The following is a 72,089-nucleotide window of genomic DNA, read 5'->3' on the forward strand; positions in this document are numbered from 1 at the left end:
TGGCACGTAGTTCGAGCACTTTGCAACATACACATAAAACAATACTTAAATGGTTAACAGACTAAATAATTATGATTCCCTTAATTGCAGGTTGATGACTGTGGTTTTGGGATCTCTTAACTTGGCTAGCTTTGGTCACGTGATAGAAACTAGAGAAAACATGCTTCAGCCCAGTACAGAATCTTAATTGCAGAGCCAAAGTGCTAATGAGGTCAAGAAATTACTCTGCTTAGAAAAGTGACATGTAAAGAACAATCCTCTTATCTTTATTTCTAATATGCTACCTTTTATAGATTCATAGATGCTAGCGTTGGAAGAGACCACAACAGATCATCGAGTCTGACCCCCTGTCCTGGGCAGGAAAGAGTGCTGGGGTCAGATGCCTATCCAGCCTTCTCTTGAAGACCCCCAAGGTAGGGGAGAGCACCACCTCCCTTGGAAGCCTATTCCAAATTTTGGCCACTCATACCGTGAAGAAGTTCTTCCTGATGTCTGGCTTAAATCTGCTCTCTGTCACTTTGTGACCATTGTTCCTTGTTACCTCAAGAGGTGCCCTGGTGAACAGAGCATCTCTGATCCCTTGCTGCGTCCCGCTAATGAATTTGTAGGCGGCCACAAGATCACCTCTCAGCCTTCTCTTTAGGTCCCATCTACCCTGAGGAAGAAACCCTGTTAGCTGAAATGACTTCCCATAGAGTTTAAATGCCATTTTAGAATGGTTATCCTTAGTCCTCTACAATAGTCAGGAAACTAAACAGAAGCTCTGGGGTTCTAACTCAATCTGCCAAAGGCCCAGTAGGAGATGCAGCATGATTAGATAAATGAAGGGACCCAAAAAGTTTTTCAGACAGGAAGCAAAAAGTGACCTGGGATCAGGTAACTAACTTCAGCTTCACTTATCTGTCGTATAAATAATTCACAACAAAAAGGGAGGGCGGACAATTTTTTTACAAGCATAACGAGCTCTTTCAGTGATTAGGGTGTTTTGGGGGGAGGGGGGGGTATGCCAGCCATTGTAGAGCAGGGGTGAGGGGGGAGAGGATTGGAAAGTCTTACCTGCCTCAGCGCTCTGCACAGGGAACACAGCTGCCACTGCTGCTATAGCTGGCGCTTCCTTCTCTGCGCAGAAAGCCTGGGCAGAAGTGGCAGAAAGAAAGAGAGTCCAGCACAGCCGGCCCATCTGGCATGCGTGGAGTCACCCCTGGGGCCCTGTTTGCTCTGTCCCCTCCCCAGATATGCTACTGGGTGCAGGGCTGCTTCTGCTGTGAGACAAACTCCATGGGGAGAGGGAAATACTTTTTTTTTTTTTTTATTATACTTTTCCACTCATCCTCTCCCCTCATCCCCCATGCTCCAGATGTGGGGTTGCTCCTATGGTTAGACAGGGGCAATGCAGGTGTTGCCTTTGCAGTGGTAAGGACTCCTGGGAAAGGGAAGAGGGATTTGGATGCCCCCTCATAGTCAGCACTCTTGACTGGTGCCCCTCTTGCCCTGTCCTAGTTATAGTGCTGTTTTTAAGGGACTGAAATAACTTTGGGATTAAAAAGAGTGACATTGATTGTTTTCTCTGAAGGGCATTTAACCTAGCCTCACAATGTAAGTAAGGCAATAATGAGATCTGCTAGTAACACAAGTTCAGCCCTGATTTTCATTGCTAGAATCTGGCTATCTTTATCAGGACTGTTTCCTTTATTAGCTAGATCTGTGCTGGCTCAGCTCAATCACCATAGCTATGGTAAGAGGCACTGCTCACAGCATGCCTACACAGCACCAGTGGTCATCTATGCTTTGTCTATACCAGTTTTATATACCAGTTTCTCTATACTGCAGTGGAGGTGAACTGGAGGTGCAAAGTGGTGAGTAAAATTTCAGGAAAAATATATTGATGTCAGGAAGTGCATCCCTCCATCTCTTCTTGTCATCAGACGTGACGATGGTTGCTGACCAAGTCAATGGTTTGCTTGCCAGTGGAGGGAAACCTGTGGAACAAAAGCCAGATCTGTACTTATGACAATATTTTTTTAAGAAACAGCTTTTTAGATTGAGCACTTAGAAATATATCTAAATATCTAATTAAATATTATCCATTGAGAGAATTCAAATAGAATCACCAGTAAAGCAGAGTTATGGGGCTAGCTATCATTCAAGATGGGGTCAAAATGCTTAGCATGTATGGATCTGTCCCATACAGGGCATGCATACTTGGCAGAGGAGAAGCTAAGAGCCAGAACAGTGGTTCAGATGGTTGAGGTGCTAGCTCCCCATTTCAAATTGGTGAGCTTATATAGAACGTTATTATGAGTGCTCATCTTTGCTTTTGCCTCCATGATGTGCTCTTTGTATGTGAGAGTTTGGTCAAAAGTGACTCCAAGGTGAACTGGATTTGGACAGTGGGTTAGTGGGGTCCTGAACCATGTAATGTTGAGCAGGCAGTTGGCCTCATGGTTTTTCAGAGGGAAGGCACATACTTGTGTTTTCTCTGGCTTGGCTTGTAATTGGTTTTCAATGTAGTATGAGGTTAGTCCAATTAGTAACTCATTTAGCAATTTTTCAACATGGTCAAAGCCAGTGTTTTGGGCTGTTATGCACAGGTTGTCTGCATAGATGAAAGGTTTTGTTTCCAAATTGATTTGTTGGTCATTCATATAGATACTATATTACAACTGTGCAAGTACGCTTCCCTGGGGGGAACATTCATCTGTTGCCTCCATCTGCTTCACTTCCCATCCAGTTTAAGAAAAAAAAGTCTGTTTTTGAGTAGGGTTCACATAATCTCTGTAAGGTGGAGATCTTCTGTCATCTTCAGGGTCTTGTGGCAGAGTTGTTGGTGGGTAACTATAATGTAAATGGCTGTTAGGTCAATCAACACAACTCCAGTGAATTGGCATCTTTCAAAATCATCCTCAATATGTTGAGTTAGATACAGCAGCCAGCTTATTGTTTGATTTTCCAGGACAAAAGCCACTCTATTCAGCAATTAAGTGTTAATCCACGTATGGGGCAAGCCGGCCAGCTTGATGAACTGAAGATGTGTGACACTGGTTGTGCAACCATCCCTCAGCATGCAAACATCTGAAGTCACACAGGAGCTTCCTTGCCTCTCAATGCCACACCCAAGGACACGTGACTACAGATGTGGCATGAGAGGCTGAAGAAAATTCCTGATAACGAAAAAATGTACATTCCAGTGGCTGAGTCCTTACCACCAGAGGCTGGTGAACCATAGCAAAGGTGGCGATGTCTCAATTGCTTACATACCAGTCAGTCATTCCCAGGAACTAATGAAGAAGTGGGCTATGCCACTGGTTCAACCCCCTGTGACTATGGCACATAGGGTCAGACTGTGCAATAACTGCTGCAATACCTGCTGCTCAAAGGTACATGTACCGTGAAAGATCTTGCAAAGTACAATAAACAAGCACAAGACCGTGTAACAAAATAGTCAAATATGGTGTAGAGACACAAGAAGCAGCAGCAGCAGAGTTTAGCACGAGTAACTTTATTTGGCTTTTAACATTGTGAAAGCTCCATATAAATATTAATCCACACAAGCCCCTTTAAATTAGGCAAGCTTTGTTTTCATGTTATGGATGGGAATATGACGCACTGTGGATAAGTATATTGCAACAGGACACAGAAGGAGTTAGTGGCAGATCAGGTATTAGATCTATGCATAATTCAAGAATGCAGCTTCTCTTCAATCCATTCCCTCTTCCTGAATTCTTACACTTTTTCACAGCCCATTCCCCCATCACTCTATGAAGCCTTTTCATTTTAATAGTGGCAAATATCATTTTTCCCTTACTAGCATCCAGGGTTTTAAATGACTGCATGCTGTGGAAGTTGTTCTGCAAAGACCAAATGAATACGGTCAGACATACATACTTTGATCCAGCAAAACACTTAAACATAAATTTAAACATGGGAGTAGTCACTTTGAAGTTAATGGAACAATTCATGTGGTTAAAATGAAGCAAATACCTAAGCATTTTGCTGGACCGCATAGATAGAAAAGAGGCATAGATTAGATATTACTCAGGCTGTGTAAATTATTTGATTTGATTTTTGTTTTGTTGGCTGCTGAACTAAAAAAATAATAAAAAATGGTTCAGATTGCACAGAAGTCAATTTTTTTTCTTTCTAAAAATGAAAATCAACAAAATAATGTGTCACATCAAACAAAACATCCACTCAACCTAATGTTTCACTTCAGATTTTCTTGAGGGGGAAGCAAAGGAAAATAAGGGACTATGTGCCCCTGAAGCCCTATCCAGTACCATCATGGCTACAGCACATGTCAATATATGCTCAAAAGATCCTAGGTAGAGGGCTACATCCCCTGCTACAGAGCAAAACAAAAACCCTTGCAGCCCATACCAATCTGACCATGTGGTAAAATTCATTCCTGACCCCAGATATGAAGATCAGTCTGACTTTGAGCAGAGGGGCAAGACCCTTTAGCCAGGAACCTCCAGCTTTGGTCCCAGAAGAAGTATTTGCATACTCCAGTTAATGTCTCCATCCTGGGCTGTAGCCAACATCCAGTGCCTCTGAAGAAGGCTTAAACACACCCTAATACATGTAGCAGAAAGGGAGATGGGGTTTGGGTGGAGGCAATTAGCAAAGTCTAGAAGTGTGGGAAATACTCATAGTAAAACCTAGGCATAGCTACGCCTAGATCATTCCCGATCAGTGGCTGTCCAACCTCCTCTTGTATACCTCCAGCGATGGAGAGTCTGCAACTTCCCTAGGCAGTCTATTCTACTGCCTTACTATTCTAGCAGTGAAGAAGTTTTTCTGGTTATCCAATCTAAACTTACTTTGCTGTAACTTCAAGCCATTGTTCCACATTCTCCTCTTTGCAGGAAGAGGGATCATAGGAAAGTAAGACTGGAAGGGACTTTGTGAGGTCATCTAATCCAGTCCTCTCTCTGCTCAAGGTAAGACAATTCCTGACTAAACCATCCCAGCCAAGTATCTTCTAACTGGTTTTTAAACATTTCTGTGAGGGAGAGAAGGAGCCGGTGGGCTCCAAGACTCCCCGCCCCGGCGCAATTGCACTAATCCCATGCACACAGGCCCGGAATGCTGGGTGGGAACTCACCTCTTCCAGGTGCACGGAGGAGGGAGGAGCCGGGACAGCCAGGGCCGGCATAAAAGGGATGCCGGCATTGGACAGGGGGGCGGCGGAACCGGAAGAAGGCAGCGGAGGAGCTGACACCAGTGGGAGCACCCTCATGCGGATGCGAGCCGTCCAGAGACGTGACCGGACCTTCTGGGGTAAGGGTAAGCCCCAGCGGGGCTTGCAATCCTGGGCAGCCAGCTCAGGGAGGCCATGGACTGTTTTGATGCCACTGGGAGTGGTTGGAGCCTGGCCGAGCCGGATACCGTATAGACTATAATAGAGGAGCGTTTACCGACTGGGAGACTGCCACTCCATTAGTGAGGGACTGAGCAGTCTCAGGACAGCCCTAGAGAGGGCTGAAGCACTCTTTGAGAGTGGGGGAAGGGGTCCCAACCCCACGGCATACAGGGGACGGGAGGAGAACGTCTGCTGAGGACTGAAGTAGTCTCCAAGCCCTGGGGAATCCCTAGATGTACCTTTTGGTATTGATCCTTGCCTTTCTTTTATGAACACATGGGGTGATATCTTGACACGCAGCCTGCCCAGACAGGCGGCCACGTCCCGGTGGAATGGGCGAGGGTGTAGGGGTGATGGAGCCCTCATCAACGCGGGACCCGCGAGAAACTAAGGAGTCTCATTTTTGGAACGACACGTGCCGGACAGTGAACCCAACAGTGTTATCATCAAAGTCATGGCAGGAGAGGCAAGCGCGGGCCCACTCATAGGTGAGCCACTCCTTGGCATCCGGTAAGCGGTCCCGATGCAGGGAGGTGGTAGCGACTTGGACAGAACAGTTCCCCCCCGCCGACAATTTCCAAGGATGGAAATTCTACAATTTCTCTGGGCAGCGTATTCCAATACTTGATCACTCTCATAGCAGAAAGTTCCTCATCTCCAATCTAAATTTCCCTTGCTGCAACTTGAGGCAATTTCTTCTAATCATGTCCCCTACAGCCGCAGAAAAAAGCTCATCTCCATCCTCTCTATAATCACCCTTTAGGTATCTGAAGATGAATATAAAATCTCCCCTCAGATACAGCTCCCAACTCCAGAATACTCTATGGCATTGTAATTAGCGCTCTCTCCTGGGAGGTGGGAAATTTATATTCAATTCCCCTCAGGCAGAAGAGGAATTGGACCTGTATGTCCCCCAGCCTGAGAATATGCTAAGAACTGAGCCTAAGACATCAATGATTGCTCCACCATTTCCTCTGGAAGTTTTATGAATTTAGCCCCATGTCCTTCATCTGATAATTTGGATGCAAAGGGCATCAGGAGGATGAGACTGTTTTCTTCTTTTTCTTTCTTTTTTTTAAATACCAATTTATTGAAAAAAGCCTGTTATAGTTATGACTAGGACCTAGCATTTCTACTATATTGTTCTATTTCTACTGGAAACTTAGGTATTATTTAAAATTACAGGGTGTATTTTGTGATAGAAAACTGAGGCAAAGCTTTTCTAAGGTTTCTTTTGGGAGAGCTCTGCTGAAGTACTAGCTTTGTTGCTGTCACACCCAGACTAGCTGGTGGCAGACGCAGGATAAAGAAGGTGACTTTGTTTCCAGTGCAACTCTCTGGTTCCCTCCATTCTAGATCAAGGAGTGTTGATGGTAAGAAAAGTTCCTATACCCCACATACAATTTAGATGTAGCAATAGCTGACATTATTGGTATATAAGAGGAAGAATTCAGTGGTAACACAGTGAGGAAAATAATGGCAATTGTGCAATGTCCCCATCTAACGTGACAAATACTTCATGAATTCCATGCTAGTCTCTCCAGCCTAAGTCTACTGTACATTCACTCTATTTATAAAGACTGGTCTTGGTCTTACTTTAAAGTTGTGGTATTTATGCACGACTTGCATATGAATAAGCTGAAAGAATTCATTACTGGGAAGCCAGATTAAGTTCTGCAGCTGTTCAGCCTGGGGACCTGGTTCAGAGCATGGCCAGAGTGACTTGAAAATCCTTTACCAATCAAGGCAGGTTTTAGGCTGCAATCTAATACAGCTAGCAGCATTAAAAATGCTAGATGGGAGAGGAATTAAAATGCCTTGCCTACATACATTATATGCAGAATATAAATTTTTGCAAGGGAACTGTGCAGGTAAGTGGTGAGAGAAAAATGTGACTCTTCTTCACAGCTGCCTGACCTTGAGGGTGTTAATTTTTTTAAGTGCAGCTGTGATAGTCACAGCAAGTATTCACATACAAGAGGACAAAGGAGCTTTACAAATTGCAGATCAAATACAGGATGTTTGTTGTGACAAAAACAAAGGGTGGGGGACTGAGATGCCCCTCTTACCCTCTTTTTATTTTGTACCCAATGTTCTCTCACAGATGCATCTTTCAGGTATGCCCAGACCAGAGACTCTGGGATGCATTTTTCTCCTCGCAGTATTGATGTGCATATCAGAATGCAATGAATACTGACTACTTTTCCAGCGTTGCTTAAGCATATTAATGAGTGCTCATTAATGGCGATATTTCATTAGACTGGGAAGCCTGAGGATATGACATTGCATCCATGTCATGTTTATCCCTTCCTGTTTTTAGCTGTCATTGCACTATATTATTCAACCTATTCTGGGAGAGGTTATCACTATATAAAATAGCCAGATGGGGTGAACTACACACTAGCTTAGTAGGAGTGTGTATTGATTTATGCCATAAATACAAATTATATGTTAGACAGTATAGACATGTCTATAGTTAAAATAACATAAAAAGGGAGAATGTGACAGTATGACAGAACAAGAAATACAAGTGCATGGATAAAAGCCCAAAGGACCAAATCCCATGTCACAACTCTAAAAGCAATTATCTATAGAGCACAGCTACTTCTACATGAGTAGGAGCACAAGTGAAATTCCAGCTAAAGAATAGCTGTGAATATAAGCTGCTGGAGGCAGAAACGGTGAGAAAACAACTGACAAAAGTAACCCAAACAGAAGAAGGAGGAAAAGAAATGAGAGACACCTCCTGCGGCAGTGACAGATGTTATACCCATGGGACTGCAGTCTTCTCACAGTTACCATTGTGAGCTGGGGAATCTATCTGCACAGTTTAGAAGTCTAGTAGTATAATGTAGTTGTGAAAATTGCTGTACCATTGAATGCCTCGCTCTGAGTTTCCATCTTGGGCTGGCAGGGTTGGGTCACAAGATGGTGGTCCATTGTTAAAACTTAGTTGGTAGGATAATGGGTCACTTGAGGTCTAGCCAAGCAGTTTGGTCAGATTTGTCTGAAAGGGACTAGAGCAGCGGTTGCCAATCTGTAGTATGCAGACAATCTGTCAGTATTACGCGTTAACAGATTTATTATAATTACTGTATATGACAAACATTTGCTGGTGGTACTTAAGGTTGTATTGTTTTAAATTGATCGTGCATAATCTGTCAGAGTTTAGGAACCGCTGGGCTAGAGTTTAGAGCAGAGTAAAGTTACCAGCTACAGCAAAAAAAACACCCCAGAGGTGACAAAGGATTTACCAGTACAAATTTTGCAAAAAGAAGCTTGAGAGAGATATTCAGGATGGGGAGTTAAGCTGTGCTTTTAGCAAAATGGTCCTTGGACCTGCTGAAGATGAAAAACTAATCAAGGCTAGAAAGATAAACGATGGCCTAAACAGAGTCTGATATGTTGGAGCTTCCACAAGAGGAAAGATGGAGGGGAATTGTACTTAGGAAATCTGTTGGGTTTTTTCCTCTGATGGTCTGTAATCTCCTGTGCTTTCTTTTGTACATGAAACCAATGGTGGTTTTAAAAATTTTGCGCAAAACCTCTGCTTCTAACTGGATCTTCTTGCTTACCTCTATCACATGTTTACCAAAGAATTAAACTATTAAACCAGAAATCTCTCACTTTCAGTGAGATTCTGCAAAAAGTTCTATTTAAACTATAGTGGTTGTCTTAGGAGTCGTGTCTGGATTCTGGGGACAGACTGTCGTACAGTGAGTTCTTGCTCAGGTGGAAAAGCTACAAAGGAGTGACAAAACAAGCAACCTAGAAAGTGGTTGCAGCCTTAGTTTGCACCCCAAAGGCCTTGAACACCCAAGGAGTTAACGGGTTCATCCCCTGATAGCAATCAGAAGTATAGCCTCCAGGAGGGGTTTGGATAGCATGAAGTTCTCTTCTGATGAGAATATTAAATGCTTTAATTGAGTTGTTGTTAACCAGTGAGCATGCTGTTAAGATGTTTTGGTCTGAGTATTTCCTAAAATGAAATAAGCAGTGATATATCACTATGGCCCCTGATAGATGTGCAAGTAAAGGCACCAGGGGATTTGATGTGTGATTCCCACAATCACACATGCATGGCAGGAGGCTTGATTGCAGGATCCCATTACACCAAAATCTTAATCCCAGGCTTCCTCTTCATGGGTAAGTAGCAACCTTTTGTGGCTGGGAGCTCTGCCAACTGATGGCTTCTAGCCATGGGGGCACATGTTGTGTTCCCATGGCTGGGAACCCAGATCAGCTAATAAAGCTCTCAGCTGCAGGGGTGCACTCCACAGCTGGCAGCCTCAGCCTACTGGTGGATTCAGTCAGAGGAGATGCGTAGGGGGTGCATGTGGGTGCACATGCACTCCCTGAGCATGGCGGTGCAGCCCCTACAAAAAGGTGCTGCCAAAACCCTGCCGACACCGCTTGCGGCATCTGCGGGTGGTCAGTGATTGCCGCTGGCTGATGCTGCTGGTGGTGTCTGTGGGTGGTTGCCGACCCCTGGTCAGCACTTGCCATTCCATCCCATCCCTCCTGCTGCCGACAGTGCCAGCAGCACCTGCAGGAGCTCCCGCTTACTGCCGCCACACTGCTGCCGCTGCTCTTCCGTCACCACTGAGCCCCCCTCCTCCCTCCCGAGCTGGTGGGGGCACGTGTCATTTATGGATTCAGTTAATGGCCTAGTAAGAAATGGCCACAAAGTTATTACAGATTTTTTGTGTAGTAACTTTGGCTCTATTCTTTGTTTTATCATACCATGAATTGATTAAACATGTGGCCAGGTAACAACTTAAGATGTGATTAACTGGTTAATCACATCTTAAGTGTAATGTGTGCTAGGGGCCTCTGAGTGCATAAGAGCTGTATTGTCACACTTCAATAGGTGTTAGCAAATTCCATATTTACTCTACATTGGGCCAGTTTACATTTCTGATCAGTTGCACTCTTGTAAGAGTCTATCTTTGCTATGATATTCCTACGTCCGAGAACTGTACTACATCCAGGCGTGACACAGTTATGTCCAGCTCAGGTGATCAGATATTAACGCATTACAGCTGTTATTGGAACCCAAAGAGTGGGAAACCGCACACATCACAAAATTAATGGATCAGTGGAACAGAATGCCCACTGCTTCCTGTGTATTACCTAGCACTTTACCCTAAAATGGGGCCAGCATATGGCATGACCACAGCACGTGCATCAGAGCTGTAGTGCACCTTTTCATTTACCCAAATATACCTATGTACAGTGTATGACTTTTTGCAGGATTCCATCAAGACCATGTTTAGAAGGGAAATGGTGTTATGAAACTCTGTTACATGCAGTATAACTATTTTTACCTACAATTCTGCATCCAAAAATACTTTTTTTATTTAGCAATAAGCTTAGATATAGCAACAGTTTGTAGCATGTTAAACATTAAACCAATAGATTTGAATGTTCTAAAAAGTAATAGGCATAGAAGGAAAGGGTCTTGCCTATGTTTTTATGCAGCTCCGTAATTTCAGTGCTGCTGAGTACTTGTAGAGTGATATTTATTCCTTCGTCATCAATGTATAATACATATATACAACTAGTGTGTGTATGTGTATTCCAGCCTGAATTATATAAATACTTACAGTAGTGGATGTGTGACTGTGAAGAGATTTAAAATGGTTAATGTTTTAGCGTATAGGTTTGCTGTCCCTGCTGGATTAACAGTAAACTCAGAATGAAGCTGAGAGGAAACCTGGCCTTTTAATGAAGCCTGGAAATGTAAACCTTATGCTTAGCTCTCTGGTTAAGAACAATACAATAAACTCTTGTACTATCACCCCTAAAAACTCTTATCTTTCAGTTCTAAGCAAGTAGAACCACACACATTATTGGCTGGGGAAGCAATAGTTCCAGGCATTTAAAGTATCTTGGAATGTTCTGTACAGCTTTATAACAGACTAATAATTTGCACTAGAACATCTTTTATCTGAGGATCTCAAGCCCTTTTGTCTATAATGGAAAATCATAGTGTCTCTTAAAATAGGTATTTTACCTGCTCTATAGATGGTAAATAGAATACAAAACTCTGAAGTGATTTTTCAGATGCTAGAGTTATATCAGTGGTAAAACCAAGAATAAACTACAGGGGCATATCCAGATGAACATGGCCAGGTGGTATGTGGCACCCCAAACATATCTGTGGTGCCACATACTGTACAGTCAGCTATTCTCCATGATGGAAAGGTGCACTGCTCTGGTTTCTTTTTTCTGCAGGATATCCAGGGGTCAAAAAAACCCCTTGAGCAGCACATGCACACACAGCTGAAAAGTGGAGCCAGGCTGCCTGGAGCCATGCTCCAGCTGCCTTCCAGGCTCTGTGCAGCAGGATTCCTGCAGCTGCAGCCCCTAGGAGGCCCCCAGAATCTGAAGTAAGGTTTCTGGGGCCAGTTTAGTGCTGGCCCCAGCCTCCCTTACCTCCGCTGGGGTAACTTGCCATGCGCCAAAGTGTGCAAGTCATGGGCATCCCTGGGGAACCAAACATCCGTGCTCATCTGGATGTGGCCCAGGAGTCTTGGCTTCCCTTCCTATGCCCAATGTGTACTATGCATATTAAAGAAAAGATGATTTTGATACAGTTTTAAGCATGCCTGAGTAAGAATGGACAAGCTGATATTTGCTTTGGGTTATACTACTGTGAAAATACTAACATAATCTGTTTTTGATACTTTGAAATATGATTTTTTTTCTCATCGCCTTTATCCCAAGAATGTGGTATTAGCTGATTGATATGAAATTCTCATTCCATTTATAATCCTTGAAAGGAGAAAACTTGTTACTGCTAAAATTGTATTTGTTAATCCTTCAGGGCTTTAGTTTGTAACTAACCATCTTGTAGCATCTATATGTCTCTGTTTTGAACTTCTGTTAATCAGTTTGATCTGTAGCTTCACCATTCCACACATACTATCTGGATATACACACCTTTTTGCTATGACCTATAGTTAATGACTTTTGTGATGGCATAGTGGTTTCTGGAAATGCAACATTGGACAGTATGATGGAGCAGCTGCAGTGCTCTGTCACTAAGGGCTGGAGCAGGTAGCAAGCAGGTGCCTGATTAGGGCAGCTATTTTAGTGCCCAGCTCTCAAGGCTGGGGCAGCAGTTTACTGTCAGCCAGCAAGGGAGAAACATCACCTGGCTGAGCTACTGCTCCAGAAACATCTTGGAGGTAACAGAAAGGGCTATGGGGATGGCAGGAGGCTGCTGGTCCTGGGCGTGACCTAAAACTACACCCTGCTGAGGTAGGGAGGCCTGTCAGGGATGCCTGTGGTGGGGAAGTATCATTTAAATACCAGGACCATGAAATCCCCCAGTGAAAAGCAGGTTGAGGCACCTTAACCCTAGCCCCCACTGTCTGGTAGGTATTGTGTGAGCAAAGCGGGGAGACAGGCATGTTTTTTGAAGCACCTGAGTCCTAAAGGGGTGGGGGACCCTGGTGAGGTGGGCCAGGCACACCGTATCAAGGCATCTGAGCCTGCAGAGGTAGAGGACTCTGAGCCCTAGTGAGAGGGCAGAGAGTTAGCCCCAAGGAGGGGGCAAAGCCCTATTTGAGAGGGTGGAGTTGTGGCCAGGCACGCTGACAGAGGAGCACCTGAGTCTGTAGGGGTGAAAGACCCGAGGCCCCAGTGTAGGGCTGGAGTCTTGGCCTGAGGAAGGGGCAAAGTGGTCTGATGAGGATCGGGGGGTGAAGTTGGCTTGGAGTTTGGATAATCGCCCAGCCACTGCTCAGATGAGGATTGCAGGAGAGACCCAAAAGGCTGCACCAGGGCTGGCTAAGGGGACAAGACTCAAGCCTGATGGCCCTCCAGGGTCTCTCAAGGCAGCAAGGGGTGGTGTGAATGAGGCCTGGGATAGGCAGTATGGAAAAGGCCTGGTGAGAGCAGATGGAGTAAAAAGACCCCAGTGAGAGAGGAATGGTGTGATTGTCGCCCAGAACAGAGCGGTATGATGGAGACCTAACTGCATCGAGTTTGGCCCGGCCTCAAGCCGGACTATTACCAAACTGAGTGTGTTATCTGCAAGGCCTGGGATACGTAAAGGGCAGGTCAGAGCGTGCATGTATTATCTTTTAACAGTGGGTGCTCAAAGGGCAGCCTCCCACCTAATTAATACCTTAAATAAATTACAACAAGGTATGGCAGAAGAGCAAGGCAGGCAGTTTGCCCAGAGACAGAGGGTGGGCCAATATTGAGGTTGGGCCTGGGAGCTTGCCCTTGTCACAGATAGTGACAAATTAGATGCAACTGGGTCACTACCAGAGTCTAAAGAAGCTTCTTTTCCTTACAGCAATGTTTTAATAAACTAATAAGGATATTTCAAAATTCAAGAAATAAATTTCTAAGACATTGTACTTGATATTGTGAAAAGTCCAAACTGAAATACCAAACAACATTCTTCTCTCTTTATTTATATTTATGTTGTTATTTATTTAGGTCTCAATGTGCAATAGATACTTTATTAAAGTATCATTGATATTAAATAATATTTCCTGTAATATTTTAATTCATGTGCTTGGTCAGAAAAGTAACAACATGCTAATAAAATGACACAAAATTGGAAGGCACTGTCAATGCAATGGAGGACTGGAATATCAAATAAAAATAAATGGGTGATTTTGAGAAAGTTGTAATATAAATTAGATGAAATGTAATTTCATCCCGAGGGATGACGAGGTCGAACGGTCACAAACTCCTGCAAGACCGTTTCAGGCTGGACATAAGGAAGAATTTCTTTACTGTCCGAGCCCCCAAGGTCTGGAACAGTCTGCCAGCGGAGGTGGTTCAAGCACCTACATTGAACACCTTCAAGAGTAAATTGGATGCTTATCTTGCTGGGATCCTATGACCCCAGCTGACTTCCTGCCCCTTGGGCAGGGGGCTGGACTCGATGATCTCCCGAGGTCCCTTCCAGCCCTAATGTCTATGAAATCTATGAAATCAATGACAGATATAATGTGCAAAGGGAGTAAAGTCTCACTTATAAATGATCCTATAGGGATATAGTAAAAATTCAGGTAAAGACATTTTCAGGTACCATACAAAAATAATGGTCCATATTTTCTCTTCCTTACTCTTGATATATGAAAGGTAAGTCTTGATATTTTAGGTTAATGGTTCTCAATCTTTTTAGACCTGTGACCCCCTCTGCCCTCGGAAAATACTAGTTCTTAGTTTCCATTCATTTTTTGACTACAGAAAAATAATAGAGCAATTTTTCTGTTGCAAAGAACTCAGCAAGACCACAGCAGGTCCTAGTGCTTTTAACACTATAGGGTGCCTGTATGTGAGTGTGGAGGCTGTTCTGATGTGCTACAATTCTAGCACATTGAAGCAGATTTGGTTAATTGAGTCTGATGGAGCGTGGTATTTACTGCACTCCAGCAGTCCCCTGCATCTTGTGTATCAGCATCCCTGCACTTGAAAATGGTGGTGGAGGTACTTGAACTAAAGATCATCAAATGAACTTTAGTTCAAGCACCCTCTCTGCCATTTTTAATCATGGGGATGCTGATACACAAGACACTGAAGTGCTTTAACTGAGCAACTCTTGAAGCTGCTCTAATTAACCACTGCACACCCCCTCCTTCCCCCCCCCCATCCCTGGAGCACATGTAAAAGTGCTCATAAATTCCTATTTGGGATCTAACTTTGTGTGGCACCCCAAGGTGCTCTGGAACTATGGTTGAGAATCATTGTTTTAGATTATGATGGGTGTTCAGAATCTTTGATTTTCTCAAATAGCTTCCTCGTGACCTGCCTCTACCCGGAATAACTACTTTCTATGAATATGCAACTCGAGGGGTTGCCTGGGTCATTGAGTCCAGTACCCTGTTATTGGAGGCCACTACTTCATATAATCAAGCTTCATCTTAAAACTGAGATTTGTTCTGCAGTCATTTCTTGCATGGGAAGAAAGTTCCATAACCTCATGCCTCTGATGGTAAGAAACCTTCTAGTGTCCAAAATTTATTCATGGCCAGTTGTATCCATTTGTTCTTGTGTTAACAATGTATTTTAACAGAAACAGTCTCCCTCTATTATTCTCTTCCCCCCCCACCCCCCCAGGTTATTTAGAGAGACAAATCTATCCCTTTTCAGCCTTTGTTTTGGTAGGCAAAACAAGCCAATCTTTTCTAGGCTTCTCTCATTAAGACAATCTTTCCATTCTGCTGATTACTCAAATAGCCCTTCTCTCCTCATGTTTAAATTATTCTTTCTTGAACATGCAAGACTCAAATTGTATAAACTATTTGGAATGAGGCCTCAGCCATGCCCTATAAAATGGCATTAATAATTCCTTATCTCTACTGGAAATGCCTCTCATGATATAGCCTAAGAGAGATCCTGAATCACATCAGCAGCTCAGAGTTGTTCTGTGATTGGGTGTAACGTATATCCTTCCCTGTCATTTCTAAATGACGGGTCTTCACTTATGGTAGAAATTCTTGTTATTAGCCCCTAAATGTGTGACCTTCCACTCTGTATTATTACATTTCATCTAATTTATATTACAACTTTCTCAAAATCACCCATTTATTTTTATTTGATATTCCAGTCCTCCATTGCATTGACAGTGCCTTCCAATTTTGTGTCATTTTATTAGCATGTTGTTACTTTTCTGACCAAGCACATGAATTAAAATATTACAGGAATAAATTAAAATTTTAATAGGGAAATCAAGTTTGATCCTTGAGAAACTCTGTTAGTAACATACCAATCCAGTTTAAGAGCTTCTCTTCCAACACAGTCTATCACAGTGTCCCCTGCCCTTAGCCAGTTTCTTATCTATCTTACGTCTTACAATCCACCTTGAAATTTCTTGTAGTAATTCCAATACTTTCCAGCTGAACTAATAGTTATCCTTACAATCATAGCAAAATAGGGCTGGTGAAACCTCAGGAGGTCATTTAGTCCAGTCTCTTGCTCAAAACAGAATCATTCCTGTGTAAACTATCTCAGCCAAATGTTTGTCTAATTTGATTTTAAAATTTTCTAAGGATGGAATTCTGTAACTTCCCTTGGTAATCTATTCCAATTATAGTGAAACTCTTCTATTATCCAACCTAAATTTTCCTTGTGGCAATTTCAGGTTGATGTTACTTGTCATGTCCCCTGTAGCCACAAAGAATAGTCTGTCACCATTCTCTTTAACTACCTGTCAATGCCTTGCATTTGAAAGCTTGTCTAACTGTATTACAACATGCAGTTGATTGATAAAAGATATAACCCCCAAAATTCCTTGCTTCTTTCAAAATTCTTGGAGCATCATAGTTAGTGTCACTCTAACAAATACCATAACTACTGTTCAGATGGAATCTCTGGGATCTATTATCTAATTCCTAGACTAAATAATCCCAATCCTTTCAGTCTCTTATTATAAAACATATTTCATAGACCTCTACTACTTTTTTGTCATTCTTTCCTAGACTTTCATCAAGTTGTATACATATTTTTTTAAGTGTAGTGCCCCAAATTGGATACTGTACTCCTGGTGAAGCCTCATCAGTGCTGAATACAGTGGAAGAAACACTTCCCTTGACTTGTAGGGAACAGCCCTCCTAATACAACCTGTATGTTTTTGGCTTTTTTTGCCAAGAATTTGATTGTTCCACCCTAAGCACAAGGATTATTGAATTTCTTTTGATTACTTTCAGAATCTTTTTCTGAGCCATCAAGGTCATTCTGAATCTTAATCTTATTCTCCAAAATATCTGCAACTCCACTCAGTAGTGTCATCTGCAAATTTGTTGTGTCCTCAGTCCCATCCTCCAAAATCTTAATGAAGATTAAACAGTATCAGACCCAAGACAGACTTTTGAGGAACCCTACTTTAAACCTCTTCTCAATTAAATATTGAACCATTGAGCCACTGCTCTTGAGCATAATGATTCAACTAGTTACCTGTCAAGTTTACATAACCTTTGTCTAGACTCCATTTCCTTAGCTTGTGTACAGTATCAAAAGCTTCAGTTTTTTCTTCTACCTAAACATAGGCATTACATTTGCTGTTCTCCAAGTGTATAGTCCATCCCCCTACTTGTTAGATTCATTAAAAAGCGTTGCCACTAGACCTATGCTTTCATGTGCCAGCTATTTCAGAATTCTTGCCTGGAGATCATCCAGTTCTCCTGACTTGAGATCATTGATCTCCTTCATTTTTGCTTCCATGTTGGATGTGGTAATTTCATTATTTGTATTCTTGTCCTTGTTAGCCATCTGGTTTATTACCCATATGCTCTATGTTGTGCTGTTAGACAGGCATGGAAGGGTTAAATCAGAAAAGCCTCCTGGAGAAATGGTTTGTGAGGTTGATTGTACAGTTGCAGCTCACCTTCAATCAACCAGGACAACTGCTAGACCTAACCAGGGAGTCCTGATATAAGGCTGGGATGAATGAGGGAGACTTAGAGTAGCCCATCAGCCCAGTGTCTTAATTCTGGACAAGATCATGGAACTATAATCAACATGTTAAAAATATGATGCATGAAGATTTAGTATGCAAAGATAATTTAGGTGAACCAGCTTGACATGTGATTAGTGTTCTGGTTGGTTAGTAAACGATATATCAATGTATGTATAAAAGACGCGTGATTTAGGAACACCTCAGATCTGTGTACTCTTGTATCAATCCTCTGCCAACCAGCCTGAACACCTAGCTGGTGAGAAATAAAGCTAATCTGGTTATACTTGCTTGCAGATGTGAAACAAAACAAAACAAAACAAAATGGGGTCTTACTTTAAACTCAGCATGCTCCTGCACTAAGCCCAGTGCAAGCCTAAAAGAGGCATAATGTTAGTTGGACTCAGCTTGCCAAACACCTGTGTAGATCTGACTCTTTAGTGGGGCTTTTTGGTGCTTTTATCAAATAGCTGCTGGAATCAGCTTTAGATAAAAGCATCAAAAAGCCCCGCTGAAGCGCCTGATCTATACAGACACTGCAGAGCTGGGTCAAACTAATGTGCTGCTGCTTCCAGTAAAGCAAGGTTTTGGTTTTTTTTCTTTTTTCCACATCTGCTAATGCCCATTAGTGTCTGCTTATTGGAACCATGTTGCAGTAGCAGCTGGCAGCCCTTTAAGAACAACACCACTGAACAGCATTGCACATCTTGAAAACTGAGGCAAACTATTCCTTCAGTTTTTGGGCCATGTCTACAATACCTTGACCTCATCCTCACTGCATGGTAGCCCCACTTATTTCTTCACTCTTTTTCTTTGTATGGCTGTGGAACTTTTTTTGTATTTTTAAAAAAATGTTGTTTGAAAGATATAACTCAGCTTGACTTCTGGCAGTTTTCACTTTATCCTTGAACTTCTTGATTGCTAAACTTTGTATTTGACCATGTCTCTGCTCTTCTTTACATGAAGTATTTTTTTTTCATGACTTAACTGTCTTGATTACAAACTTCATGGCAGGGATAGACACTTTCTCATGGTAGTGAATCCCTATGTAAATATATTTAACTATACTATTTTTATTTATTTATTATTAACAGATAACTATCTTTTCTAGAAATAGTTGTCTGCATTCAGAATAAGATCAAAAAATGTCTTTAAATGAGGAACGGTAAGCACTTGGATATCTCATTCTAAGGATATCAAGCTGAATTAAATTCCTTCAGGACATAATACAAAAATACCAAATTAGTGAGCCCCACACTTAAAACCCAATTTCCCTCACAAATTTCCCAAATAAGAACAGATTTCTTGGTTTAGACAATTGTTGATAGGAATGTTTGATCAAAAAATGTGTAAGTACTGTTTGTACAACTGAAATTTGTTAGGGAGAAAACCCATCAGATAGCTCTTCCATCTTTCTGTATTGTGAAAAGAAAGGTGACAGATATTTCAGAATTTAATTTTAATGTACTCAAGAGATGTTTTAATTGATTTCATTCACTCATTTGTAGGAAAAGGACTGAAAGGTTAATTATGCTTCCTGCCTTTTCTCACCTCTCATTTTGGATGATTAGCTGCAGCTCTTTTAAAGGAGTTCTTTACTGAGCTACTTCTACTTTTTTGTGTGTGGATAATTTGGCATTAGCTGAGGGCGACCTTTGTTGTCATTATTATAAGTATAATAGATATATTGTTGCATATCATTTTGTATTATAATTTGTAGATAGTAGTGCCTAGACATCCCAACTGAGATTAGGATCCTAGTGTATGAGATGCTCTGCACTGGCCATTGCCTGCCATGTCTAAATGGACAAGACAGACCAAGAGGTACCGGTAGGAGGAATGACTTGTCCAGGGTCACATGGTACATCACCAGTAAAGCCAGAAGTAGTTTAGTTTGGAGACAAAGAGATGATAGCAGTTTGCTGCTGGCCTGGGAACTGGAGGTGGAGCTGAGAATAGTTGGGTGAAGAGGCTAGGTCTGGAAGGCAAGAAAAGGAGCACTGAGGCTGAATGACCGTGGAGACATATCATCCCTGTTTTAAACCATTGGGGCCAAGTATAGTTGCTTCACATTATCTGAGTTCCAAAACGGATACTCTTAGGACAGCTGTAACTGAAGTCAGACAATACAAAGTGTTGTCTAATGCAGAGTCCACTGAAAAAAAGCCCACTCCTTCTGTTCCCCCCCCCCACCACGTACCTGCTCCTTCTCCCCCGTGTTGGGCCCACTCCTTCCCCCCCCACACCACCAGGTCAGCCCTGCAGGTGGGCATGATGGAAGTGGCAAGGGGCGAGCCGAGGCCAGAGCTGGTGGCCTCGCCCTTCTGTGGCATCCCAACCCACCTCCTCCCTCACACCACCACTGCCGTCACCTCCAAGGAGCAAGGAGGAACGAGGCCAGCTCTGACCTCGCCTCCCCCCCACTCTATTGTCACCACCTGCAGGGAGCACAGCAAGAGCGTAAGGCCAGGGAGGGTGCTGCTGGCCTTGCCCCCCCCCCCCGCTCTGTCCCCTGTGTTCCCACCATCATGGCAATGCACTGCCACCTGTCAGAATGCTTCTTTGAACTCTGATTGGATGTTTGTCAGCCAATCAGAGCACTAACAAAGTGTTACAGACGGGTTAAGGCTTTTATAATATTAGAATTTTTGAAAGTGTCTGTTGTTAGAATGGATATATATAAACCCTTTTGTCGCACATTATTAGCACTGTGGAACCCCCCCCCCCCTTTGGAAGGGCAAGTAGGGAAAGTGGTTAAATAGTATGCTAGTCTGTTGTGTATGAATCTAAGATATTTCTTCTGGGACTTCATATAGTACCAGGTGAGTAGGTGATCTTCTGATCAATTAATGACAAAGAAATTTAAATTTTCTCTTGTGAATTGCTGCTAAGGTGGAATTTAAGGCTTCCATCGCAGAAGAATCTGTTCAAGAACTTCAAGTTAAGTGCCTCACTGTCTTTGGAGTTGCTCGGACACTAGGAAGATGATGAAGTAGAGTTCTAAGCCATCTTGTTCCCTGGGAGAGCCACTATTCCAGTCCAATCAGATGATATGTTGCAGTCTTCACACTCCAGTGTTTTAATTGGTTGAAGAAAAGAGAAAATGTCAATAAACTTGGTTTTGGAGTTGAATTCAATTTTTGGATGCAAGCCAGGAGAGGTATTTCAGTCTTTTTTCAACTTAATATCGATCCCTCTGTTGGAGAGCTATATCATGCTGCATCAGTCTGTAGTTATGATTACTCGAAGGCTGTGAAAGTTTTTCATATAATATCTTGTGTCTCTCATGCCACTTGCTGTATTCAGTGAATTAGTTGGGTATCCTTCCTGTAATTCATAACTCAAAATATAAGCTCAAAATATAAGCCTTTTGTACTGCAAAGCCTCCTTCCATTTTTTGTCATTTTAATTTTAATATATTTTAATTTGAGGGAGGTTTCCACAACAGCTTTGCCTAGATCACAGACGAGTCTAGCTCCTGGAATATTTAGTGTAATCAGTACTTGTCATGGGGATTGGCTTCTTTTGTTTCAGCTGACTACTGCTGTGACACAATTCTAGCTCATTGCTTTTACTGTCAATCTCAGGCTATTTGCAGTGAGTTTTGAGAGAGAAATCTCCCATTGATAAGGAGAGTTTAAAGAAGACTTCTAGTCTAGGGGATTTTCTGCTTGTCAGTGTCAAAATGTGCAATTGGGAGACTGGCTGCATACACATAACTTCAGGAAAGATGAGAAGGAAGCAAGAAGGGCTGCTAATGCAGCTTAACATTTTTTTCACATATATATTCTAAATAAAGGCTTCCATTTCTTATTTCTTTAGTCAGATATGTAGGTTGCAAGAACTTTTTTGGAAATACATGCCAGGTCAGATTTACATGTGGGTGAAGCTGCTTCCCTTTTCTCCTAATTCCTCCCACATTTCCTCTTATTTGAGGCTTATCAGAGGGAAACTGAAGGGAGTATACTTGTTGTTATAATAGTTAACAGGTGACATCTTCTGAGATGTGGGTGTTTGAACTTCAGAAATCAGTGAGACCCAGTCTTGACTGGCTCAGGAGCTGCATACGAGCTGTTAGTGTTAACCAAAGAGTTACAATAGTATATACAAGACTAGGTGAATTGTGGCAAACTCCACATCTAACTACATCTCTCTACAGTGCATTAGTTAGCCTTTGCGCCATGATTGATATAGAAGGCAGGTAGAGATGCACCATATAGACTAAGTGAATCAGAGATGCATAAGTTTTCATGAACTAGAGCTTACCTTAGATGCTGAATCTCACATACATATGCATCTCTGATTTGCTTAGTCTATAAGATGCATCTCTATCCTGCCTTCTGCTTGACTTTAGCCTAACACAGCTAACAAATTCTCTCTGCTCACGATTGATAAAGATGCATAGCACATTTTTTATATTATTTATGACTGCAGGAGGGTCATAGCCAATACATTCAATATAATTGGGGGAGGCTTCATGTGAAAAAGCCATGTTATTTCAATGGTGTCTCTACTGGGTTAGGCACTGTTAAATAATTTGTCATGAGGAATGCCTTGCTAGCATTCCTGTGACTCAAGTGCTTGTATCTTTTTAAGGGAACAAAAGTAACAGTCACGTTTGTGCATTGTAGGGGCCTTACTTGTCCCAGTGAGATTAGACAGAGAGCAACAGGGCAGCAAACTTTGTTGTGTAAATAAAAAGGTTTAAGCGGAGGCATAACGCAACCCAGCTGGGCTCCTAGGGCAGGTGCAACACACGGAGTCAGTGGTGACTTCTGGCCACTGGCATGATTGTGTGTTCATGGAAGCAGCATTTTTTTTCTACCTCCCTCTGAGTCAGTGTCCAGCATGGCTGCCCCAGTTGTCCCACCCTAGTTACCCTGCTGTGCTTCACAGATAACAGCAAGCAAGCAACAACAAGCAATAAACTCCTGCCTACTGGCAGGAGTGCATAACAGTACATAAAAGTCAAATAAATTGCAGGCCTGCTAGCTCCTCCACACTGGATTGCACACTCGCTCTCTCGCTCTCCTCTCTCTCTCTCTTTTGTCCCTCCAGGGTTGACTGTATGCAGCTGCAGGAAGAAGCAGTGAGGCCTGGCCAGTCCTTGGCATGAAGATTTCCAATGCTCTTGGCATGCCTGCCTGCAAGATAAATAGAATTTACTTAGCCCAGGCATCTTGACATTCTTTTCTGGATACTCTTTTCTTCTCCTAGATGGGGTGTGTTATTTTTGCAACACTGGCCTTCTTACATTGGAAACTTTTTTTATAAGGCCTGATACAGAAATTGGCTTTGCTTATCTCATACATTATGGACTTCTACTGTTCCACCCCTGCAAATGTACCCTGCCTCCACCATTTTGAAATGGGGATATGCCATGTGGCTTTAGATTTGGCCCCTGGAATAATAAGAAATCAGCTGCTGCCACTCCCCTCCTTGTCTCATCCTTGGTAAGGACCTGTACATCAACTACCGGGTGACAGAGTACATCTGGAGAGCTAAGAGCTGCCAACAACATGGAAGGAAAATAAAAAATCACAATGGTGAAATAAGAATGTATAAAAGCAATAAAGCACATCCATTTTGTATCTACAGAGAATACTTCTGTAGTTCCCCCCAATACAAAATGTTGTCTTGTAAATCATATTCAGTATAAAATGAAATACATGTTTGAACAGGTTTATCACCAGATGGATCAAATACAACCATGTCATAGTTAATATAATGTTTACTGAAACAAATATACCAGTAAACAAACTGAATTTAATATCAAATAATCTTAACTTTTCAGATGAAGGCAAATATGTTTTGTACATGCATCCTGCTCTATGAAGAGAATACAGCGCAGAGAACTCTTATGTACAAGCAGCTGCTCTTTTACTTTAGTTTAAATGAGGAAATATTTTTGTTTGGTTATAATATTATTGGATGGTTTTAAAAACCCTTGGGGCACTCTCTGTGTATTGCATAAATATTTGTCTCAAAATATACATAAGTATTCATTTGACGTCAGTGTGGAAAAATGCCAGCATTCAAAAGATTGAGCAAGAAACTGCTCTTTCATTAGATTGATTGATTATTTTACTCTATTGTATGTACATTAAACCATTTGATCTTCCAGTGGCAAATGCCAATTTCCATTGACTCTGTTATTTGTTAAAACTCTATCAGTGTGATTTAATTAATCACTGGATAAGTAAAGCAAAGTGTTACATTTAGCTTGATGGGATTTCTGTATTTGTCTATGCACAAATAGCTAAATTATTGTAATTTATTTATTCTGTGTTGTACCTAGCTCTCTAACCAAATCATGGTCTTATTGCATCAGGTATGATACAAATGAAAAGTGATAGTTACTCTGCCAGTCTAACATAATCTGTGTATAATATACAATGTAACATACAAAGAATGGACCTTTGCAAATGTCATTTTATTTCTATAATTTGTGCTTGGAAAGGTTTCTATTTTAGAATATTTTGGGTGGGCTATTCCCCCCCCCAATATTATATACCAGGGTGAGGGAGGAGGGAAGTATTAGCTCAAAGGCGAATAATGGAAGGGCAGGGAATATTAAAGAGAAAAAGAAGGAAAGACCAGTGAGGGAAACAAGAGTAGGCAGATGTGGCGTGAGACCAATGTGAAGAATCTGTGAAGGGAGGAGTTTAGATCAAGCAGCCGCTCACTATAGGGACAAAAGTATCCAGAACAAAAAATGCAACCAACCTTCTGATTAAATTGTCAGACACCAAGGAACCTACCACAACTGGTTCTTCAGATGAACTGATTGTCTTGATGTTCACTGGCTGGTTCTGCTCTGGAGACCATTTATGGTGGTAGGAGATGCAGGATGCTGAGCAATTTTGAATCTTACATAATTTATTTTTGTCCTAACTATGGACTTGGAACCTAACTCTAGGCATTTATTTTTTTAAATCATGGCTAAAATGTTCAGGAGAAGTAGCCATTCAATATATCCTGTTATCCTCATTGTTTGTTGTGTGGCCTCTTTTCTGCCCGGTTGCACACTACTAAGCCCCTGCTCTGGAGAGGGACAATTTATTTCCCAACAGGCTTCATCATACTCATGAGCTTTACAGGATTTCAGGGCTTCAAAAATGTCTGTATATTTATTATCACTCAGCCCCATAAGGTGAGAGGGTGATATTATTCCCATGTTGCAGACACAGATCTGAGAAACAGAGGAATTAAAATAAAACATTGAATTAAAGATTCAAATTTTTGACTGCCCAATTTGAGACATCCAGGTCCAAATTTTTTGGAGTGCTTCACATGTGCAAAGGTGCAGCTATGAGTGCTCAGCACTTCTGCAGATCCATCCGAAGAGTATCAAGCTGGGCACTCAGTAAATGAGAAAGGACCAATTAACAATAATCAATTTGAAAGTTTGATTTGAAGGATTTACCCAGAACTTCACAGGAATTCTGTGGCAAAGGCAGCAACAGCATACAGTTCTTCCTTAACCATGAAATCATTGTTTCTCTTCCTGGAAAACTGCCTCGTGTCTTTTCAGGTTTTCAGCGGCCCTATGGACAACAAGTGTCATTACAAGGAAAGTCTGGGTTTCCCCTGCTCATCTGGGCTACTTAGGAGCATGCTTGGTTACTCTATAAGCTTAACTCATGTACAATATGGCCAGCATGAGAAGCTCTGAGATGCTGAAGCACATTTAGTGAGATGGAAACTTTGGGGGATTTAGCAGCTACAACTGAGCAGGCATAGACTAGGATTTTTCAGAGGTTTACATCTTGGCCAAATTGGAGTGGATTTTCACAGGGACAGGTAAAAGCATACTGCTCACTTCTAGTCCTTGTTCCAGATATATGTGTGTGAGAACTGGTCAAAACAAAGGTTCTAAAATATTTAATGTAGCCAAATAAAAATATTTTTCCCTAGTGTAATTCTCAGAAATGACTTAATTTTTTCAAAAATGAGGGTAGGCCTGTGTGAAGCAGCTAGTATTTGCTTTGGATTTGGATTCGGCTGATTCAGGGAATGGTGACTTGATTCGGTGATTCAAATCACTGTCCCGAAGTGATTCGGCTGAATCTGATTCAGAGATGAGCACAGCCCTACATGAGGGAGGTACCCAGCTGTTGTAACAGGAAGATTCTAAAAAATTTAAGCTGTTCAAAACAGGTTCTCAGATGCTTACCAGTCTCACTGATATGAAAAACTAGAATGTTGCTTTTTTTCCCTTTCAAATATTGTTTATCAAAATTGGTACAGCATGAAATAAATGTGCACAAATGAAAAAAAATCAAGTAATTTAGTAGCACTTCAATTATATATAATCTGAAGCTTGAAGAATGAATTATGTGCCAAAACACATTTCTAAATTTAAATTACAAAAAGATGTAAAGATTACTAACAAGGTTAGTATGAATTGTTCATAATGTTGGACATAGATCTCATCTTTGTATGTTTATAGTATATGTAGAAATGTATAACCAAGAAAGATGGCCAACAAACCAGATTTTTTTTGGAGTGATTTCAGGCCCAGTATCATGCTTTTCACTATATTTCTTCCTTCATGCTGTTTGTTCCAGAATTGGTGTTACAGATTAAGTATATTTATTTCATATCTCTTAGAAATATTTGACTCGTGCTTAGTTTGGTTCGATTTTACATATTTGTTAAAATACTCCCCGATTTTGGTAACATATCTCTCTGTCCACATACTTTTATCAGAGCTTGTTGAACATTGGAGCTTTCATCCTGCAGAAAATCTTGATATTTTAACCATGAAATATCAAAATCTTTTTGGAGAATGGAAAGTTCAGAAACTTTTGATTAAAAAATGTCAAAATGTTTATTTTGAAAAATGAACCATCTCAGCTACTGTTTGATGGTTCAGTACTACAATTCCCCCTTAATCGTTGGCATCTCAACCAGAAGAACTACATCTTCCATGAGGAACTGCAATAACTTAACTGGGGGAGAGACTTTGGCACATTTGGGGGATTTATAATCCAGCCCGGGAGCCAAGTCCATGACGAGAATGAAGCTATGAAGCACAATGGCAGAAACAACTTAATTGTAAACTAACCAAAAGTAAAATTATTTGATTTGGTTCAATAAAGCGCATATATATGATTCAGTTCAAAATTAATTTTCCTGAAAAGTTAGGCAAAACTAACATTTTCTCATGAACAGTTTTAATGTCCAAAAGCCAGTTTCTATTAAAGTAACATTTTCATGAAAATCCCTAACCGTTTCTAGTTTTCATATGCTCAAATAAGAGAAACAATAAATACATGATAGCAACCACCTCTGCAGTTTCTATTCATTTTATAACATCACTTGCCTAAATTTTTCATTAAAGTATCATGGTCAGTGGCCTAGGGTCTATAGAAGAGAATCTCATAAAAGTTTGTATTGAGACGCTAGTTTCCAGAAAATTTGGATTTTGGTTACTTACTAGAAATCTTTTTTGAACTCATTTATTAAAAACAAAGGAATAAGTTAATTATGTACAGTCAATATTCTTTCTAACCTTTTTGTACCCTTTTGTTAAAGGATTGTGAAAGTATTTTGGTTTTCACTCCATATATGCTTGAAAGTATTATAGGCAGTTTCTCCAAGTTAATTACACTTTTATATTTCAATTCATGAACATACCTCTAAAATAATCTGTAACAATGTTTCTCCTTCCTTGTGAAGGCAAAATATGTATGTTTAAGTTTCAGCTGTTAGACCATGCTACCTTACATTCTGAGAGTTCAGTTAGAAAACCAATGATCTTAACTCAGAAAAATGGTCTTTCCATATCCTTCTGCATGGAGTGGGATGAATACTGCAGAAAATCTCAATGAATGTTTGATGACTATTCATTTTAAATGAATTCACCCTTAATGCATTTGAGCCCCATTTGTAGGGTTTTTGTTTTTCCTGCAGTTCTTCTAGTGAAGCCGTTTTGCTAGCACAAAGACTCAAAAAAAAAGTCCACTTTAACCTTAAATATTCCCCCACAGTGATTTTAAAATTGCATAAATAAGGCAGCCATTATGAATTTAATGATCAGGTATTACACTGCTAACAGCTTGATATGCAAGCCATCCTGAAAAGGAAAGGAGACAATGCAATGTCGGGCATGGACCTAATCAACTCAGAGTGAATTTCATGTTTTAAGTACTGTACCCTGTACACTCTACAATTAGTAGTTGACTGAGTTCACAAATAATTTTGAATAATGAATAAGTTTGAGAATGTTGACTTTTCTTAGTGGGCAATTTGCAAGCAAAAGAGAGGAAATTTATTGGATAAATTGTGTTACAAATTATTTACTCTGCTCTGGTTGAACATAGAGCTTGGTCTAATAAATCTGCCCTTTGAAAACCCTCAGACTCTTTAAGGTTCTTTTAAAAAATATATTATTTGACTTATAGATTTAATATCCCCTCAATTCTAATTTTAGTTAAATAGCAGGATGTTTCACCTACTAATCAGAAATGAGTATCTGACTGTTCCAGCTAATGTTCTCAAACCAATCATTAATTTAGTAGCATTTTCTAGGAAGCAGACATCTTCTCTAATTTTAGACATCATAAAACATTTAACAGAGGAACCACAGTGACCTCAAACTCATCCTGGCCTGTACAGAAGATTCATTTGAGTTCATCCTGTTTTCTGTTGAAATACCTTTCGCAAGTAATAATCTTCAAGGTGAGTGAAAAGCTAGTATCCTCTAAAGTGCTTAAATATAGCATTCCAATAGATCTGCAAATTGATTTATTTTCCTTTTAAACAAGTGTCACTATTTGCAAATATTTTAGATGTTGTCCTTGCAAATTCTGGTAACTCACATACTCCAATTGGAAAGAAAGGCTTTGTCTTCTGCTAAAAAGAAAAAGATCGGTCTGTATAAATTGCTGACTTTTTGTTTGTATGTTTCACATATGCAGGTTGTAGCCATGGCAGAGGTGGTATCTTTTATTAGATCAACTAGATATTTGCAAAAAAAAATATTTATTTGCAAGCTTTTGGGCACATGCACCCTTCTTCAGGCATAGGAGAAAGCAAAGATTGTAAAATTTCTCCTATGTAGAAAAGAAAATTTGTATTTCACAGGACAGCTGAAGGTGTTGTAAGATCTCCTGGCTGGAATAGTTCCTTTTGTGCAAATTAGGCTCAGCTAAAAGTTGGAACAGTCTTTCGACCTCAGAGGTATATGGTGTCAAGCAGGATGTAGAATTATGTTTTCTTCTGGTTATGATGTTTTATGTTTCACAGGAGAGTGGAGAGATGGCATGTTCTCCTGGGCAGGAGCTAAATTTGCATTTTCACAGGGCTCAGAGGCACCTCAACACAAAAGAAATTCCTTGCCCAGGAGAACATGCCATCTCCCCACTCTGCTGTGAAATACGAAACAGCAGAAGGAAACAGTTCTGTATCCTGTTTGTCACCTGACAACTTGGAGGTAAAAAGAATGTTCCAACTTTTATCTAAGCCTAACTTGCCCAAAAACAACTATTCCAAACAGGAAATCTTACACAATCTTCAGCTCTCCTATGAAATAGGAATTTTCATTTCTACCTAGGAGAAATTTTACAATCTTTGCTTTCTCCTATGCCTGAAGAAGGGTGCGCGTGCCCAAAAGCTTGCAAATAAATATTTTTTTTGCAAATATGTAGTTGGTCTAATAAAAGATACCACCTCTGGCACAAGTTCTGATTCCTGTTTGTATGTTTAATGCTCTTCCTCTTGGGATAAGTTTTCATTTCAGAGCTGGCCAGGTCTCAGGCTGGAGGCTGTCCTCCCCTTCTGTTCATAGAGAATAACTTCTGTCCTAGGACTGAGGATGCTTTAAGCTAACAGTAACAGGCATGGTTGGTGATATAGGCTTGTCCTGCATTTTTGGTTTAGTATGAACTTCCTGCCTACTTTGCCGTAGATTGCAGGAAAGTCAAGCTCAGGTGCTATCTCACAATTTTACTGTAGCTGTACTTCCTTTTCTATCTCTTCCTTTCTTCAGCACTGGAAATCACTGACCCTATCTTGGCACTATAACCCCCAAATTAGCTTCTTCCACTTCTTTTCAGTTCCACTACATCAGAAAAGAATTGTGGGTTGCCAGGTGGCCAGAAGCTGATGTTAATAAAGCTGGTAGAGTTTTGGTGCATTATTAGGAAGACTATGGCCCTTTCCATCTTTAAAGAACAGGCAAGGAATAGAGAAGAGAAGTCAGTTGGGTGGACTATGGATCAATTTGATTTGCAGATTGAATTCCTTAATGAGATTATTATTATTACTATTAGAACTATCATTAATAATGATGTTACTAACAATAATAATAATAAAGTATTTGCTGCCAAATACTATTCTGCTTTCACCTTCAAAGCTGCCTGCAGTAATAATGAGTAACTACTTGGAAGTTATTTACATATTGTTCTGGTGCCACAGAATAACTCCACACTCAGCGAGAGAAAGGAGACCGTGCATCTTACAGATGAATTCACAAAGAGGCTCAGTTGAGTGCATTGCTCAGAACCAGGGGGCACTCTACCTGAAATCCACCCCTGCATGCAGGGATATAACATCACCGTGAATGTAGTTATATGGCTCTATATATCTATGCTATAGGAGGCTGAGTGAATTCTTCAAGAAAGACAATCAGGACTCGTAGTAGAGATGCTATCTTTTATTAGACCAACAAGATTAATTGCAAGCTTTCAGGCACAAACCCCTTCATCAGGCATTGGAGAAAAGATTGTAAAAGTTCTGGATAGAAATGAAAGTTCATATTTCATAGGATTTCACAGAAGAGTCAATAGACGAAAAACTCCTCTGGGCAGTCAGTTCATAGCCGGTAAGAAGCCTCTTACCTCCTGTGAGGCTCTGTGATGATGCAGATTACTCTGAAACAAAGGCAGGGGCAGTGCCTCAGGTTTCAGGTAGTCACAGTTGCATCCTGCTTGGGAAAATATGAAGATTTCATTTAAAAAGAAAGACATACACTTAATGCCTCATCCATATTCGTAGGAGGGCAATGGTAATGAAGGAACTTGAACTCCCTCCACCATACACACACTTACGAACAATGCCTATTACTCTTTTCTTTCAGTTGAGATTACATGCAGCCTCAAAGATTTTCCTTCTTGCTCCAGGGTGACCCAGAGTGCCCTCTAAATGGGTGTTCACCTTGTCTGGTCTTCAAGGGTGTTCCCTGAACCACCCTGGATGTGGCTACTAGAGCCAGGGGGAAGGCAGATTCCTTTCCACTTCTAGACCCTGACCTTTCAGTCCTCCACACTTCCTGTTTCTCCATGGCCCTGACTTGAGTTAGCATCCAGTTCTTCTCAGAGAAGGTTTTTACCTCTTAATGGGGGGACCCAGCACAACAATTTTCAAGCAGCAAACAGATGGCTCTATTTCAATAAAACCATCTATTGGAGCAAAGGCCATCTAGCTAAAGGTGCTATGCCCCCCTGCAAATGGTTAGGCAGTTCCTCTGTCCCCAGTACAGCCCATGTGGCTGAAAGAGCCCTAAAGATTGCTCAGGTGTTCTCTTCTCTTGCTTCAGGGATGATGTTCAAAGGCATCCAGCACGGTTTCATTAGGGGCAGGTCATGTCAGACCAACCTGATTGCCTTTTATGATCAGGTCACAAAGGCAATGGATGCAGGCGTTGCCGTGGACGTAGCCTTTCTAGACTTCAGCAAGGCCTTTGACACCGTCTCCCACCCCATCCTCATTAAAAAAAACTAGGCGACTGTGGCATTGATGCCTACACAGTCAGATGGATTACAGATTGGCTCAAGGGTCGTACTCAGAGGGTGGTGGTAGACGAGTCATATTTGACCTGGGGGGAAGTGGGCAGTGGAGTCCCCCAGGGCTCGGTCCTGGGGCCTGCACTGTTCAATTTCTTCATCAGCGATTTGGACGACGGGGTGAAATGCAACCTGTTTAAATTCGCTGATGATACCAAAATTTGGGGTGAGGTGAGCATGCTAGTAGGGAGGGAAAGACTTCAACAAGACCTGGATAGGTTACAGGAGTGGGCTGACATAAACAGGATGCGTTTCAATACTGGCAAGTGCAGGGTGCTGCACTTAGGCAGTAGAAACTAGCAGCACACTTATAGAATGGGAAACTCCCTTCTTGAGCGCACGGAGGCAGAAAGGGATCTTGGAGTCATTATTGACTCCAAGATGAACATGGGCCGACAATGCGAGGTTACGGTTGGCAGGGCTAACCTCATCTTGTTGTGCATCCACAGGTGCATCTCAAGTAGGGCCAAGGAGGTGATCCTCCCCCCCGTGCAACACTGGTCAGGCCGCAGCTGGAGTACTGTGTCCAGTTCTGTGAGCCCCATTTCAGGAGGGGTGTGGACAACATTGAAAGGGTCCAGAGGAGGGCCACCCACATGATCCAGGGACTACAGGGCAAACCCTACATTGAAACACTGCGGGATCTAAACCTGTTCAGCCTTCACAAGAGAAGGCTGAGGGGGGACCTGGTGACTGTCTATAAACTCACTAGGGGGGACCAGAAGTGTTTAGGGGAGACACTGTTTCCCCTAGTGCCCCCTGGTATGACAAGGAACAATGGACACAAATTATTAGAGAGTAGATTTAGGTAAGACATCCGCAAGAACTACTTCACAGTTAGGTCGGCTAGGTGCTGGAACCAACTTCCTAGGGAAGTGGTGCTGGCTCCTACCCTGGGGATCTTTAAGAAGAGGCTTGATGACTACCTGGCTGGACTCATTTGAGTCCAGTCTTTTCTCCCACCCAGGTGGGGGGTCGGACTTGAAGATCTACAAGGTCCCTTCCGACCCGACTTCTATGATTCTATGATTTCCTTTTTCTCCAGGCCCTGGAGCTTCTCCCTTGGTCTCTGACCTCTTCAGACTCGCTCACCCTGGGGGCTGACATCGGACTTATTCACAGCCCCTTTTCCATTGTTATGCTCATCTCATTCAGTCAGCTTCCTTCCAGCAGTGGACCTTCAATGTAGCTATTCAAGTCTTTGTGGATGCCAGAAGTCTATTTTGTTCTGTACTGCAGATAGGCAGATCTCTTGCTTCACTGAACCATGCCTTTGCCAGGGGGAAACCAAGGCATGCAACATCATTACAACATAAATGTATTTTACACAGAAATATTACAATAATACCCACCACACAGGGAAAAATAAAGACCTAAGAAAATCTGTCTTACCTGAGTATTATTATCTTAGCATAGATTTGTGTCTACAACAGTCTTCATTTTGGAGTTTTTGTAATTTAACATTTCTTTTTTCAGCTTTTGTTGAATTGTACCTTTTTTCCCTTAGAAATAGTTTCATGGGAAATCAATTATTTATTTCAAATACAATTTTTTTGATATTTTTGTGTGAGGAAGAAGTCAGAATTCCCATGGACTCTGGAAACAACTTCTTTAATACTTAACATAAGTGGTCACAAACAAAAAGCTACAAAACAAAAAACTAAAATAAATCTGGTAGATTAGATATTACTCATTCTAGCAATTCCATATTTTAATTATCAAGAATATGTATTCAGACTGATGTTATTTAACTTAATTGTATGGGAACCAGAATTTCTATTTTACAGGATGCTAAGTATTTTTGACTTTTGTTTTCATTAGAATTAGAATAATCTATCAAATTTTCAAATTCCCTATGAAAAACTCTTTGAAAAAAATGTTTGGGTAAGTCAAACATTTCATTTTGATCAAATCAAAACATCTCATTGCAATTTTAATGTTTGTCTTATATGGACCTAATATTATCTATTGTTAGTGGGTATTATTAATATTAAGCCAAAGTTGTTATTTGTAATATCAATATTATTAATCCTTAGTAAATGTGTTTCTTATCATCAGTTTACTTAGCAGATAATAAATGCCTGAAATGCAAGTAATTGTGTAGGTAAAGTAAAAATATGTTTTGTTATCGATTGTGACCAAGTTTTCTTTAAAAGCATTATCAATCTGTAAGAATCAGTATTAAATCTGCAACTGTGAAAAATCTAGTGCTGTTAGCAACTTCTTTCTGGTTATAGGACTTTAGTCCTCCTAAAAAGTTAATATATCAAGAGTGTCCCAGGAAGTCGTACCCAGTTTTGTTCAGAGTGTAATTGCTTTTGTAAATGTTAGCAGCTGTAGTATATCAGGTTTTTAATTTACTGGGGGATATACCTATTCAGCCATGCCCTGCATCTGACATTGACTTGATACTGATATGATTTATGAGGTGATAACTTTGATTCAGTAGCTGGTGCAGTTATAATAATTCACTGAAAGGTGACTGAATTGACATATAATGGTTCCTCTTAAAAAGTTCATTCTCTTTTGGAAGTTTGTTGGTCAGAAAGAGATTTTCTGTATTTGAAAAAGGAGATGCCACTGAAACTGATAATGTCTCCAAAGCCAGAATTAATTTTTAAAGTGTGAACTTTGAATGAAATGTCTGATTTGAAAAATGTGTCCAATTCATACTTTTACAAGAGGTGTATAATGAGATATTTAACAGGGTCCGCCTCATGTTTTATATGTACTAGATCCAGCTCATAATATAAACCCTAAGTGTGTGTTATAAGAATTTGATCAGTAAAACCACAGCAATTATCCATTAATATGTTTCTACTTTGAAGAGTGACTGTAAAAATGGAAATGTGGAGTTTCAGTTTTCATCAGTTACTTCTGTAGCAAATATGCTCAGTTGACATGTGAATTGCTGTTTATTCTTAAATTCCAGTGCTGCAAATTCATTCTGGTTTGAGAATGTCATTTTGGACTTCTTTCATCTTAATCTTTGTCCCTAGTAATAAAAAATAATAAGTAATAATAACTTGGGTTATATGTCTGTTGTGTTCTGAGTGAGGTCAGTGTGTCTTTGAAGTAATATGGCCTGCTCACTAACATCTCCTTTGTGTATACTCGGCCTTGCAAATTTGTCATATAAATAGCATGGTACAGTCCAAATATTGTATTTGTAATCTAAATTAAGACAAAACATTACAGGTGACTATAAAAAAAAAAACAGGTGAGCCGGAGAAGATAAGATAAGGTGTAAGAGTAATATATTTTCATACCTATTTAGCTTAGTCATACAGTTAATTAAGTGGTTCTGAACCATTAAAAGTACTTTTTTTGTGCCCTCACTTAGACATCATTTGTTGGCTGACTTTTATAAGACCTCTCCTTTGCATATTTGTTTTAATTTTAAAAAGGCAGATGTAAAAAACAATAAACAATGAATGAGATAAATGTGAATGTTTCAATTATTTGGTTGTTAAAAACCTTGGTTATACGTATCATACAAGCAGGAACAGATTTGTCATCTTAAAAACAGCATAAATTCTGTCATTGTTTGTAAGGAGCCACTGTTTGAACATGTGTGTGCAACAGATAGCCTAATTGCTTCATTCATAGTTGCAAGATATACATTCTTTCCTTTGGTGTCAGGAAACTTCACATTGTTTGCTGGTTCACTGTATTCCTTGGCTGAAATCAGGGCTGCATATCAATCACAGAAGCCTCTGCTTGCATTAAATATTTCTTGCTCTTTTTCCTGTGACAAGGAATGTATTGTCATTTTTGACAATACTTGGGCTTATGTTGTGACAACTCCTCTAGGATCGTTTCCCCAAATCTGGTAAAGTCTCAGTATGCTTTAGTTCAAAGGTACTGGTTACCTCTCATCAGAGGTGGATTAAAATCTATTGAGGCCCTGGGCAAGCACAAAATTGAAGGGCCTCTCTAGAGGTGCACCAATATATTGGCTGAATATTGGATTGGCACTAATTAAAACGGAAATTAACATTATTGGCTAGTGGGGTTTTTGGGCCAGTGTAGCTGATTAATTTTACTGATAAATGCCATGTGCACGCAGCCAGGAATGTAGCCAGACAGCTTGGAGAGCACTGTCCTGCCAGTAAGTCTGTTGGGGGTAGGGGCATGGGGGAGGCAAGGGGCATGGGATTGCAGATGGAGGTCCCCATGGTGAAGGAGGGAGTGGAACAGGGGCAGGCGCTGCCCAGGCAGGGCAGTGAATGCAACCCTGAGGTCGGGAGTGGAATGGAGCCATGGGTGGCTCATTTGAAGGTGTGGGGGGATAGAAAGAGGGGGTGGCTCTTGTGTGTACCCATGGGGGAGGCATGGGGGGCATGTGCCCTCCTGGATTTATGCACAGGGTGAGGGCAGGCTGCCTGCTATGAACTTAGGGCCAGGGGCTGTGCCAGCCTCTTCCTGGTGGGTGGGGGAGGAGGCTAGTGATGGGCCTCTTCCCAGCTTGGTGTGGGCTCAGCTGTGTGGGGCAGGTGGTGGCCCTTGGGAGGTGTGCTTATGTGGAAGCTATGGGAAATTTTGAGGTGGCTATAGCCCCCCAAGCCACCCCCTCAGTGCTACCCCTACTCTGACCACTCTACTTTGCTGCCTTTCCCTCAGGAGCCCTCTGCAGAGTACCCCAAGCAGGGATGGCACTAGGGAGGGTTTGGGGGGGCTAAAGTCACCCCTCCCAGTGCTGTTGCCTCCACCACCACCCACCCCACACAGTTGAGCCTGTCCCAAGCCCAGCCCTGGCCTAGTCCCCCCACATCAGGAAGAGACTGGCACAGCCCCTGGCCCTGAGTTTGCAGCAGGCAGCCCGCCTCTGCCTCACACACATCAAGGGAAGCACATGCCCCCCGTGCCTTGCCCAGGACTGCATGCAGTGGTGGGGAGCCACTGCCCCTCCTCACCTCCCCCCCATGCCCTCTGGATGAGCCACCAACAGTTTCATCCTATTCTCAGACCTGGGGTTGTATTCATTGCCCTGGCTGGGTAGCACTTGCCCCCCTGCCTCACTCTCTCCCTCAGCATGGGGTCCTCCATTTGCCTACCTCATGCCCCTTCCCTCCCACAGACTTACCTGCAGGGAGCTGGCTGCCTGGCTGTGCTCCTGGCCACAGGCGTGGCAGCTCCTTTAATTCTGCAGGTTCCTCTGCATGTTCCCTGCTGCACAGTGGTGAAGGGGCCATGCTTGCAGCTCACTCCTCGTCAGGGAAGCAAAAGCTGCAGTTTTAAACTTGGCACCATTTTTGTCTTCATATCGCTGATTTGCTGAGCTGTCCTGCCAGCCCTGGTGCTTGCTGCCCACCGGTGGGGAGACAAAAATGGCATCATGTTTAAAACCACAGCTTTAGCTTCCCTGCCAATAAGGAGTGAGCCACAAGTAGGGCCTCAGATTGGCAGGGGCCCTGTTGGCCTGTGCATTAATCCACCAATGCTCACAGTGCTGGTATTTCCTGAACTGCCAGCTGAAAAAAAGCTCAGGAAGATTTGAAACTTTAGAAACCTTAATTACATAGTCAAGTCATCTGTTTATCATTATGTTAGGGCCTTGTTACACGTTGCACTTTGAGCTGCTCAAATTTTGATCAGTGTTAATGCTAGCTCAAGTTTGGAACAGTTGTACCTTGGAGCTTAAAACTTTCTCTGACTCATCCCCACCTGCATGTCTGTGACTTGCCACTATAGGGCTGGTGAGCTGCTTAAAATTAATGTACAACAAGGCCTTTACTGGTAACAGTGAATGCACTTCTGTCCATTAGGTAATAAAGCATGAGATTACTGCTGCATGAAAGAAAACAAAAGATAAAATGGATGTTGGCACTGCTGAGGAATCCTTAACTATATATGAACAGAGAGAACCACTAGGGTAATTTCTAGTGGTGAATGTTTTATATTGCTACAGTTAGACTGTATGTTCTCCAGGACAAATCACCTCCTCACACTTTTAGGGCTCATTTTTTCTGCCCATTTTCCCACTCTCATATTTGCTTGATTTTATTTTATTGTTTAATATATATCAGGTCCCTCAGAGTCTCTGGTTTCCCTCTACAGTTTTTCCTCATTTTTTGTTCTTATTTTATTTTTTCTCTTCAGAGCTGTGTTTCCCATCCAAATTAAATGCAGCATATGGTGGTGCCACAAATCAAGACAGCAGTTGTCCATGGAGAACAAAACTGGAACATTTCAGCACTAAAAGTGCAGACCTCTGTCATTTAAGTTAATGAAAACATCTATTTCTATTTATCATAACATTCTTATTCTCAAAATTTCCCTTAAAATAATACTGTTCTTTGCTTTTCTTCTTTCCATTTTCTTCTTCTTCACTCTCTATTTTTACCTTTTCTAATACAAGTGCCATTTCTGATCTCATTTCATTTAGCCCTTCCCAGCTAAAAATGTTCTTTTCCTTTTCCCCTTTTTTCCTCCTCTTTCTTTTCACATTCTGTGTCCCTTTTTTCTCATTGTTGGTACTAATCTTTTTCTTCCTTTCTTTCATTTTTCCTTCTCAAGCACATCCATTTATGTCCTCAACACTTGCTTGTTTTTATTCCCCAACACAACAGGTATCTTTATACATACTTAAGGAACAGCAGAAGTCCTATCCTTTGGGCAAGAGTGTTTCTCATTTTCCCCAGAAACCAAGTGCATAGGTGAGAAAGAAGAGCCAAAAGGAACTGTTTTTTCTTGTGGGCTGTTCATAGGACCATCAGAAAGTAGGGCTGGAAGAGACCCCACAAGGTCATCTAGTCCAATCCTCTACTCATGGCAGGTTTATTCCTGACTCAAGCATCCCAGATAAGTGTCAGTGCAACCAGTTCTTGAAAACTTCCAAGCATGGAGATTATACAGTTCCCTCAATCTCCTCTGGATGCTTGAGGTCTTTGCTCCTAGTCCTGTCCTCTGTAGACATAGAGAAATCTGTTTTCATCTTCTCTGGAATCCCTCTTCAGGTATTTGAAGACTGTAATCTGATACCACCACCCCCCGGTCTTCTTTCTCCAGACTAAATAACCCAAGTGCTTCTTGAAGTGTGGGGCCAAAAACTGGATACAGTACTCTGGCTGAAGCTTCACCAGTGCTGACTGAGGCAGTCCACTATGCTGCTGGCTTTTTTTGCTACAACAACACACTGTTGGATCATATTCAATTAATGATCTACTGTACTTCCTATCCACCTACCCCCAGATCCTTCTCTGCAGTACTTAAGCCTAACCAGTCATTCCTCAGTCTGCATTTGTGCATGAAATAATACCAGCCCAAATGCTCATCTGATTGACTGCAGACTGTTTCTCCAATCTGTCTGGGTCATTCTGGATCCTAGGCCTGTCCTGTAGAGTGTCTCCAACTCCACCCAACTTGGTGTCATCAGCAAATTTGCTAAGCATGCACTTGATTCCATCATCCAAATCATTACTGAAGACATTAAACAATACTGGACCCTGGACAGACCCCTGGGGAACCATACTTGATACCCCCTCCCAACTAGAACTTGAACCATAGATGATCCAGCCAGTTATGTATCTATTTTACAGTACTTTCATCCAGTCTGTATTTACTATAGCTTATTAATGAGACAACAGTATCAAAAACTTGCTAAAGTTGAGGTATGTCACATCCACTGCACTCCCCCAATCCACAGAGTCTGTCATTCTACAGAAGGAAATCAGGTTCAGCAGGCATGACTTGCTTTTGCTGAATCTATTTTGGCTGTTGCTGTTCACCTTGTTCTCCTCTAGTTGCTTCCCAGTAGGTTCCTTGAGAGGGCCTGCTGCATGATCTCGCTAGTTATGGGCTGTACTAACTTATCCTTCTGGAAGGTTTCTATCAACAAGTTTGTCCAGTATGGGCCATATATTTTATAATTACGTTGAGTGTTGATTGCATTTAATCAACTTCATACTTGGTTTCCATTATTTCCATTACTGAGCATATTCTACTTTGGCAGCAGTTTAATGACAGACAGGGTATTTAATAAGGTTTCCTTGCATGCAAATGTAAAATGAGGAGTTCCCCCCGCCCCTTGCTGATTGGGGAAAACAAAACTTATTTTGTATTTGAGTAAATATGGTATAAATGCCATTTTCTAATTATCCAGGACCTCCATTGACCTCTACAAGTTCTCAGAGACGATAGTGGGCTTTGAGTCAGTTACCTTAGTCAATTCCTTCAGTACCCTAGAGTGCATCCCATCTAGCCTCACTGACTTGAAAGATTCAAGCTTCTCTAAGTAATCCCTGATCTGTTCTGCCATTACTCGAAACTATTTGTCATCTTTCCTATCTTTGCTGTCAACTGCACTCATCTCATACCTGCCTCTATTTGTGAAGACTGAAATAAAAAAAGGCATTAAATACTTAGCCTTCTCTGCATCATCCATCACTAGATTGCCTTTCACATTCCTTAAGGGGCCTATGGTTTCTCTGGTCTTTCTCTTATTTTGACATACTTGTAGAATCCCTTTTCTTGTCTTTGATGTCCCTTGCTAGCTGCATCTCAAATTGTGCTTTGGCTTTCCTAATTTTCTCCCTGCATGCCTGTGCAATATTCTTATACTCTCCCTAATACTATGACCAAATTTCCATTTTGATAGAATTTTTTTTGTCAGTTTCAAGTCATTGAAGAGATTACTGCGTAGCCATGCTGGGCTTCTGTTGCACTTCCCATTTTACCATGGTATCAGGATAGCTTGCTCCTTAGCCTTTGAAAGGGCCTCCTTAAAGTACAGCTAGCTCCCCCAGACTCTTTTCTCCCCTCAGACTTGTCTCCCAGGGTATCCTACCTGCCAATTCCTTGAGTTTGTTAATGTCTGATTTTCTGAAGTCCTTCCTTCCTGCCCTTAGTATTTTGAACTCTTTCATTTCATGGTTGGTGTCATGCAAATTGCCTTCTACCTTCCTGTACTCAACCAATTTCTCCCTGTTTGTGAGCAGTAAGTCAAGAAGAGTTTCTCCCCCGTTGGCCGCTTGTATCAACATGTTATCCCGAACACAGTCTAAGAATTTTCTGCCCTGCTTGTGCATTTCTGTGTTTCCCTCCTAGCAGATATCCCAATAGTTAATGTAACTGATAAGACTCAAGTTCTGTGATTTGGACATTTCCATCAGTTCTTTAAAGAAGGCCTTGTTCATCACCTCCTTCTTGTTTGGAAGCCTGCAGCAGATACCCACCATGCCACCTCCCTGCCCCGCTCCTCTCACCTCTGACCTTTACACAGAGACTTTCAATAGACCTACATCCCTCTTTATAGAGGCCGACTGTACCTGTAAACACATATACATCACCTTTATATATGGCAATACCTCCTCCTTTTTAACCCTGCCTATCCTTCCTGAGCAAGCTATACCCATCCATGACCACATTTCAGTCATGTGAACTATCCCAACACCTCTCTGTAATTTTAGTTACTTTATAATTCTCTGCTTGTATTAGAACTTCAAATTCTTCCCGTTTGTTCCCCATACTTCTCACATTAGTGTATAAGCATTGCAGGTATCTAATTGGCCTATCCTCACCCAGAGAACATTGCTAAGGCTTACATTATTGCTTCCATTTAGTAAGTTTTTAGCCAGGTCCCCAGGCTCCTTCTTTATCTCTGGGCTTTCATCTCCATCCCCCAGTGGACCCAGTTTAAAGCTCTCTTTACCGCACCACTGTTTTCCACTGTTCATAGTCTTAACTAGGAAAGAGTCTTCTCTTTCTAAGTATTAAAAACGGTACTTTCAGCTGCCCCTTATTTTTTCTCTGTCCATACAAATATATTTATCCACACACTCACACACAGAGGATGTTTATCCCAAACTGTTTGGAAATAGTAAACAAGCTGTTGCATCCTTCCTAGCTGGTTGAAGGCCTTTGGCAATATCTTTTCTAAAACATACTTCACTAATATAAAAAGCATACACTCAGTAAGTTTTGGTCTTCTGCCTGGGAGAAATGATTAAATGATACAACTGCACATACTCAGCTGGGCCCCATCTCACTCTTTATGCTTCCAGTTTACCCAGAGTACCTTTGTTCACCCAGATATGACCCCCAAGAAGCGCTTGTTCTGTGAAAAATGACATGTGCAACTAATAATGGTTGGACTTTTGTTGTATGGTGAATAAAAAAGGCCTTGCAGAGAGAAAATTAACAAAGAGGCAGTATTGGTATTTCTTGACTTATTCTGTGATGGTAATGTGCATGGATAAGTTGGTTGATGAGGGTATTAATTGGGGAGGAGGAACAAGGCACAGGAACAGAATTGTATTTTAGATGTAATTATGTTTCCTCATCCTCAACTGTGGGAGTGCTTATTTTAAGAGGTTCACTTTTCTGAAGGATTTCTAAGTTATTCATTGGGTGGTAGCAAGTATCATTAAGAAAACTGAGGATACTTTTGGCTACTGTCTTCCAGGTGTTTTTCCACTTATAAAAGGTAGTCATGTAGCATTCAGAGACAAAGGTGTACAGTTTCAGGCGGGTTGGGGAGGAGGTGCTGCTTGGGAGTACACAAAAAGTGTGGCATGTGTATGAGCTTCTAGTGATTCAAGTGTAGGAAAACCAATTCAACGTTAACCTTGCTCTGCCTAGCTCCAGGCAAGGGTGATTTAGCTCACTTATATTGTGACAGAATTATGTAGACACAGGCTTACAACATAATAGCTGCTGAATACTCCTAGGCAGCAACCTCCCCCTTCCATTTTGAAACTGCTGCAAATATGTTTGTCCATACCTTTTACTGAGCTGACGAAAAAATATACAGATCAATACTTTCCCTCTTGACCATGAGGTGCATTTTTTTGTATGCAGATCTTCTTGGAGGACCTCAAAGCACAGTGCTTATATCCACTCACAGCTTGTTCAGAATGGAGTAGCATGTTTGTTTCTTTGCTTGAGCAATTGAGAATGTATTTATACTTGAGCTGTTTAAATATGGCTGCCTGTGAAGTGACAGATTGACTTTAAATGGGAACTGTGGGCTGTAAAAGCATTTAGTAGAACAGGCCCTGGGTATATTTGAGACGTATTCCTTGATTCCTTATGGCAGTCTGTAATCTCACATAAAACACCACTCCCAAACCTGCATCTATGTCATTGAATGATTGGGTCTTTGCTGAGCTGGGTAGTAGGATGGAAAGCAAAATCTCTTCAGAAAACTATAATCTGTTTCACCCCCACTAAACTAAAAAGCCTTATTCTTATACATTCATTAGAATAACCCTACTGCTTTAGAATGGAAAGGAGGGACTTAGCACAGTTCAGCTGAACTTTTTGCAACTGTTTTGTCTGTTTGCTCTATCCTTTTCTAACAGGAAGTAAATTAGTTTGATACAGCTTCACTTTCAGTGGGATAGGAGCAAACAGATGAAACAATCTGAGAAGTTAACTGATATGTGGTAAGCATTCCTCCCCCTGTTAAAATTGTTTAATGATTTGTCTTTCTGTATTGTGTATTTTCACCTATTTTGATGGGTATTGTTGGCCTACTGTTTCTGTGTAGATCCTGTGTTCCCCTTTGCTTCTTTTTCTATATCACCTTTGATGATAGATTACTGTGAATCTGATCAGGACTCACTTTACAGGCATTGGGCACCTAAAGACAATGAAAACTGTTCTCAATTAATGTCTCTGATCATTATATGATGTATCCTATCTTTCTTTCTCTGTACATCTATTTTGATTCTCAGGTTTGATGTGTCCCAATTTAAAGGTTTGTCAGTAAACCTTGCTAATATAGTCAATCTTTCTAACGTAGATATAACTTAAATCTGCAAAAAGGTGTTTCTGGCAGTGTGGCTTCTACTGGTTCCCTACATAAAAGACTTTATACCAACAAAAAGGCCTTTTCTGCCAACATAAGTGCATCTACGGTATAGATCTAACACTATAGAAAGACAGAAAAACCTCAATACCACTCATGGACATTTCTATGCCGAAAACAGTTGCTAGCAAAAAGCAGGGTAGATTTGCATCTTATGGACTAACTAAATTAGAGATTTAGGCATAGCATAAATTTTCATAAGTAGCGGACTTACTTCATCAGATGTTGTTTGAAGAAAAGTTCCTAGAGCAGGCCTAAGAAAACTACTTGATAACAATGGGACAATGAAGCATGGGCTGCCAGTATACTTTTGTGAGACACTTTTATTTATTAAATACCTTTGTTATTTGCCTGGAGAGCTCACAGCATAAGGAGCAGGGAACCTGGTTTTCTCTGATTAAAAAGAATGACAAATTATCTGATTAAAAACCCTCAAATCTGCATTTTTCTGTGCTTGAAATGAAATGCCACTACTTGTATAGGTATTAGTTAGGTATAATGTTATATTAATATATTAAAAAATTTAAAGCAATTTGGAAGTCTACCACTGCCTCAACCACTATTGTAATATTATAAAAGCCTTAGTCTGTCTGCCCAGCCGTAATGCTTTATTCACACTCTGATTGGTTGTCTCAGCAGCCAATCAGAGTGCTCCAAAAGACAGATACACACACAGCGGAGCACCGCCATGACAGCAGGGACCGAAGGGCCAGAGTTGGGGGCGAGGCTGGCCTTGCCTTACTGTGCCCTACCATACCCTGCTCCTTGGAGCCATGGGCTGGAGTGGGCCTTCCCCAATCAACAGCTAGTAGGGAGGGGGAGGTGCTGGGGAAAAGGGGCAGCAGGAAGGGGGGGCATTACCGGTGGCAGCATGTCAGCACCCACCTCTGGCTGCCCACCGCTGCCACTGCGTGCAAGTTCCCCCCTGCCCTGGGAGGCAGGCGATCAGGGGCCTACACCTGAAGCAGTGAGGGGGAGAACTCATGATGGTGGGGACATGGGACAGAGTGGGCGGGGGGGCTCCCCTGCTCCTTGCAGGTGGCAGAGACAAAGCAGGAGGAAAGGGGGAGTGGGTCTGTTCCCCACCTCCCCAGACAAGATGAGAAGTGGGGGCAGGGCCATTGGGCCATGACAACAGTCAGCAGGGCAGGTAAGGGAGGAGAGGGGGAGCGGGGGCTGCTGCTGCCATGCTCTGACAACAGCCCAGAAGGGGTGGGGATTGGGCCCGGCCCTGAAGTAGCAGGGGCAAGGATGGGGGAGAGCAGATGAAAAGTGGAGGTGGGGCTGAATGCAGTTCCCCATCTCCACCTACCATGATGGTGTGCACCGCCACCAGGCCCTGACAAAAGCTGGCAGGGGAGCACAGTGATGGCACCCTGCCACCACAGCCAGGCCCTGGTAATAGCTGGGAAAGCGGGGGGAGCGGGGGAGGGAGCGGGTCTGTTACCCCCCTCCCCAGACCAGATGAGAAGCTGGGGCAGGGCCACCAGGCCATGTTGTCTATCAGTAGAACTGAAAACATCCAAAAAATAGAATGATCTTGTAAATTATACCTGCTGTATACATCCAAAAGGTGCACAGCATGTCTATGTTTTCATTCAGTTTTTGCCTTACGTATTTTCAATAGTGCTTAGGAGTCTAGCAATATATACTTCTCATTTTTCTTTATCTATTGGCCTGCTATACCTGAGAATGACAACTACTTTGATAACAACAATAGCAGGTTCAGACTGTGTTGATGCAAGATTTGTATTAGAATGCAAAATGAATTAATTCCTGTGCTACTGACACAGAGGATAAGTGCTAATGAACAAATAAGCTTTGCAGAAAAAGGGAGAAATCCTCAAGCTGTTTCCTTCCCCTTTCTTCTGTCTTTTGATTTATTTTTCTTTTTAATTTTTGCATCTTTCTCCTGTTCAAATGGAACAGTGAAGAGTATATTTTTGTCAGTTGAACAAAAATACTGGAACTTAGCTCCCTCTGAGAGAGAGAGATGTCTGGAGCATCAAAGAGAAAATCACTTGCACTGTTACCCAAGGCAGCTTAAGAAAATTTGAAGAGAAGTTAAGCTTTTAGTTATATTTAAAGCTTGAACTAAATTATTTATGGAAGGTAGGTTTTTAGTAATCTTAGCTGATGGGTTAGGCTAAGGAAGAAGCTTAGGCCTGAGAAGTTATAAGCAAGAGTATTAGGGTTTTAAGATATGGGAAATTTAAAATTGATTTGAGATGTCCTGGATTAAAAATAAACCAAGACAAAAAAGATAAATGTTTATCAATGTAACATGTTTTTTCTTTTTTTGGCTCCAAGGTAAAATTCTTTTTTATTATTATTGATATATATTGATGCATATTGATTGGCTAAATATGACACACAATGTTGCAAACATAATGAGGATAGAATAATATTAAAAAGGTGTTTATTTTTTGATTGGGGGTTCTGACTTCAAATACATCTCAGCATGCTGTCAGATCTTGCTCTTATGTATTCACTACTTGAACTGAGTCACATAACTGCTTCATCAGCCACTTTATGTTGTGTTAAGGTGATGAATTACTCCTTATCATTTGCTATTGTCTGATTTTTCTATAACCATATAGAAATTCTAACTAAAGTTTCCTCTGAGCCAATTCTGGCTGATCCCAGTAAATGTCAATAATGTAAACATTAAATTAAAGTAAGGGGAAAAATAATCTAAACTGGCAGTAGGGCTTTTAGGGTATGTTTGCTCTGCAGAGTGTACTGGATGTGGGCTCCTGAACTATGCAAGCAAGCTGGCCTTGTGATTATATGCATTGCAGAAGTGCAAATAATATGAAGCCATATAGCTGTGTTTACACTGGTGCTGCAGTTAACTGGACTTTGTGGTAAGATTTCCTGGGGTATTTTGCAGGACTTTTAGCTTTTCACTAACTTGGGCAATCCAGGCATTCATTCACAATGTGCATGGGAGAGCTTGTGTATCCTCCCAAACCCAATGAACCAGTTTAACGTGTAAGCAGTAAGCATAATAAGACATTTAACTGATACACTTCTGTCTCTTCTTACTTTTGTCCATTCCACCCAGTGCCTTGCCATAACACACCTCACAGTACTGAGTCTATTCCTGGCTGTGGCTGTACATTGCAGATAAAGAGTAGCTCCAGAAAGAGAATAGGTGCTATGATAGTGGACTCTACAGAAGCAGTCTCTCACCCTCAAAAGAAGGCAGATTTAAGAGGAGATCTCTTGCAGGCTGGGTGCTGACTGCACAGAGTAGGTGGGACTAAATTGTCTTGGTGGGATCATGTTGTCTTGAAGACTTAGATTCACTTGCATTGTCTCCGGATCATTTGCATGAAGAAACACACTGTCATGGAGCTAACTGAAAAGCTTGCCTTTGCCTCCCACTGCCAGCATGTGTAAATAAATGCACAATTATATTGCTATTGTCTCTGGAAGTTGGCTACACCAGACAGCTACCAGTTTAGTACTGGTAAGTCACCTCTCAAGTTTGTGAAATGATTAGTAATATGGTTTAATACTGCGCTTGAAAGAATAGCTGGCTGTGAGAATATAGGCTTTACCAGTGTGCTTGGGCCATTGATGGGCAGTTGTGTCCATCTTTCTGTTTATGATGGTAACATCTAAGGGCTTGTTCTAAGGGACTGGTTTGCTTTGTTCGACTATAGAGACATGAGCACGAGTGTGGGATGTACCAACCAGGTGCATAATGCCAAGGAACTGGGGAGATCTGGATTTATCTGTTTGGACAAATAGACACCTTACTTCCTCAAAAAGATGGTTATTATCTGTGCTTATGACCTTTGTTTTTTTAGGGAATCCTGTTTGCCCTCTTCTGTCTTAATTATGAACTTAACAGTCTGAGATGGTAGTAAAGGGCGCATTTGGCAGGCTCAAAGCCTCTTTCTGCAGAAACCCATGTTGCTGAGATGTGCTGTGACCTTCCTCACTAGCTGAAGTTTTGTGGCTTTTGTACCTCTGTATTGTTCAGCTTCAATTAGGTGTATATCATCAGGAGACTGCATCCAAGCCAGGGCCATCTTAGTGGTCGATATCTGCTTTCTATCCATTAATGGCAGGAGATCTCCTGTCACAGCTAGAGGTTTTAGTTCTTTGTCCAGGTCTCCATTCAGATTGTCCTAGATGTAGATTATTTAGTTTTAATTAGATGATATTGAGTTTTTGCCTTCTCTATGAGTTTGCTCAGCTTTTGGATGGCTAGAAACAATATACGCAGGGTGAATATACTATGTTTCTTGCACAATTCAGGGTGAATATGCTATGTTTCTTGGACAACTGCGCTATTGTTCTTTAGCATACTGTGAAATGTGATGGCATCCATTTGTCTTTATGGTTGAATCAGATGGAAATATGGGTCCATCTGTTGGCTGCAGGCAGGAAGATTTTTTACCATTGCCTTAATGAGGGGTAATGTACAAGAGAGTGGCTGTGTTGTGATGTCCTTGTATTGAAAAAGGAAAGGGATAGATCATATCTAGAAGAAGGAGGTCAGGACAGCATTAGGTATGGTCCCACATGGGAATTTTTTTTTAAGGTGGGGAGGAGGAAGATTACTGCAGGAATTGTAAGGTAGGTAAGGAGCTAGCTCAAGGTGAGATAATAGTATGGAAAAACGAATTATCATGCTAGAGGGGGTTACTAAAGGGATGAAATGTAATAGATCAGGGGAATGAAGGCCATCTTACAAGAAGGGACTAGAAAAGTTTGTCTAAGAAGGGATGTGATTAGTGCAACAGGATGGGAAACACTGCAGGGGACAGGTAACTTCAAACTAAAAGACAGCATTGGCACAGAAACAAATGGGTATAAAGTGTCCATGAATAAATTAAGCCTCGATATTAGAAAGTGGTTTGTAACCACTAGCGCTAACTACGTTCTGGAACAGTCTTGCCGTACAGTGTCACGGAGTTGAAAAAAACCTAGGTGCTTTTAAAATAGACCTTGATCAGTCTATGAAAGGGATTTGTGACTGGACTTGGTAACTCAGAAGGCCCCCTTCCCATCCTATGTTCCAAAGTATCAGTGAGCTCCTTTAGTCTTTAATAAGCTGTAAACAAAGATAATCTGTGTTAGTTTTGGCTTTGGTTTCTATTGTCTATTGCAGTACAACTTTTTTTTTGTTTGAGTTGACAATAAGTGGAGAAGCCTGAAGGGATGAGGTGGAATTGTATAAGCCATACAGTGCTGTCCAGTTAGGTCTCTGTAGTGTGGCTGTTATTGGCTGCTTTGGTTATTGATGAGGATGTGTATTGTCTGTTGGGGACAGATCAGTATTGATTTTAACTTGTGCCAAATAGGTTTGTACAGTGGCTCCTATGTGCAGAATACACATTTTCATAATTCCATGATTGTGGATATGGCCAGACAAACCTAGTTAAAAGTAGAAGTATATGTGTGTATGTATTAGGGCTGTGCAAAGCTTCAACTTAATATTCGATTCAACAAATATTTAACATATTCGACCTTGAAAAGTGAAAGTCGAGTCAAATAGCAGGTGGTCGAATAGCTGTTGGATCGAATACCAGAAGTCGAATATTAACAGCGCAGGTCGAATATTCAACAAGGGTTGAATATTTGACTTGCCTATACTGAATTTCCTGTTGGGGGGGGGGGGAGGAAAGTAAGGGGAGGGAGGGGGAGAAGGGGAAGGAGTGCTTTCATGACTGACACGTGTGGCTGGTCAGTGACCTGTCGGCATTCTCTGAGGTCCCTTCCAATCCCAGTGCTCTGGGGGAGGGCCAGAGAAAATGCATAAAAGGCAGCAGTTTTTCAGCTCACCTGCTTTCTGCCTTGGGGTCCGTTTCTGAGCTGCTGGTGTTCCAGACCATGACAGCTGGAAGCCCTGATCTTCAACAGATTCCCTGCTTGCAGCACTAGCAACAGGGATTTCTGAGAACTTGGTGCTTTTATTTTATAACTACTTTTCATATTAATTTACGCTTATATTGGATAGGGTTAGTAGTAGCCTAGGATCTATTTTATATATAGGAATTTAGTTTATATATATATATATTTTTTTTTATACATCATTCATTCTTTCCACCACACCAGCGCTTCTCAATATATTATCTACACACACAAACACATTTACATAACATCCAGAAATCTAATCCGTGGCACGCAGCACGCTTAGAGGTTCTAGTTTACATACAAAGGAACACACTATGAAGTGGGGTGGAAAGGCAGGTGGCCACACTGGCCAGCTTGCACAAAGGGGAGCAAGGGGGGTTGCAAGCGGGAGAGCTGCAGTTTCTCCCCCCACCAAACTTAGACGCAGCCTCTTTCCTCCTGCTGCAAGGGATGAGGCTGCTACAAGCAGTAAAGAGAGGGGAGGAGCAGTGCCACCAGAGCCACTGCCTGTGCCTGAGACTCTCTCATGTCCAGACACAGCAGCCACAACCTCTCCCACCATAACTGCAACCAGCAGAGCAGCGTGGTCCACCCTGTGTCACTGCCTATGCTGAGCCTTCCCACTCCAGAAAAAGAGCTGGCACTGGATCTGGAGCTCAGTGCCCTGGCAAGGGAAGCTCTGGGGAAGGAGGGGGAATCAGTCGAGTTTGTGCTTGACACCCCTCAGGTTTTTTCCTTTCAAGCCACAAGGTCTTTCCCAGAAGGCACTTGAGAAGGTGCCTCTGTACAGATGAAGGCAAGCGGCTCAACTGAGTCTGCTCTTTCTCTTGCTCTGCCTCTGACTGCTGAAGCTGGGGAGAGTTCAGCAGCATCCACAGATGCACCCGCATGCCAGAGGAAAAGGCCTAGTACTAGCGTGGTCTGGGATCATTATGAGCTGGCAGACGATCCCGCGTTTGCTATCTGCGTGCACTGCCAAGCCAAAATCAGCCGGGGCAAGGGAACAAAGTGCATGACCACCTCCGGGATGCTGAATCATCTCTGCAGGTACCACCCCTTTGCCACAGGAACGGCCCCCGCTTGCTCCACAGCCCCTGTCCCCCCCACAGCAGAGGCAGGGCACCCTGGAACATTGGGGGCAAAAGGGACCAGTTGCAAATGTGAGCAAGCTCACCCAGACCATTGGGGAGATGCTTGCTCTGGATGGCCAGCCCTTCACTTTTGTTGAGTGGCCAGGGTTCAGGCAGCTCCTGGCACTGCTGGCTCCATCCTAGCAGGTGCCCGCATGCACCACCTTCAGCAGGATGGTGGTGCCCTCCCTATATGAAGCACGCAGGGAGCACTTGAGGGAGGAGCTGCACAAGGCAGGTCCTCAGGTGACCATAAATTTCACCTCGGACATCTGGAGAAGCCAGGGTGGAGATCATGTGTACCTCTCCCTCACAGAGCACTGGTGTGGCCAGTCAGGCTGTCGGTGGGCTATCCTTCATGCCAAAGTGATGGATGAGTCCCACACAGCAGCAGAGATAAGGGGGGCCATGAACTGCATGGTGCAGGGGTGGCTGGGCTTTGGGCGAGCTGAGTTCACCCGTGGCTTCATGGTCACTGACAATGGGGCCAATATGGTCAAGGCAGTCCGTGATGCCAACTTTGCTGGTATTCGCTGTGTGGCACACAATTTACATCTGATTGTGAGGGATGCCTTGGAGTGGGACAGGGCTGCTGGTGATGGCACCAGCAGGCTCATTTCCCGATGCAGGAAGGTGGCAGGCTACTTCCACTGGAGCATCAAGGGGTGCAAGCTGCTGCGGGACAAACAATCAGAGCTAAATGTCCCGCAGCACAGAATCATCCAGGATGTGGAGACTCAGTGGAGCTCCACATACCTGATTCTCGAGAGGCCGGTGGAGCAACAGAAGGCCATCCATGAGCTGGCCTTGCTTGGGAAGATTGGGATCAGCGGTCCCCTGACCAAAGCTGAGTGGGATGCCATCTCCCAGATCTTGCTGGTCCTCCAGCCCTTCCTCGAGACCACTGAGACCCTCCGTGCTGCTGAAGGCTTCCTCAGCCAGGTGGTCCTCATAGTGAAGGAGCTCCACAGCCAAATGGAGAGCTTCCTGGGGGCCAGTGTTTCTGGCTGAGCCAGGCCACTTTCACCAGTTCTACAGGCAGTGGTAAGACGGCTGAAGGAGGGCCTTAGGAAAAGGCTCAAACCCTTGGGGTCCAACACAGTGCATATGCTGGCTGCCATCTGTGACCCAAGGGTGAAGGGCACCATATGTGGCAGCGAGACACTGAGTCACTGGAGGGAGGTACTTATTAAGAAAGTGACCGAGGTGGAATGGCGGAGGTGGGGGGAAGTGGGACAGGGGGATCTACTGCCTGAACCCAGCCTACCATCCACAAGCCAGTCTTCCCCTCCACCACAGGTGCTGCCAATATGGGCTAAGGCCATGGCAAACATTAGGGGGTCCAGACCCACCAGATCCCAGGATCAGGCAGACAGCCCTCACACCGTGGTGTCTGCCTATCTTGCTGAGCCTGTGGAGCCCCTGGACTGCAATCCCTTGGCCTACTGGGCAACCCGCAACCCAATGTGGCCGGATCTGGCCACAGTTGCCTGGGAATACCTGTCCTGTCTACTGACCAGTGTGCCAAGTGAGAGGATGTTCAGCATGGCTGCGGATGTTGTGACACCCCGCCGCACCTGCTTGGGTCCTGGTTTGGTGGAGCAGCTGGTGTTCTTCAAGGTGAACCTCCTGCTGCTGGGGTTCCCAAGCGCCAGGTGCAGACGGAGCAAATGCCTCCCTCCTCACTCCATCTGGATCACCAGTTTTGTCTGTCAGCAGCCTAAGGTGCAGTTTCCCTCAAACCCCTGCATCTATCACTGTGAAAGTTGGCAGGCTTTGTGGGCTCCTCAGGGGCGAGCAAGCCTGCAGTTTTGAGCTCTCTGTGGCTTTCCACACGAAAGTCACAGGAGATTTTCTCTCAAGAATTTGGGGTGCTGTTTCTCTGAATCCCTTGAATCTAAATTGCTGAAAATTGGCAGGCTTCGTGGGTTCCTCAGGAGTTACTATTCCTGCAAGTTTCATCAAGATCAGACAAGAAATGCCAAAGTTATAGCCTGCTTCAACCTTCCCCATTATAGCCTATGGGGAAGTCGAATCAGCTCGAATATTCAACTGAGCTTTGACCTCGAGTCCAAGCGGACCTGCTTCGACTTGAAGTGGACATCAAATTGAAGTGGGACCCAGTTTAATATTTGACATGGCTGTCGAATTGAATATTACCTTCTCTGCACAGCCCTAGTATGTATAGCAGAGGACTTGTGTCCATCAGCTGTTCTTTTGTGACAGTTTTGTCTGCTTTCTCTATCTTGCATAACTGGAAGCTGAACTGGAACAGTTTACTTCAGTTAAAACTACTGCAATTTAATTTTCACTTATGTAGGATGGAGGCGGGGGGGAAGAGATCTTAACTGGTTACAACAGATCAGCTTGAATAACTTCCCTCATTTTCAATAAGGCGTTATCGTTTTATCTGTCCCTATCCTCCTTTATTCAACAGTAAAGGTAGGGTTGCAATATATGACATGCTAATCAACACGGCAGCACAACCAGAGAAAGTTTCCCTGACAGCATAAAGTAGGAGAAGGCTATTTTTTACTGAACCCGGACTATAGGCACTTTGTCATCCCTAATTCTGGACTATACAATAGTCTGGAGGTTCCCCACACTTGCAAACACAAAGTTTAGTAGCTAAAGCTTGTCAGTGTTTTATGGGCCATCCCATGTACTGCAACCAGTGCTCTCATACAGTCTCTTATAGCAGTGGTGTTCAACCTCTGGGCTGCAGGCCAGATATTTCTTGTGGAACCACATCATCTAGCTTAAGGAGCTCCCCACAGGTCCAGAAATTTGGTGGTAGGGGAGCTGTGGCAACTAATTCTGCCACCACTCTCCTGATGCCAAATTTCCAAACCCCATGACCAGGTGATATGGCCCTATGTGCTGGATTGGGCTGGTGTGTGGGAACAGAGTTAGGGTCCAATCTATAGACTTCATAGACATTAGGGGCTGGAAGAAACTTCGTAAGATCAAGTCCAGCCCCTCTGCCATAGGCAGGAAGTCTGCTGGGGTCAATGATCCCAGCAAGATATGAATCCAAATGCCTTTGGAATGAGTCCAGAGTAGGTGCTTGTCCCACCTCTGGGGGGAGTCTTTACCAGACCCTGGACACTTGAACTGTAAAGGAGTTTTTAATTATGTCGAGTCTAAATCAGCCTTTCAGAAACTTGTGGCCATTAGACCTAGTTATCCCTTGGGGAGCCTTGGTGAACAACTCTTCTCCCAGATCCTGGTGCACCCCCCTTATATACTTATAGGCTGCCACCAAGTCTCCCCTGAGCCTTCTTTTCTCCAGGCTGAAGAGTCCCATGTCACTCAGCCTCTCCTCATAAGTCTTGCTCTCTTGGCTTTTGATCATGGCTCTCCTTTGGGCTCGCTCAAACTTATCCATGTTCCTCCTGAAGTGGGGGACCCCAAAACTGGACATAGTACTCTAATTGCAGCCACCATAAGGCTGAGTAGAGTGGGAAGGTGACATCCCCGGTTTTGCTTGAGATGCATCGGTGGATGCATGCCAGAGTTTGGTTTGATTTGTTTGGCTGATTTTCATCTTGTGGTCAATAAAGACCCCCAAGTCTCTTTTGGTCATGGTGTTAGAAAGTGTAGCACTGCTGAGCCTATAAGTATGATGCTGGTTCTTCCCCCCAAGGTGGAGCATGCTGCATTTCTCTGCTTTAAATGCCATCAGGTTTTGGTCTGCCCACCTTGCAAGCCTGTCCAGGCCTGTATCCCCAGCCTATCCTCCAGTGTGACCATCTTCCCCCATAGTTTAGTGTCATCTGTGAACTTCATCAGTCTGCATCTGATGCCCAAATCCAGATAATTTATGAAGATGCTGAAGAGTACTGGCTTGAGCACTGAGCCCTGAGCAACATCACTGGTCACCTTGTGCCAAGTCGATTTGCTCCCATCAACTAATACTCTTTGGGTCTGACCCTCGAGCCAGTTCCCCAGCCATCAGACCATGAGATGGCCAAGGCCACAGTTCTCTGGCTTAGCCATCAGGACATCATGGGAGACCAAGTCAAAGGCCTTCCTGAAATCCAGATATATGACATCAACCTTGTCTCCCTTGTCCAGGCAATGCATCACATGGTCATAGAAGAAGACAAGGTTCGTTTGGAACGACCTTCCAGCAACAAAGCCATGTTGGCTAGCTCTCAGAAAGTTGCCTTCCATTAGCTTGCTGCTGATGGAACCCTTGATAATTTTCTCCAGGATCTTTCCAGGGATGGATGTCAGACTGATTGGTCTGTAATTCCCTGGGTCCTCCTGCCTTTCTTTCTTGAAGATTGGGACCACATTGGCTCTTTTCCAGTCCTCTGGTACCGCTCCCATGCACCACAAGTTCTCAGATATCTTTGCCACAGGGAGAAGTGTGGGGATGGGGTTTGGATTGGATCTGGCACATGGGAATGGGCCACATACCATATCATGTCTGCATGCTGAACCTGTGCTGGATTGGGCTCACAGAGCCATCCCATGCACTGGAACCAATTTGTGAACTGATTCCACACCACTCATCTAGCTCATAGCCCCAAAAGGTTTGGCACCACTGTCTTATATAATTTATTAACAGCATTTTTCATCTTTGTGGCAAATAATTCAGATTTCTAAAATGAAATAATTAAAACTTTGGGATCCCGGGGTCTTTAGAAAGGGGCAGGATTGTTAGGGAGATTCACCTGCCTGGTCCTTCAAATTCTGATGTCTTAAATATATGGCTCAGAAAGAGCATCAAAGAGTTCTGTGAAACTGCAGCAAATGGCATGCTACTCTGGAGCTGCCCTTGCTTTTACTGAGCTCTTATTTTGGGAAGATATTTGTTGCCTTATAAATATTAACCAAATTGTTGTAATGAATGTGATTTGTTATTTATCGTGTGCCTTTATTTTTTATCATGCATAATTTAGTATCTTTTAGCATGAATGTGATTCCTAGACTTTTGCAAATGTAATTTATATTAAGCTTTAGGGATCAGAATAAGCAGCTATGTTCTAGCCCCTGAGTTTCTCTACTACCTCTAGTAGTGAGCTCCTGCTGTATAGCAAGAGAAAAAAAACAGTGTAAGAGAAGCATGATATGGTCTACTTTAATCCACTTTGTGAGCATTCTTCCTGAAGGTACTCAAGCATTCTTGCTACTTAAGACTCTCTTGCTCTTCTGCTACTTTGTCTTGTCAAATTAACAGCTTTACAGAAAAACTGACTTGGAAAGAATGTCACTGCCATGCACTCACAGCAAAGGAGGTCCCCTACATAAACTAAACTCAGAACTTCCTGATGGTCCAAATAAATCATATCCTTCCTGTTTAATGGAATACAAATCATTTGTGCTCCTAACAGGCCCACCTACTTATACCTCTAGCGGCTCTCTTGCTGAAACTGCTTTGATGGAGCTCACTGCTGTATTCCAATCTTGCATCTTTACATCCTTGCACATTGTAAAGAGAAGAACCAGACTTAGCCACAAGCACAGGTTATCAAATCCTTACACCCTACTATGGAACCCATGCTTACCAAAGCCAGATCTGCCTGTGTTTTCAATCCCATTGTGAATTAAGGGCAGGCATTCTGAAAAGGTAAAATTTGTGTATAAAAGCACAGGGTTTATATGAAATATCTGTGTTTTCCTCAAGTGCAAATTTGGTTCAGATTTTCAGTGAACTATAACTATGTAAGAGCTTTATAGTTTACAAACCAACCACTTGGTTAGCTAGAGGAATCTGAAAAAGGAAATCATTTTAATTTATTTTAGAGGATCATAGGGAAGTAGGGCTGGAAGGGATCTCATTAGGTCATCTAATCCAGACTCCACTCAAGGCATATGGAATAAAATAGAATGTATTTATTTAATCCATTATCTTAATGTATTTAACAGAAATATTTGAAATACTTCAAGAAATTAAGGTTTACCCACAGATTGGATATTGTAAATTTGGAGACTATAATGTTTTATTCTTTTTAAACAGGAAAAACATTGAATCCTTGCTTTAAATGCAAAGCTGACCATAATAACCTCATCTATCAAGATGCTGTTACATCTCAAGTAAAGGCCTCATTTTGGAGGCCTTTAACAGAAAATTATTTTTATCTGGAGGGCCTGGTGGAGCTACTTATGGCACAGTAGCTCCTATAAAATACCTGAATGTTGTAACCTCCAGAGTAAGGTGAAAATAGGACTCTTCAAAACCCTAGCCCCCATTCCCTTGTGGGTATTCTTTGGTTGGAGTTAGGCTAAGGGGCATCACCCTGTCAGAAACATGCCCTCGCTGAGGTGTTAGACAGTCAGCAGCAGCTCTAATTTGTTGCTTGCTGATAGAAGCTACAACTATAGAGGCACTGAATATCAGGGCTCAGTCTGGCCTTTGGACTCTGTCTCTGGTCTAAGGGCGGGGAGGAGGGGATAGACTCTGGAAGGGGTGTAAGGAACCTGAGGCAGCTTGCAAGGCATCTGAGCAACCCTGTTCAGGGGTAACCTACTTGCCTCTTTTGAGGAAGCCCCTAGAAAAGGTGGCCCAAAAAGCCATGCCCCAACCCAATCTATCCGGGCCCAAATGAAAGTAACCTGCATGTTGGAATGCTCAGACTCTGACTCCTCAGTTCAATTCAATTCAATTCAATTCAGTTCGATTCTGATTTACAGAAAATGGCACTACTAAACTATGAATTGGTTAGACTCAGAATCAACATTGTTGCATTATCAAAAATTTGGCTTCTCAGTTCAGATACAGGCTGTGTCCAAGAGAATGATTACACTATTTGTTGGCATGGGAAGCCAGCAGGAGAAAGGAGAGAACCGGGAGTACTGTCTATGTGCCTACCCTTCAAGTTAGCAATAGGCAAGAATGTTTTCTATCAACAGTTTGAAGAGATTGAGGAAACTCATGGAAATGAGACTATTATAATACTTGGCAACTTCAGTGCAAGAGTTGGATGTAATTTTGAGAATTGGCCTGGTGTTGGCTGGGCAAACATGGAATTGGTGATATGAATCTAGCGAGTGTTAGAATTCTGTGCAAGTCAAAATCTATGAGTTTCTAATACCTACTTTGCTGGGGAAATTACAAGAAAGACATAAGGGAAATACCTAAAACAAGGACACTAGCACCAATTAGATCTAGTACTAACCAGGTGCAACCAACTGAAAGAATTTCTGCAAATGAGGTCTTATCACAGCACTGACTGTAACACTGACCATGCCTTAATCTGCTGCAAAGTCAGAATCAATACCGAATAGATCTATTGTTATAAAACTACCAGTTGGCCTCAGATTGACATCAGACTAACTAAAGATATACAAAGATGCAAACTATTTAATAAAGAAGTTGCGAAAGCAAGTTTGCCTAGCAACTCAGCCACCAGGGCTTGAGAAAGCTTAAAAATGGTCAGTGTCGCTATATCAGTGTTTGGCCAAAAATGCAGACTGGTTTGAAAAGCACTCTGAAATCCCTTTACCACTGGTTGAGAGCAAAAGGGCAGTGTTAACCTCTACAAGAAATCTCCCAACACCATAACCCTGGAAAATTCAAGAAAGGGTCAAAGAGAAATGCAAAAGGAAGTGAGGAGGTGTGCCAAAGACATTTGACTGAAACTCTGTCATCAGTGGCCATGTGTGGGGGGTGCATGGGGGTGCATGTACACCACCTGAGAGCGCTATGGCACGTACACCCCTTGCCCATTGCTTAAGTGATGACAGCAGCCGGTCGGGGGGGCAGACAGGAGTGCCGGTGCCCTCCCTGCAAGCGCTGGCCAATCACTGCGATTGCTGCAGCTGGTTCCGGGATTGGCTGAGGCCACTTCTAGGAGCAGCTGCAGTGATTGGCCAGCACTTGCTCCCAGAAGCAGCTGCAGTAATTGCAACGACTGGCTGTTGCGGGATTGCCTGTGGGGATCCCCCCACCCAGTCTGCAGGATCAGTTGTGCCCTCCCCCCCGTTCAGCAGGACTGGTCATGGGGGGGCCACACGCCCCCTGACTAAGATGGCACCAGTTGCCCATGTCTGTCATATTCAGAGAACAGCTGATGCAGGTAATAGTTGTGGAATGTACAAAGGCATCAAGTCAGTAATTGGTTCAATCAAGAAGAAACCAGTTCTGTTGAAAGGCTTAAACAGAAATGTCATCACTGATCAACAAAAGCAACTAGAGTGTTGGATTGAACACTGTGGAATTCTGGACTCCAGTGTGACTGAAATCAAACACGAACAGCATAAAGGATTACCACATTTCAAAGTTATGATGGATTTGGACAATAAGCTTACATTAGAAGACTTGCAAAAAGCCATTAAATCCATCCCTGGGAACAAGGCATCCAGCAACGACTGCTTGCCTGCTGAAATCTACAAAAGTGCCAATGACTAAATAATTCAAAAGCTCCATGAAATTATACTGCTCCATTAGAAAGAGGACGTGGTACCTCAAGATGTTATAGATGCTCATTTTGTACAATTATACAAAAACAAGGGGGATAGAAGTGACTATGACAACTATAGAGGCACCTCCCTGTTAAACATTGTTGGGAAAATTGTCACTTGCATTATGCTTCCTAGGCTGAAATCTCTGAAAGAATTTAACTTGAAAGTTGATGCAGTTTTCACTCAGGACACTCTGCTATAGGTATGATAGTTTCGATCAAGCACATCCTGCGCTTCGGGCGGGGGGCTGGACTCGATGATCTTCTGAGGTCCCTTCCAGCCCTAATGTCTATGAGATCTATGAAACTGCAAGAGAAGTGTAGAGAAAAACAAATATTGCTGTACATAGCCTTTATTAATCTGACAGAGGACTTCAATACAGTTCACAGACAGGTTCTTTTTACTCTTATGAAGAAACTGGGTTGTCCTGCAGAACTATTGAGCATCATTCGCTGGTTATATCAAGATACGAAGGCAACTGTCGTGTATGAAAACAAAAAACAAAAACAAGCAACAGGGTGAAATGGGTGTGTTTTGCCCCTGCACTCTTTATACTTCCTCAGGTATTTAAGGGCACCAATGATGGCATTTATTTTCAAACCAGAGTAGATAGAGGCTTGTTCAACATCACAAGGTTTAGAGTGAAAACAAAGGTGAAAAAGCTGGTTTTCAGAGATCTCCTGTTTGTGGAGGGTGCGGCTGTCCACAGTGAATCTTCCTGGCAAAATCTCTTGGGCAGATTTTCTAAATCATGCAAAAGCTTTGGGTTGACAATTAATCCCAAAAAGACTGTGAATATGTACCAAGGGGTGGAAGAACCATACCTGACATCACTCTGGAAGGTAAATCTCCTGGCATTGTCAACAGCTTTTGTTACTTGGGTCCTATGGATCGGCACAAATCTTGACCTTCAGACTGAACTGACTAACGGAATCAGAAAAGCTGATAAGAAGTTTGGGTTATTACAGAAATCGCATGGAATGACAGCAAACTATCAACTAAGGTAAAGATATGAATTTACAAGACTTGTGTGCTGTCATACCTACTTTATGGTTCAGAAATGTGAACTGCATATGCTAGGCACATCAGAAGGCTGAACAGCTTCCATATGAAATGCCTGCATAAGATCGTGAGGATCAGTTGGGAAGACAAAATACCAAACACAGAGGTGCTGAAGTGTGTAAGACTGACACACTTAGAAATGCCTATTAAGAGGAGGAGGTTGCAATGGCTCAGTCACATCAGGAGAACTGAGTGACAAAGAAGAAAGTATGCTGTAAACTCGGACTCCAACTCAGACCTGTGAAACCTGTAACAGGCTGTATTGCTCTTGAATTGGGCTTGTCATATGCAAGTGGCTTAATCAGGCACCTGACTAGACCTATTATGTATACTCTGTGATCCAGAAGATCAATGGTTGCTTATGTATTAAAGTAAATTTCCCACTGGCTATATTGGCAGTTTTCTGTGAAGAAGAGGCTTTAGAAACAAGCTGCAAATCTCTTTCTGACTCATAATTTTCCAAGTAATTTAAACTCAAAGTAGAACTCAGATCATTTTATTCTAAATCTGACTTAATGTAGAATGGCCCATAAGTGATCCACTCTAGGTGTTTTCCTGATCTGTGTTGTCCTAGAAGTCTGTCTACTTTGGGTGGCAAAATGGCAAGTCACTGTATATGTGCAGAAATGCTGATCATGATCAAGCAGTACCAGAATATTTGAGTACTTTATAATGGAAATTAGAAAATAATAGAGCAAGTCCATTTCCCTTATTCACAACCATGAATAGGTGCTTTGGAACACTTTTGCTTTGAATTACCTTAGCCTTTTGTGTGTGTCCCTAATATGAACGTGCCTGCAATACAAACATATCGAGAGAAAATGTCTATGATTAAGCACTTAATCAATTCTATTGCACTCACGTTATCTTGTTCAGCAATCATTACCTGCAACATTGTATGGCAAATAACAATTACTGATCTAGTGAGTATGAGGGATTGGCATCTAAAGAAGAAAAAGGAGTTTGCTCAACAAATAAATAAATTCTCAAAATTAATAGTCAAGCCCGAAATTTGCTTCCTTTCTTTAAAAAAAAGTAAATGTACCAAACAACCTCCAGCCCTGCTCTGCTTCTTGTTCAGCCTTTCCTTTAAAGCCTCCAAATTAAAATGGCTTTTGAGAGTAAAGCATTTATCTGAGGGGTTAGTTCTCTGATTACAGTGACAATAGCAGAGTTGCTGCCAGTGCAAAAAGGAAGCTGCTGAAAAGAGCTAGATCTGCTAATACCCTTATTTATGAACCAAAACCTTCCTTTAATTTAGAATAAAAGCTTTGGATGCATTACATACATAACACATTAGTCTGCATTATTCCCCACTTGAGACCCAATGCCTGTGGACATAGATTACCCTTGGATCTTTGCCACAAACAGCCCATCTGTGATAGTAAGAACCTCAAATCAAGGATGGCTACTTCAGAGACATAATATTCCACTAGAGAGTCCGTAACAGGAGTGCGCTTACAAAAACATGTTAATTTATCCACCTGTTCTGTTCATACTTGGAGAGCTGTCTTGACCTGGTACACATAAATGATAACAATATCCCTTAAATATTGTGAGATCAAAGTCGCAACCATCTTCTGCCTCCTGCTCACTGTGGTAAACTGCACTGCATAAATAAAATGACCTTCTTCCTTCTGTGTGTTCTCCAGTGCTACGCACACTACTTGAGCCAAAGGCCTTGTTGTCTTGTATAACATCCTATGCAAACATAAAGCACGGTAAATATACCATATTTTCTTACATGCGACACACAGTTTTCCCCCAGAAACCCGCAGCTGGAAGTTGCAGTGTGGATTATATTCAAAAAGTACAGTAAGAACAGTTTCTGCCTCTTACGGGCAAAAGCAAAATTGACTCAGAACAACACGAGAAGGCTCTGCTCCCTAGCTAGAGCTGGCCTTAGGGAAAACAGTATCCTGGGTGAATTTGTATTCTGGTGAGCTCCACTGCTCCACCGCACCCTCCATTGCAGAAATAAAGCTGTAATCTCAAAAGTTTTTTTATAATTCATTAAAAAAATATATAAAACAGGAAATGACACAAAATTCAATTTGATTTTATTCAAATAATAAATGACCTAAATTATAAAAAATAACATAGCTAAGTGACAAATAAACTAAACATGACAAACTGTGCTTTACTGGAAGTAGCAGCGCATTAGTTCAACTTGGTTCTGCAGCATCTGTCTAGATCAGGTGCTTCAGTGGGGCTTTTATCTAATAGCTGATTCAATCAGCTATTAGATAAAAGCACCAAATAAGCCTCACTAAAGCACCTGATCTGGACAGATGTTGGGCGAGCTGGGTCCAAGTAATGCAGTGTCACTTCTGGACATGTGCTGGGTTCAGCGTGGGAGCATGCTGAATTTAAAGTAAACACCTTTTTTTTTTAATGTCTGTAAGCAGCCTAAACTAATAAACAAGAATAACAAAGAAAAAAAGCATTGTTCGCCAAGATTGCAAGACTAGGGAGGCGATTCTGCATGCCTTTGCTGCCACAAACTCTGATATTCCTTGTGACAGGTCTATATTTTGAGCCACAGCATTCTCAATAGACTGGCTAGCTAGCATAGGTAGCCTGCTGTCTCCCATGGTCAATCTCAAATGCCTTCAAGACACATTTGGATGCTTATCTTGCTGGGATCCTATGATCCCTGCTGACTTCCTGCCCCTGGGGCAGGGGGCTGGACTTGATGATCCTCCGGGGTCCCTTCCAGGCCTAATGTCTATGAAATCTATGAAAAATCAAACATGTTTTTATGTGTTTCAGCTTTGAGAAGCTCCATTTGCTGCTTACCACTGATGCAGGCATACTTAACAGGATCCTGAGTGCTATCCGTGTGTTTGGGAAGTTGTCATGAAGTTCACTGGTATAACTAAATTATAAAACTTGTTTGAGGAGCAATACAGTCCATTGGAAGTAGACTTTGGAGATAGTCATGTTCTTCTCATTCAAAGCTAATTTGATGCTTCTTCTGACAAATGTGTGAGGCTGGTTTAAACACTAGATCAACATCAAGATTTTTAGCTATTTCCTTGGCTGTTGTCAGAGCTGTACATCTTTTCAGAATGGCTCACCTCTGGAGTGCAGTCCAATATCGTGGAGCAGTAGTTGGCATTCCTCAACCTTTTAAGAATGTCTTGCAGCACGTTCTTTGCCAATAATTCATTACCTATTTCTAGATTGTTTTTCCGCAGTTGTGATCCATCACCTTCCTGGAAAGTACACGTCACAAATGTTCCTTCATTACTTTGTCATACTTTCCTAGTAACTCCACCAAACCCAGGAAGTTTCTGTTGTTTGCCATGAAGAGCCTGTCAGATAGATGAACCTCAGAAAACCATGTTGTTTTCATGCCCATGCCCACCCCTAAGTTCATATCTGTCCCTAGCTGCTGCTACTCTGTTACTTACTACAAGGAAAGATCTTTTTATTCTTCATTCTACCTTCAAAGCCTTCTGTATTGAAAAACAAGGTGTGTGTTATATTCCAGGTCATGTGGTGTGCAAGAAAACATAGTTTCATAGTTTGTAGGGTTGGAAGGGACCTGAGCAGATCATCTAGTCCGACCCCCTGCCATGGCAGGAAATAATACTGGGGTCAAACGACCCCAGCAAGGTGTTCATCTAACCTCCTCTTAAACACCCCCAGGGTAGAAGCCTGCACCACTTCTCTTGGAAGCTGGTTCCAGACCCTAGCCGCCCTGACTGTGAAGTAGCACCTCCTGATATCTAACCTAAACCTACCCTCTGCCAGCTTGTGACCATTATTCCTGGTCACTCCTGGTGGTGCTTGGGGAAACAGTGACTCCCCCAATGCCTGCTGATTCCCCCCTAACTAGTTTATAACAGGCCACAAGATCCCCCCTCAGCCTTCTCTTTTGGAGGCTGAACAGGTTCAGGTCCCGTAGCCTCTCCTCATAGGGCTTGCCCTGTTGTCCCCTGATCATACGAGTGGCCCTCCTCTGGACCCTCTCCATGCTGTTGACATCCCTCTTGAAGAGTGGCGCCCAGAACTGCACGCAGTACTCCAGCTGCGGCCTGACCAGTCCCGCATAGAGGGGGAGGATCACCTCCTTGGACCTGCTCGAGATGCATCAGTGGATGCATGACAAGGTACGGTTGGCCGTCCTAACTGCCTGTCCACACTGCCAGCCCATGTTCATCTTGGAGTCAATGATGACCCCCAGATCCCTTTCCGCCTCCGTGCTGACAAGAGGGGAGTTCCCCAACCTGTAGGTATGGTGCCGGTTGTTCCTCCCGAGGTGCATCACCTTGCACTTGTCCATGTTGAAACCCATCCTATTCTCGTCTGCCCAACCTTGTAACCTATCTAGGTCTGATTGTAGCCTGTTGCATCCTTTCAGTGTGCCCACATCCCCCCACGTCTTAGTGTCATCAGCAAATTTGAACAGGGTGCTTTTTACCCCCTCGTCCAAATCACTGATGAAGATGTTGAACAGTGCGGGCCCGAGGACCGAGCCCTGCGGAACCCCACTGCCCACGTTCTTCCAGGTTGAGAAGGACCCATCCACTACCACCCTCTGGGTGCAGCTCTCCAGCCAGTTGGCGACCCATTTGACTGTGTGTGTCAACACCACAGCCCCCCAGTTTCCTAATGAGAACGGGGTGAGAGACAGTGTTGAAAGCCTTCCGGAAGTCCAGGAAGATTATATCCACTGCTACCCCTGCATCTAATGATCTGGTGATCTGATCGTAAAAGGCCACCAGGTTGGTCTGACAGGACCTGCCACTGATGAACCCAGGTTGTTTGCCCCTAAGCATGCAGCCCCCTGCTGGTCCCTCCTGGATGTGTGCCAGCTTAATTTTCTCGAACAGCTTGCCTAGGATCAAGGTAAGACTAACCGGCCTATAGTTTCCCGGGTCCTCCTTCCTGCCTTTTTTGAAGATGGGGACCATGTTGGCCCTCTTCCAGTCCTCCGGTACCTCACCAGAGCACCACGAGTGCTCATAAAGCCGTGCCAGCAGACTTGCAATGACCTCGGCCAGTTCCTTTGGCACTCTAGGGTGGAGATCATCCGGGCCGGCTGACTTGAATACGTCCAACCCCTCCAGAAGCTCCCTAACTAAATCCTCGCTAACCCGTGGCCCAGGTGTGCCTCCCCCGGGGCCCGAGGGGGGCCCAACAGGGAGGTGGCTGTTCTGGTCCCTACTTAGGAAGACGGAGGCAAAGAAATCGTTAAACGTGTTAACTTTGCCATCTGGTGTGATCACTAAGTTCCCATCATGTCCTGCAAGGGCCCCGCATTACCCGGGACCTTCTTTTTACCCCCTACGTATTTAAAAAAGGACTTCTTATTGTCCTTAATCTAGGAAGCTTAGTTCCATCTCTATTAATTTACATAGTAAATTAATATTTTGCCTTTTATGCTGAAGTGTCACAAAGTACTGTACAATCAGTAATACGCAAATAATAGTGGTGCACTTTAAGTCTTGGCTATAGGAAAGCTACCTCTGGTATGGAACATAGAAAATATTTAACAGGGCACATCAGTGCTACACAAAAGAAATAAAAAGAGCTATCTCTAGTGGAAATTGCCCATCTAGATTCTCTGTGTAGAAGGCAATGCTATTAAGTGATGTGATTTTACTCAATGTAAACTCTTAAATGCATGGATTGTGGCCATGTTAATCTTTTCAGGCAATTGCTTTCAGTTGCAATATTTCTGTTCACGATCTCTTCATGTTGCATGCTTTTCCACAGTGCTATACTGTCTGTTTATGTCAGTGTATGAAACATACTGGCTACACTGAGTACCATAAAACAGTGATGTCCAACAGGCAACCCACAGGTAATGCAAGGGGTTAATCTGTGGCTCCTAAGCTCATGGACTGGATGCTACTGCCCCGTCTCTGGGCTCTCCCTCCTCTTTCAACTTCCACTGCCTTGTTCTGCCTCTGGGTGGGGCAGGGTGGCACAGTTTATTCAGGTCTCAAAACAATATTTCAGGGCTTACTTGGGGGAGAAATGCTGTTCTTGAGAGAGTGACGTAACTCATGAAATAAAATAATTTGGCATCAGAACTACATTAAATTGTGCAACTACCACGTGGCAAGGAAATGTGGAAGGCATATCTTTATCTTTCGCAAACGTTCTCCTTTTTCTGGCTCAGTGTATTTCTTACTGCTTACTGGAAAAAAGGCTGTCTAATTAAATGTTGGCCATGACTATATCTGGCCAAAAAATGGAATTTCTGTCCCATGGAAAATGTTAATATTTCAGGAAAAAAAATAGTAATGAACTGCAGATAAAAGTAAAAGCTCCAGATGTTTTGCTGGGCAGAAATTCTGAAAAATTCAATTTGGGAATAATCTTGGGAGATGGGTCCCCAACCCTTGGACAGTGCAAATTTCCTGGAACTGTGGAACCTGAAAGCCCTCAGTTACAAGGTAGTCTACAGGAGTCCACTGGGTTGGTTTTCCTAGAACTGGGGAATCCCAGGTGCAGGCTATTAAGGAATTGAGACAGTGAGGTGACAGGAAAGAAGCCTGGTAGGCAGGTTCCAAAATCTTTGTCAAAATTGAATACTTTTAATGAAAAGTTTGGATTTTGATGATTTTCCAAATACCGACTATAAAAACTTTTCAGTTTGTGTGCCCCCTCCCCCCCCCACCACAACCATCTCTAATACAAGTATATTAGGAAAAGCAGGTTATTTATTAGGCTTGTGTGAATAGGGAAGTATTCCATTCAGATTAGGATGATTCAGAGGACAGTGATTCAATTTGGTGATTTGAATCACTGTCCCCATTTGATTCGGCTAAATCAGAATCATGGATTCAGCACTGATTTGGATCTGCCAGGGAGAGGCAGGCACAGCCAGGTGGCTGCAGGTACTCCTGTGGCTCCTTCAGCTGTGCCTGCTTCTCCCTGGGTGGGGAGAGCCATGGGAGAAGCCCCCATGGCTGCCCTGCCCGGCCCCATCTCCTGCCCAGCCTAGGGGGCATGCGGGCACAGCTCAGTCTGGGTGGCAGCAGGGCATAGCCCCCATTCGCAGTGCTACTGCACCTGCATCAGCCCTAGGAGTGGGGCTTTGCCTTCCTGCTGCTTGCCAGCTGGCATGGAAGAGTGCGGGATGCAGGCCTGGCAGTGCTGGGAGTGGGGACTATGCCATGGCGCTGCTTGCCCCCTTCTGCCTGGAATGAGCCATGCCCACATCCTGCCCCCCCTGCCTTGGCTAGGCAAGTGGCAGCAGGGCAGGGCCCCCACTCCCAGCATTGTTGCTCCTGCATCCCGTGCTCCCTCCCTGAGTACCATGTGGCACCCACACCCTGGCCTGGCAGCTTGTCCCAGCCCCAATCCCTCCCTCCTAATTCTATTAGGATTTGGAGATTTGGTCCCCGAATTGGTCTAAATCTCCTGTGAATCAAATTGGCTACCAGAGCTTCACAAAGCCCTATTATTTATCATAGTTGTGATGGATATGGCCTACTCATGTGACCTATGAAAAACTGTTACCCAGTTTAGTAACTTGCTGTATTTATTGTGCGTAGTTCAGCACATCTCTGCTTCAGAGACAATAGCTGAATCCTGCTCATCATACATTCTTTGGACATAACTTCACTGGGAAAATGAACCTCTGAGCACCCTCTAGATCTAGGATTAGGTCCAAACTCTTCAAAGCCCATTAACAGTCTGAGCTCTAAATTTATTGCAGCTTGGCAAAACATGTGGGCTGGGTTTCTGCTCCAAAATGTGCCTTTTTAAGGCACTTTTGCACTATGGGAAAAGCAATGATTTATGTATTTTGTGTGTATGCAAGAATGAGATGCTTACATTTTAATTAGCTGGCTCCAGAGATTATAGCCATAATTACATAGTTTATTCCCTACTATGAAGGAAAAAAACCCCCACATACTGCAATTAGGGTAGCTGTTATTGTGTCAGACAACATGAAGTGTATCAACCCCACTGTCAAAATAAAACAGAAATAATAGCATAATGAAAATGAGTCACAAAAGGTTGGTTGCTGAAACACCCTTTTTTCTTCTCCTGCTTTCAAGATTTCCTTAGGGATATGTTAACTACTCTCCCTGTTTTTCTTTAGCTTGCATTTCCTGATGAAGAATTGGTGTAAGTCCTGAAATTTCACTGTGTTAATCTGAAGCTCTGGCTCTCTTCTTCCCTCTGTAATCTTGGGGATAGTTTTTGTTTTTTACCCGGCGTCAAACCCCTTGTGTGCTGCTTTCTCAACCTTAACGATACATGAAAGAGGTTCAAAGGGCCAGAAAAAGCAGGGGCAGACATCCAAACTGGAAGGCATCTTTGGATTCTCTGATGACTCAAGCAAGCAAAGAATGAGTGTGTATGTGCCAGACTAATTTTTCCCCCCATAGCTTTAATTAAAACAACAACAACAGCATCCTACATCCTTGTCAAAATGTTTTTAAAATCCTGTTTTGGTAAGACTCACAGAATCAAAAAATGAGAATGTGCTTTGTCTGTTCTGTCAATTCTGATTTGGCAAACATTTGCACTTTTCAGCCCTCCCTCACTACACACTACATCCCTCTGTTTCTAGTAGAGCTTAAAATTAGCGTGATTATTTTTGTTTACCTACATGCTTGCCTGAACAGAAGTAGCAGAAATGACATCAGTACAACTTTACAAATACTGTTTGTCTATTCTGTCACTACTGCAAAGTCAGCTCACGGAATATAAAGCAGTCCTGTTTGTGTAGGTCCTACAGTGTGGTCATTTGCTCTTTACATAACAAAACTAATGATAAAACCAGATGTGCATAGTTGGGCTTCAAATAGCCAGGTTTACTTACAGATACACACTGCTCCTAAATGGGTACCTGGCAGCTTCTAAAACGCAGATCACAATGAACATCCACAGAGGGCTCTCAAACCATTTAAAGGGATAGCTAGCTTCCTATTCCTTATTCCAATGCATTCTACCTGTCCTATACATTTGTATTTTTATTTTCGTTTCATAAATGATGCATCATTAATTAATTATAAATATCTAAATTAGACCATATTCCAGCAGAGAAAAATAAAGTTGGTAAAGTTTAGTATCTAAAGTCTTAAGCAAAGTTCTTAGCATATTGGGAGGTATGGGAGCAGATGGGGAGGAATATTTATGAACCAGGGGCTCTTTGCAGTTACTACAGTCACTAGAGGCTCTATCTAGCTAACATTTTCACTTATGACTGCTGGCTCAGTGAGCCTCTTGGGATGTGGAGCCACAGGAGTTGTGCGGCATTCAAGAAAGTTCTTCTGATTTACAAGCAACCATAAAATGCTAGAGCCAAAGAGCCGTATCTCCTGCCAACATATCACATGAAGCTGGTGAGTTTTCAATTTAAAAAAAAAAAAGAGGAATGGACTGGAAGCTGTCTGTTCAGGAAGGGACAGCAAAGGGAAGTTTTCCCAGCCCTGTTGTTTGTAACAGCTCTCCTAAATTGCAGTGCCTTCATGTGGGAGAAAAAAGCCAAACCCAAGATACTGGTCAGCAGTGCATATGAGGTAGGAAGCTCCCCGAATGAGCTCCTCATACCTCCCAGTCACTAATACAACTCTCAAATGAGGATCTTCATTTTTTTTTAATCCATTTGCCCTTGAAAAATCAGCTAATAACTTACGTGGAAGAGTCAGCCTATTATTCAAGGCAGTGCACAAGACTTCTCAGGATATCAGTAACAGAGGTATGCACTCAGGCCTGCAAGTAGATTATAATAGGTGCCAACAGCACACACTTTTGTTAAGACTGAGTTTCAGCCAAGGTTCAATTTCTACCTCCCCTTAGCCTCAGCATTTTCTACCTATGGAAGTTCCTTGCACCTGTCTTTAACATACTCCTTCTGGGCTGTAATTTTCTATGCTTGATCTCAGACAGAAAAGCTTGAAGAAAAGTATTTGAATGTTTTTATAATTGAGTGCCATAGATAGATAGATATTATCTATCTATCTATCCATTCCCCTCTACATGTTCCATGAGGACATTTGCAGAGATCATGCAACAAAAAAATGAAGGCAACAATCTCAAATATGGCTTGTTTTTATAATTCATTGATACCTAATTAATATGGCAGTTGTAGAGAACACTGATTCAGAGCTTCTGTAGATATGATCACTTGAATGTGTGACCTTTTGAGCATATGCATTATTTAGTGAATCTGAAACGTGTGAGCAGTTAAGATCATTGCCTCTAAAAATGCAAATCTATATTCTAGAAGAAAATGACAGCCATGCTTCTTCATTTAGGAATGCTGATATCACCCATATTTCCATCTTAGCCTGCAATGTGACATATTATGTCTGGATTGGACTTAAGCTAGACCTCTTTATTTTAAACCCTAATCGCATTCAGATGCGTCATCTGCATCAGTGGGCATTTATTTATACACATACTTTTCTGTCCCATGATGTACCAGGGATCCACTGGGGAGCTGAGTCTGCTCCACATGCAAGCTGAGGTGAACTGCGCTGTTCTGCGTGCAGTTGTATAAGCAGCAAAATGCACGTCAGCATACAGAAAATGGTGGCGGTGTGCTTTTGAAGTAAAACACTTCAGGTGTGTTTTAGTTCAAAAGTGAGCTGCCACCATTTTCTCAGTGCTGAAGTGCATTTTGCTACTTATACAATTGCAAGCATCGCAGCCGTAGGTGTTTTTTAAAGCACCTGGCACTGCAGCACTTGCATGTGTAGAAATGCCCAGTGAGATTAGGCATGTTAAAGCATGTTTCTAAATACTACCAGCATATGAGAGAGAATGGCCCATTTCCTTTACTAATGCCACTGTTGGTGGCAGCATGATCCCTCATAGTCAAGGATGGTCACTCCAAATAAATGGTTGTGGATAGTCCGTTGATGGCTAGGAAGACTGATCCTAGAGTTGCAGACTCTCTGACAGATGCTGCAAGATGGTGGTTAAAGGGAGGGTTGGACTATGGGTTTCTCGGTCTTCTTTCCTTTCTTTCTGTTCCTGTTGCTTTTCTGCCTCCAGAGCGAAACGGTTTTCCTCAAAGTAATATATACGTTCTCTCACAAGGCGCCACTATGTAGCCCTGTCCCAGGTTGTTTTTTCCCAATTTGTCATGTCAATGCCACACATATTTATGTTTGACTTGAGGAAGTCCTTGAAGTGTTTCCTCTGTACCCTGCCTGTCCTTTGTCCTTGGTTGAGTTGGGAGCATAGCAGTTGTTTTGGTGTATGTACATCAGACATGTGCACAAGATGCCCTGTCCACCCCAACCGATCTTGAATAACTAACACTTCCTGGTAATACTGGTGGTATTAGCCTCAGTGGGAACACTGGCATTTGTGTGATGATCCTGCCACTTTATTCCAAGGATCTTCCAAAGGTAGCACTGGTGAAAGTATTCCAGGCTTTTCAGGTGGTCCTTGTCAGTTACCCAAGCTTCACATCCATAGAAAAGAGTTGGGATTGGCACAGTCTTATATAGGAGAAGCTTTGTTTAAGTCCTGATGTTATGATCATTGAACACACAATGATTCAGTCTTCCAAAGGCAGAGCTGGCACATCAGATCTTATACTACATTTCCTCAGTTGGCCTTCTTTGAGAGATGGCTGCTGATGTATGCAAAGAGTTCAACATTCTCCAGCTCTTGTCTGTCAGTGAGGATCTTTGCTGGGGGCTGATTGTCCTGGAGCAGGCTGGTGAAGTACCTTTGTTTTTTCTGATGTTAAGAGTCAGTCCCAGGAACTAGTATGCATGAGAGAAGTGGTTAAGGGTCATGTGTAGGTCCTCCTCAGTATGTGCAATGACAGCACATCTTTAGTGTTCTGAAGTTCCACAATTGAGGCTAATATAACTTTGGTTTTGGCATTTCCTTTACTAATGGATACTAATGCATGATAAAATGGAAGGCAAAAACTATGAACCTTGCATGGGTGGATACAGGATTTATTAAAAGGTGGGGTACAACACACTGCATCTCAGACCATGGGACAATGGGGATGAGGAGTAGCTGGAGCCCCCCAAGTCAGCAAGAGACACTGAGGGGCTGGGCTAGGCAGGGAGCAGGCACATAAGTGGGGGCAATCCTCTTCTCCCTTCCCATCTTACTCTCCCCCACTGAAGGTGTCCCCTGTTGGATGGGGGCAGGTGCTGGAAGGAGTACTCTACATGCTATGCTGGTGTTCCTGACCAAGCCTGGCTCTCTGCACATTCAGTTGCAGTACAGAGCAGGAGCAGCTTTGGGGCTCCCTCCATGCCTGTCAGCCAGG

This window comes from Crocodylus siamensis, chromosome 3, assembly GCF_052110815.1.
Source record: "Crocodylus siamensis isolate JL-2025a chromosome 3, ASM5211081v1, whole genome shotgun sequence".
Classification (NCBI taxonomy): domain Eukaryota; kingdom Metazoa; phylum Chordata; order Crocodylia; family Crocodylidae; genus Crocodylus; species Crocodylus siamensis.